We start from the raw sequence: 72,089 nt of genomic DNA on the forward strand, positions 1-72,089 counted from the left end.
TATTGCGCATGGAAAATTGTGTTAGTAATAAGACAAAGGGTAAAACATGAAAAATGATGAATTCAAGGTAATTTTCTTAATTTAAGAGATTTGGTCTCTCCGCCTATATAATGTGGTACGAAGGGAGTATTAAAACTCAAAGACGGCGTCTTCTAATGCTCTAAATACGTTCATGATGCTTATGGTTACAACATGTTAGTTGTTTGAGAGAATGAGTTACTTGCCAACCTCAAAGAAATGTTAGATAGATTTTCTCTACTGACGGGACACACTATATGTTTCCAAAATTATAGCTATTCACTGATAGTTGAAAAGTTCAACATTTCATATGGTCTGATGAAGCCGATGTGAGGGTAAAATACCCGATGACCACGTGTCAACATCCTAAGAGGTGAATCCACAATAAAATTGTGAGGGTAAAATACCCGATGGCCACGTGTCAACATCCTAAGGGGTGAATCCACGATAAGATGATGAGATAGGAGCATCGAATCATATTCTAAAAAGATGAGTTTGTCTGAATCAAGACATCTACTACAACGTTACATGAATGACGCGTGTAAGGAGTAGTCTAATATGCTTAGACGGTCAAGTCCAAAGAGAAGAACCACATTTAATGAAGGATAAGGGCAAAGATGTGGGCAGATCTACATTGTAATGGAGCACTCGGACGACCTATACTATAGCCCATAAGTGATAGAGCACGATGTTCTCTAAAGGAGGGCTACACGATCTAGAGGAGAGCGAGACAACTCGGAGGGAGAACCAAGCAAGCCATCACGAGGGATAGTATAGAACCAGTCCGAAACAGCGAAGGCGATGTACGACAGCTCCACCATCTCGGACGACCAAGCCTCCACGAGTCTAATTTCCTTATAAATACCAGTCCATGTAGAAGGAGATGGACAACTTATGTATTATTAGATGGTCTTTCTACATAGAATTCCTGAGAGAGATCTAGATAGAGAGAGAGTAAGGAATCTAAGTGAGATTTGTAGCTCTTTCAAGGGTAAGACCTTATAATCAATAAAGAAAACATCTTCTTTCCCGTGGATGTAGGTCTTCATGGCCGAACCACGTTATATGCTTGTGTTAATCTTTACTTTTCATGCTCTTTACATCTTGTTCATCTTGAATCTTGTATGTTTTAATAGTTTTTAGTCTTAAATCTTACTTGGGTGTAGTCATCAGAAAAGATGTAACTACAACCAAATCAAGTTTTCATGTACTAAAGAAAAAGTTTGGCAAACAAGTTTGGCTTGCAGCTAAGCATTACCTAATGGATCGGTTACCAACTACGACACCTGGAAGTAAAACTCTGGTGGTAGCATTGGTACAGTAAGCTAGATAATATGTTTTTGGTTGTTCTGCTTATTATCATGTGAGGAAATAAACCTGATCCTACAGCCATAAATGGTATCTCAAATGATTCCATAGTCTGGTGTATCTCCTACACTTGTAGATCCCTTTCTGGTGGTTTATTCTCTAAGTAAATTGGTTATTAAAAAGCAATTTCCAAATAAATATACCAAGTGAAAAATAAACCCAAAGACAAGGGACTCGTGGGAGTTAGAGATCTTACCTCATATTCTAGATAGGGAATGAATACGCCAAGCCAATTCAAGCATCCGTCAGATTGATGTCCACCTTCTTCTGCTTCCCTAAACTACCTAACTATGAACTTTACAAGAAATTTAAAAAGAAATAATTGCTGAAATAAGATAAAACAAGAAATAAAAATGTCTTCTTTTCCTTTAGAGAGACTTATATGTATTCCAGATCTGCAACAAAATAAGTAAAGAACTAATAATGCTTGAGACTACGGTTTTAGATATTAAAAAGGAAAAATCTGAAATACAAACCGGAATCAACAATATCCTTCTGAAAGATCCTTGTAATACAAACAATTGGAATCAACAGAATCATGAATGGAAATAACAACTTCATAACTTACAGCCAATGATTTTATAGGACACAATAAACACCGAAACTGACAATTTATAACTTTAACCATGATCACAAAATGCTGATGCATACAGTTTACATAATTTCGAAAACAAGTGGTCATATTTTCATAATTCAACAATAACACAGTGTACTATATACGAGCCTCATTGGAAAGGATAATCTAAGAAAGTAGGACACTGCAAGCGCGATTGTCCGGAAAACAAAGGTGCTAATAATGGTGGAAACAAAGGTAATCAACAAGAGGTCAACGTAGTTGCAGCTGCGGAACCGGTGAAGGTCCTTGTTGATAACAAGAAGGTGATTACAGAAGGTTTTCTACTACTCTCTGAGGACAAGCAAGATGAGTCTTGGATTATAGACTCGGGAGATTCTTTCCACGCAATGGGTGATAAGAGTATTATAATCTCTTATAAAGAAGGATACTATGGCCAAGTATTCTTAGGTGACGGTGAAGCATGCGACATCATTGGTTTGGGTGATGTGATCTTGAAAGTCAACGGTTCGACATGGAAATTGAAGGATGTACGACACGTTCCAAATTTGAAGAAGAACTTGGTGTCTGTGGGCCAAGTTTGTGATGATGACTGTGAAGTTGTACTTACGAAACACAATTGGAAAGTGAAGAAAGGATCCATGGTATTAGATCGCGGAGTTATAGTAGGTACTCTATACCGGACTTCAGATGGAACTACTTTAGCAGTGGCTAGTAGTGGTGAAGACACTAACTTATGGCATAGAAGATTGGAACACATGAGTGATAAGAACATGAAGATTCTGTGTTCGGGAGGATATCTACCAAAGATGAAGTTTGTTGATATGAGTTTTTGTGAAGACTGTGTTCTTGGAAAGAAGAAAGGGGTTAGTTTCAGCAGAGGAGGAAGAGACTTGAGAAGTGCGAAACTTGATTTGGTTCATACCGATGTATGGGGAACGATTGATGTTGCGTCTCACAGTGGGTTCCATTATTATGTCACTTTTATTGATGATCACTCAAGAAAGGTGTGGCTTTACTTCATGAAGAATAAGTTAGAGGTGTATGAAGTGTTTAAAAAGTGGAAAGCTTTGGTTGAAACAAAAACTGGTCTGAAGTTGAAGTGTTTAAGGTTCAGACAACGGTGGTAAGTATGACAAGACAGAATTCTTACAGTTATGTACTATGAATGGAATTCGTTTGGAGAGGACAGTTCCAAGGACGCCACAGTAGAATGGAGTAGTAGAACGTATGAATTGGACATTGAATGCACGTGCTAGGTGCATGAGGTTGCAGTCTGGTTTTCCTGAGACCTTCTGGGCACATGCAACAAAGAAGGCTGCTTATCGAATCAATATGATACCTAGTAGCCCATTAGATATGAAGATACCAGAGGAGGTTTGGACCGGAAAAAAGGTAAATCTTTCATATTTGAAAGTTTTTGGTTGTGTTGGTTATGTTCATCTTAGTCTCGGTGATAGGTCTAAGATAGGTGCTCAAGCAAAGAAGTGTATATTTCTTGGTTACGGAAATGACGCTTTTGGGTATAAACTTTGGGACTACGAGGTTCACAAAGTTATTAGAAGTAGAGACGTCACTTTTAATGAGAATGAGCTGTACAAGGACAGGAATAAAACACAAGTTGAAGATGTCGGATCAAGCAACGTCGATAAGGAGTTGTATATCGATATTGATGATGTTTCTGGAAAAGTGTGGTACAAGAAGAGCACGATGTTGCTGATGGAGGAGAAGTACAACAAGAGACTTTTGCTGCAGTGGGAGTTACTCCTACAGTTCCACAAGAAGTACGAAGATCATCAAGAACTCCAAAACCGAACCCAAGGTATGCTCTGAGTTATCTATTAAAGAATCACTAGCGGCTGATGATTCAGGCAAGTGGCAACTTGCTATGGAAGATGAGATGAATTCACTTGCGGAGAATGGAACTTGGGTGTTAGTAAAATTACCAAGAGGTAAGAAGGCATTGCATAACAAGTGGGTTTATCGGATGAAGTCTGAAGCAAATGGAGATATTCGCTACAAGGCGAGGTTGGTTGTGAAAGGTTTCCAGCAAAAGCCTGGTGTTGATAACAACGAGATATTTTCTCCAGTTGTGAAGATGACTACTCTATGAGTAGTGTTAAGTCTAGTGGCTTCTTAAGATCTATACCTTGAACAGTTGGATGTAAATACAACATTTCTTCATGGTGACCTAGATGAAGAAATTTATATGAAGCAGCCAGAAGGATTCATAGTAAAAGGCAAGGAAGAGATGTTGTGCAAGCTAAACAAGAGTTTGTATGGTTTAAAACAAGCCCCGAGACAGTGGTACAAGAAGTTTGATAACTTCATGCATAGAGGTGGTTACTCACGGTGTAATGCAGATCATTGTTGTTACTTCAAAAAGTATGGTTCTGACTACATCATATTATTACTGTATGTGGATGATATGTTGGTTGCCGGAACATCTCTACAAGAAGTTGAGAATTCGAAGAAACAATTAGCAAGTGAATTTGCTATAAAGATCTTGGTGAAGCAAAGCAGATTCTTGGTATGAGGATCATAAGAGACAGAGCTAAGGGTGTTCTTATGCATAGTCAGGCTGAATATATTGAACGGGTGTTGAAAAGGTTCAATATGGAGAATGCTAAACCATTTAGTTCTCCACTTGGAAGTCAAATTCGTCTTTCAAGTATGCAGTGTGCGAAGACAAATGTAGAAAAGGAGTACATGGCTAACGTACCATATTCTTCGGCTATTGGGAGTCTAATGTATGTTATGGTGTGCAAGAGACCGGATATTGCACATGCAGTGGGAGTAGTGAGTAGATATGCAAGCAACAAAGGAAAACAACATTGGGAAGCTGTGAAGTGGATTCTCAGGTATTTGAGAGGTAACACAAACATACCATTGTGTTATGGAAAAGGTGGTTCTATCTTGAGGGGTTATGTGGATGCATACTTCGCAAGTGATGTAGATAAAAGGCGAAGTACGACCGGTTATGTTTATATTATGGGGTCAGCTGCAGTGAGTTGGAACTCACGTTTACAGAAGTTGGTGACATTGTATATTACAGAAGCGGAGTACGTAGCAGTAACAAAAGCGAGCAAGGAGATGATTTGGTTACGAGGTTTGTTATATGAGTTGGGAAAGGAACAACGAGATAGTGTTATGTTTAGCGACAGTCAAAGCGCTATACATTTAACCAAGAACTCAGCCCATCATGCTAGGACGAAGCATATAGATATTCGTTATCATTTCATTCGGGATCTCTTAGAATAAGGAGATTTGAAGCTCGAGAAGATTCTTGATTCGAAGAATCCGGAGGATATGTTTACCAAGGGAGTTACATCAGACAAGCTAAAGCTCTGCAAGGCTTTAGTTAGTCTCTCAGAATGAGGATCTGGGAGGGGAGCCGCACTGACATGAAGATGTTTTAGAACCGTCGAATCCAAAGTTGAATAAAAGGAGAATTGAAGACAATAAATGAGTCTTCAAAGTGGGGGATTGTTAGTTAATTGAAGACTAATTATTTCCTAAGTTAGCCGTGACTGTTTTGGGAAAGGGGTTTCCTAAAACGGTTAGAATTCTTGGTGGCCAAGTTTGTAACCTATATAAATAGGTAATTAGGCCTTGTAGAATTGTATATTGTGTAGAAAACGATTAAGAGATCGGTGAGAGATTTCTTGTATAGCTTTTAGGGCTATAGCTAGGGTTTCGTTGTGAGAGCATATTGGTGAGGAACAAGAGACAAGGTTATCATCTCGGGTAATTGTTGCGGTATAACCAAGGATTTGCTGGGATTGACACGACGTTGTAATCGTTTTTCTTCATAGTGGATTTGAGTTGCTGCAGCTCAAAGTGGACGTAGAAAATATATACACGTTGTATGTATTGGTCGAACCACTATAAATCTTGTGTCTTATAAGTTGATTTATCTTTCAAGTATTTTCATAGTTGCTTGTGCTTGGTTTACTTATTATTCATCATAATATCTCAAAATCCGTTATTCCGCGGTTGTCGGTAATTCCCTAAAAAAATCCTGACAGAGGTAAGTATTTGTACCACTGTGGAAATAGCATTAACTACCAATGTATCATGAATCATTATTAGATCACTATTAGGTGGCACATTCATATTCCTATCCATCTTATCATGTTGTATTGTATCTGTTGAGTACCGGAATTTCATTGTCTCACATTCATATTCCCACCAACAACAGTTTCAATCATTGCCCTAATTTTGATTTGGAAAAATTGGAAAAATGCCTCAATATGAGATGCAATGTTGGAAATCTGCCCCAACGTTAAAAATAGTTGGAAAAATGCCCCATTTCGTTAACTTTGACATCCAACCCGGTTAAGTCACATGCGTAAAGCCACCATCACCACCAGAACTACCATTAATACCGCCGCTTCCACCACCAGAACCTTAAACATGAACCCTAAACCCTCAATCCTGGATTTTGAACCCTTAACCGTGAATTTTGAAGGACGTATTTGTCTTTTTATTCGCGTGTGTGGGCTCACACATGTGACTTAACTGAGTTTTTGACGGAATGGGGCATTTTTCCGAACTTTTAAATGTTGGGGCAGATTTCCAACATTGCACCACATATTGGGGCATTTTCCCAATTTTCCCTTTTGATTTCATAGTCCGCTTGTTTATACACTTCTAGATTAATCTCTAATAAGTTTTTGATTCGAGATCTACCGCCTGATTCTCAATTCCACCTTCCGTAGAGGTTTCACGGTATCATGTGTTGCTGTTGACTAGGTCTTTGTAGCTCACTATTTCTGGCTTTGAGTACCGAGCTGCTTGTCATGCAAAAATTCACTTTACAGTACTGTTTTACAATTTGTTGTTTACATGCAAATGTTTTTTCTTGGATGCTTGTAAGCTTCTGGCTGTTCCTCTCTTGTTTCGAGCTGTGTTGGTATTACATTTTTTGGTGGTGCTGATAATTTTTTTTTCTGTTATATAATGCGTTGGTTCTCTCATTGTAGGAATGGCAGGATTATCTTCCGTAATGATGAATCTTATACGAGGCAGTGTTACTCGAAATCGTCGATCTGATGGTCGTGAGAGATTGACATATCGTCCAATCTCTGTCGAAACGGGAGTCCTCGACGAGGTATAACAACATTTATTTCTTTTGATAGTAAATTCTAAAAATTTCTTTCAATAGTAATTTCTAAAAGAGTTGATGTCTTCGTATTTTTTTTTTTTTTTGAATTCTGAATCGTACGATCTTTTGTTTGGATCAGTTCTTAGGCTCTGCACGCGTGAGGATAGGCGGTACAAAAGCTTATGCTAGTGTCAGAGTACGTATATTTACAATTCTGTGATGGAGGGTATGGATTTTGTGTTTGTAAGCTTGTTTGTTAATGCCAAATGTTGGCAGAGCGTAGTACACCTGATCAACTTTGACGAAACCAAGGAAGAGTATACTATCCATTGACGTTAAATGTAGTCGGGTAGCAGGAAAAGTTACGTTTCACTGTTTCAGGTTGGTGACATGCTTCTTTTTTGTTTTCACTGCTGAGTCACAGATGCATACATTGTTTTCTGATTTTTTCAGTTCAAAAGTGATCACCTATATTTTTGGTATCATCAATCACATGCGTAGTGCTTATAAGTCCAGAAACATTGGTTATGTTGGATGATTTCTCTCCTGAACAATTGGGTTCAAAGATCAAAAATTACTGTGTAGTTGCTCTAGATACAAAGAACCCTCTTTCTGATCCTTACCCATTCAACTTGATGTTTAAGAAGTCAATTGGCCCATCTGGCACGATCCCTGGGTGAGGTTTTGATTTCGATTTTCTTGGTGAATGTGTTTATATTTGGGGAGAATCGGAAAAATGTCCCGATAGGGATGCAATGTTGGAAATCTGCCCCCAACATTTAAAAATTTGGAAAAATGCCCCATTCCGTTAAAAACTCAGTTAAGTCACATATGTGAGTCCACACACGCGAATAAAATGACAAATATACTCCTCAAAAATTCACGGTTGAGGGTTCAAAATCCGGGATTCAGGGTTTAGAGTTCATATTTAAGGTTCTGATGGTGGAGGCGGTGGTTTTAATGGTAGTTTTGGTGGTGATGGTGGCTTGATAATTATGTTTGCTGCCGAAAATTTATATTTCAAGAGTTTTCTAGTAATTACTGGCGGTATGATAATTTGTCTGTTTCTTGTACTCTTACTGATTGACAGGTACATGCGACCTGAGACAGAGCAAGGCATATGTGTGAACTTCAATGACTTGTATTACGACAATGGATGCAAACTCCCTTTTGCTGCAGCTAGGTTAGAAGCCCTTCGTTTCGTGGTCAATCCTATTTTTTCCCACCAACCTAGATATTCTATCACAGTGTTTCGTATTTATGTTCATATGACATGTGCAGCAGTGTCGCTTTCTGCTTAAAGACGTGATATTCTATAATTTGCAATAGAGCAACATTTCTTCCTTTCAACGGTAATTTCTAAAAGAGTTGATGTCTTTGTATTTCATTTTTCTTGAATTCTGAATCGTACGGGCTATTATTTGGATCAGTCCTCAGGCTCTGCATGCGTGAGGATAGGCGGTACAGAAGTTCATACTAGTGTCAGAGTATGTATATTTACAATTCTGTGATGGATGGTATGGATTTTGTGTTCGTAATCTTGTTTGTCAATGCCAATTGGATTCCAATTGTGCAGGTGGACCGTAGTACACCTGATCGACTTCGACCAGACCAAGGAAGAGTATATATTGACGTTAAATGTTGTCTGGTAGCAGGAAAAGTTGTGTTTCAAGTTGGTGACGTGCTTCTTTTTTGTTTTCACTGTTGAGTCATAGATGAATGCATTGTTTTCTAAATTTTTCAGTTGAAAAGTGATCACCTTTATTTTTGATATTGTGAATCACAGGGGTAGTGCTTATTGTTGGATTTTTGGTGCCCCACATACCCATAACCATCTGGGTTGATCCGGAGAGCAATAACCATTTGGGTTTAACCTTGAATCTTCTTTTGTTGGCGGCAGGAAAGTGTGAATGCTGGAAAGAAAGAATCTGGAATGACGGCTATTCCATAGTTTCCTTAGCTATTAAGTTCTCTTTGATGGAAAGAAACCTGCAACTATAAATAGCATAATGGAGGTGACTAACCTATTCCTTGCCATATTAGAAGGTTGCTAGAACAACCATCACTAAGAGCTAGTAACCATAAGGGCATGGTGAGAGGAATAAAGTTTGTCCTCATCAATTTGTTGCTGCCCCTGAACGAGATAGAAGATTGTGGAAGCAAACAGCAAGGTTTTATTGTTAAGCTTCAGTAAAGGTATGTAATCAACTTCACCTTTTTTTTGTTAATTAGAGTTTGTAGCATTCATGAATAACGTAGACCCCGTTGTTGATGCCTGGATTGTCTTAATAGCATGATAGAAATTCCAACAGTTGGTATCAGAGCCAATTGGATTATTCCTGTTTGCTCATAAGAATGAATTTTGGATGGCTGTGTATTTAACTTCTATAAAAGTGGTGATTGATGCTGTAACATGATCATTTTTTGTGATACTTTGATCATAAGTGTAAGTCTGTGTGCTGATACTCAAGGGCGTTTCAATAATTGAGTATTTGACTTAGTTTATAATCGTTAGCATGCTAGATAAAATCGGCATAATCATTTACTAAAATTTAAGACCCTGATTACCGTACTACTGCCGTTCAGTTGTTTTGTGTCATCTCTTTTTGAAGGTGATAACGTGTATGGAATTTTGAATCTACCATTTTAGTTATTGAATGTTTGAAAAAATTAATGAAGTACCAGTCTTATGGAATGGTTTGATCATAATTGTGTGTTTAGAATGATGATCATAAGTATATCAACTGATTTGAATCCTCTGTTGAAAGAAATTTCATGTTGAGCTCATTGTCCGTTCCACAAAGAAGAGGATGACGTCGCATTTGGATTAGGATTGTTGACCAAATAAAGTTAACCGACCAAGACTCTCTGCATAAAATGTAAAATGGTCTAGGGTCCAAAAACTTAACAGGAACTTTCTAGGGTCTGACTAATAAAATGTAAAATGGTTAGTGGGTCCCGGTCAACTAGCATGTCACCAAAGCACTCTATGCTGGCTCTTGAAAGACTAATGAGCCACAAGTGCCGTATAAAGACAAACAAAGCAAAACTCCACTCATCAGGTATATAGTCACATAGAAGATCAAGAGCAATGGACTTTTGAAGAAAGCTTGTGTATAGAGCAATGCTTCGACTGTCCTTGTAGACATAGAAGCTCTCGATGGAGTCAGCACGCGCTTCCCGGTGCTAAAAGCTGATTCAGAGGCCACTGAAGACACAGGCATGACTAATATATCTCTTGCCATGTATGAAAGTATCTTATACCTGCTTGCATTAGCCTGCCACCAAGCCAATATGTCAAAATGGTCAGGTTGACCTATTTCACGCATTCCACCTTCAATCACATCTGTCAAATACCTGTCGAGCTCAGTTGTTCTTGCCTCTTCAACACAACTTGGGGTGTCCCAATGTTGTTTCCTCCTTGATTGAATACTAGCAAACAGACCAACAGATTGCACACTAACTGGATAAACAACAGTATGAGCATCACTACTTGACCCCTCCTCATGAACTGAATACAAGGACTTATAATCTTCAAAGAGTTCCTCAAATTCTAATTTCACCTTTCTCATAACTCTTTGAACCTCCCATGTATTATTCTCATACAAACAATTAAGAGTAAATTCCAAACCCTTTTGTTTCTCTCTTGGATCTAACAGATGAGCAATAAACATTACAGAATTCATTGATTCATACACACCCCAATACTTATGGTACTTAGCACACATTAGACGAGACATACGAGCAATAAAAGGATCTGATGCTGCATTGTTTCTAAATTCTACTAATTGTTCATTGATGAGTAACAATTGCCATAAGAACATATGAGTAGTGACTTGTATAGATGCAGAAAAGTTGACAGTAGCATCGAAGAATACCTTTATACACTTCACAAGACCTCTAGCATATTTCCAATCTTCTTGATAAGGAGCATGTTGACGAGGAATCTTTTTCTTCTTATTCTGCTTTGCCTTGTTCTTGCTTGTTGTATCCAACTCCTCAACCTCTTCTTCCATATCCTCAACCTCTTCCTCTTCCCCTTCTTCCATATCCTCAAAAACGTCTTCTATGACAACATTACTAGCTATAGCTTCTTCAATATCAGCATCAGTAGGTAAAACAGATTCTTTTTCTTGCTCAAAGACAAACATCTATTGAAAGTCCTTATCAATCTGTGCTAACATTGCAAAAACTTTTTCATATTTTTCAGCAGCATCTAACATCAAGTAAGTGCTATTCCATCTAGTATACACATCTAAAATCAGAGATTTCTTACAATCTACCTTTGCTAGAGAAGAAAATTGTTTAAATTTTTCGTGCCTAGAAGGAGAACTAAGAACGTATTTTACAACTGACCTTATTCTTCTAACTGATACATTAAAGAGCCTTACTGCATCTTTTATGACAAGATCAAGAACATGGGCTGCACACCTCATCTAGAGAAAGAACAAAACAAAAAGGATACTGTCAAATTCAATGCTTAAAAATGCAACACAAAAAGATACCCAGAGAAGCTATGTTCATGAAACTGTCAACATTTATATCTATATTTCAGTAGCTCAGTTAATGACAACATGGAATGACAAGTGCCGAACAAGATAAGAATGTAACATGGAATGCAGAACATGATAGAACGTAACATGGACTTACATGTAAATATTTGGCTCTAATTGGTGATCCTGTCCATTTGATGACAACATTCTTCAAATGCTCAATAGCCACTTTGTTTGCGCTGACATTGTCTAGAGTGACACCAAATACATCTTGTAGACCCCAATCCTTCAAACAATCCACCATCTTCTCACCGATTGCATTACCAGTATGACCTTCAACTTGGCAGAACATGAGTATTCTCTTTTGTAGCTTCCAGTTCTGATCCACATAATGAACGGTTACACAAATATAGTTATAATTATTTGGTGATGTCCATGTGTCCGTTGTCAAAGATACCCTCTGCTTAAATGTCAAGAAATAAGTTTTTAGGCTATTCTTCTCTTCTACATACATCTTCAATACATCCCTATAAATTGTCATACGCCTTGGAACCTTGAATCTAGGCTCTTCCACCTGCATCATTGCCACAAAACCTGACCCTTCTACTGCTCTAAAAGCTATTTCATCCCTGATTATCCACTCAACAAGAGCCCTTCTTAACTTTTCATAGCTATAAGAATGAGCAACAAGTTTACCATCTTCACCTGGTTTTGGGGGTGGCATCAACAGAGTTTGTTTTCCCTTGTCTTTCTCTACCTTCCTGTTTGGATTTTTAAGGCATCTCTTCAAATTCTTATGTAATCCAGAAGTTCCATGTACGTCATTGTCAGCAGCATACAATCCCTTGCAATGATGACATTCAGCTTGAACGTCACTTATCCTGGTCATCTCCAACCAAACTTTAGATCTCACTTTACCATGCTTCTTTTTGCTGTCACCAACTTCAGTTGTACTTGCTGGCGTAGGTTCAGTTCCATCTGTGCTAGATGCAGCTTGAGAGGATGATCCAACTTCAGTTGTATTTGGAGTTTGAGTTGACCTTGGTGTAGGAACAGTTTCTTTTGGCCTTACACTAACATCAATGCTATTACTGGAATCATCTGGTGCTTTGCGCTTCCCCATTTAGCACCTCAAAGGCCTGCAAGAGAAGTAAAAAACATTATATGCAGTATATTACCCTCTGCAAGACTGCAACTAAATATAGAGATAAAAACAAGACATCTAAACAACAGAAACAACAAAAGAATTCCAAATTCAAGAAAAATTCATTTCATTAATTCATAATTCCATATCAAATTCCATATCAATTAAATATAAATATACAGAGCAAACAAATTACAAATCCCAAATTCCGTAAATAGTACACTAACAAGCAACAATCCAATGAATCTTAAAACTCCAATTGATTCATACTCTATATTACTAAAACCCAATAAGATCAGAAAGCATTCATGATTAAACAAGAACCCAAGATTCAGTTAGGGTTTCATCATCCTTGTTAATTCATTCATTCAAATTACGTAATTATAGAAACCATAAGAAACCCAGAAAAGATCTATCACTTTATAGAGATTCAGTAGAAAAAAAAAGCAAAGAAAATTTCTAAATTTTCTAATCACCAGATTATGTAAACAAAGAGAACCAAAATTGGGATTCAAACCAGGACTAACCTTGAATCTATGGGGGAGTGAAAATTGATACCTATGAACAAAGAGATTTGACGATCTGTGAAGATTGAGTGAAAACCCTAAGTGAGAATCATGAGACTGATGTTGTTCTCTTTCAGACAGAGAAAGAAAAAAATGAAATTGGCTCGAAGATAATAGATAGACTAAACCTAGGAGGGACGGCTAGGATCTAATATCATAGAAAATATCAACGGTTTTAATTTACCAGGACTTTGGATCCGGTACAGGCCGGGACTACCCAAAAACCAATACCTGTACCGGCCTACTCCGGGTATCATCTTTCAGAACCGGTACATGTACCGGTAACTCAGGATCCGGTTCGGTTCAACTCCGGTTCTTTCGGTTCCGGATCGGTACAGATAAAATGGACCGGGTCCTGTGCAGCTCTAAGTATAATGGTTCTTAATTTTGTTGTCAACTTAGCATAGAGGTTTAGTTGACTGAATTTTGACCTACTTTTGGCACCATAAAATGGTTAATTAAATTAAATAAGAACCTGGACAATTGTATAGGCTAAAGGAAAGAATCCCAAATGCTAGCCTTACCTTACCTATAATGAGATAAAAGGCGATTAAGAAAATGAATTGGTCACGAATAGTTTGTGGATTAGTGTGAATGCATTATGGAGGTGACCTTAAGTAAATGTTTTGGATAAAATTTGAGTAAATGAGTTACCAAGTTCACACCAAGTTCGCATTCTTTTGACCAACCATACATGTGTACAAGCTAATGTTGCTTGCATAACGGTGCATGGGTATGCCTATATCATTATGTAGATGGTCAAGTTGTTGATTATATATGCCATGTACATATTATATATGACCCTATAATGTTTATTTATGGAGTTTAACCATTTGATTGGATTACCAATGTAACCAATCGAAAAGGGTTGAACTCGTGAATGATAAATAAAATGATCATATGCTTTCGAATTAAAAAAAAAAAACCATTTACCGAATTAATTAGCTCGTGTATTGTTATAGAAAGGTGGTGTTGGTACCCAAAGATATCATACCGTATGAACATTTAAGGATATTGGATATAGCAAATCGACCTTAAGGATCATATATACATATGGATAAACCTTATGTGTATCTTAATTCCTCCCGAAGGAAGAATTTTGACATTTCAGTTTATCCGTTTACGGTACATTTCCCACCGCAACCTAAATGATATAGTGATTTACGAGTAAAATTGTGCTGCCAAAGTAGCCAATGTAAAGACATAAACTCTCTAAAGAATTATGGTGACAAATTCATAGTATATCCTAATTATGGTTTGATGACTTGTCTAAAGACGTCATCTGTTCAAGTAATTAGGTGATGTATTCTCTTTTAAGAATGATTTTGATACCCAAAGGTGTCAAGATCATGGTACAGACTACGGAGAATACATGACAAATTAATTTTATTGCCACCATACTGGTTGCATATAATTGTTCTGCACATAATGTTGGCATATTAGTTACATGTTAATGTCATCTGAACCGCATCGAGTTCAACCAATTATTTGGGTTGCTAAAGTAGCCCTTGAAAAATAGTGAACTCGGTAAAAGATGTAGTTAACGACGTTATCAATTGCATATTCTAATTAATTATGATTTTAGTGATCTGCCCAAAGACATCACTATGTGAAGTAATTAGTATATGTTATCCTCATGGTCTGGACAACCACAGATATGTTAAGACCTTTTAGTTTTGAGGATGTATGGTACATTGACAACTAAAGTTAATAGGATGGTAATAATAGGATTGGATGTTTGTATGTCGGAACTTCATCCCAAAGGAAAAGTTTCGCCGGTATGATTTGTTTTAAAAAAATTATTTTGATTGTCTGTTTGATGCCTATTCACTTAATTATTTTGGATGTTAAGTATTGTCGATAGCATCATGATATTGTTGCACTCTTACTCTTGGTGATTTATGAATATCGTGTAACTGAATGATTTTAGTTAACACATTACAGGTCACTTACCTCCTATCATGAAATATGAAAAGAGTGGGAGTGTCCATAAACATATTGAGCGATGTTTTTATAACTTAGCCACATTATTTATGTAGTTGTAGAATTATGTTTCCTTGTTATTTTCGGTTAATGTATTCTCTGTTCCGGACTAAATAATGTTTTGTTTCTGGAGAGAGTAAGATTTAAGAAACGAGGAAATACATTTGCAAAATATTGTGCTTCCACGATTTCTTGAGTTTTTATATAGACTGTTAGGGAATTTCGGTAAAATTTATCATATTCGTCAATGACTTTCACATTATAGTGACATCTGTAATGATAAGTTAGTTACACGTAATAAACATGAATTGTAGTGTTTGTTACCAACGACCAAAGCTTGTCAGATGGATAGGTGAAGCTAGTAAGTTCAGATGAAATGATGAATATATGTTTTCCAAAATGTGACGAGCTAAAGTAACATTCTCGTCTTATAGCCGAATTCTTACAAATTGTATGTTGTGTGTAATGCACAATGCTTAAGGTATATAATTGTTCATGTTACATGTATTTGTGCTACTGTGTCAGAAATGGTTAATGCTTTCCCATCAACTTTGTTTGTGAAAACTCATAGAACTGTTGCGCACTTCATAAACTTAGTTTATGGTAAGTTCTGCATCTGTTTGTGGGTGAAAGGAAACCTAGTTTAGGAGGATTAGGGTGAGCAAAGAAAGCTAGAGTTTTCTACCAACATGAAGGAATTGGATTAATAAAGTTTAATAATCCAAAGGGAAAATATATTGACTTGATTGTAGTATAAGAACTATTCAAACTGGAGACAATTTATTAATGGTTAATCTAGTGGGAGTTGTGAACTACGAATTGTAGTTTCACTAATTGGATTATTATTCCCATGATGATTTGATATGATCCAATATATGAAGAGGCACAATCAATGGAACTACTCAGATTTCAGAAAGTAAAGAAATTTGATGTTTCCTCTAATTATGTATGTTATCTTTAAGAACTGAATTGTTGGATCAAACAAGTGTCAGGTATTGTATTATTAAAATTGATGACTCATAACTTTTTGGAGCTTCATCAAAAAAAAAAAAACATTGGAACAATTATGTCTAATTTAGAGGATAAAGGAACCAAAAAGGTTTCTCCGAAAAGAAAATTGCACTGGTAGCATGTCATCTTAAGTGATCAGTATATGTACTTCTAAAGATCCATCCTAATAGTAAGCTTCGGATTTGAGAAGTTCTTTCTCGATTAAGTTATAAATCTGAAGATCAGTGGGAGTAACTACATATATACTGATCTGTATGTTGATGGCACACCAGTTACTAGTTCCATTGAATCTTGGTGTTTGTTCAAACCAAGAAAATCCTTTTTAAAGAACTTTTGAATGGATGAGATGAATCTTCTGTCCATGCAAAGAATAACATATTAATAAAGAAAAGTTCTTAGACTTATGACATGAAAAATTTATCTTCTAGTGTTGAAATTACACATAAGAGTAACAAATCTCAGTCATATATAATGATAGTCTATAAATCTCAAGAAAATGCAAGAAATACCTTATTGCTTCCGCATTCTGAGAATTTTCATGTATAATGTGTCTTACATGAAATTATGGAGTTCTGTAATAGGCATTCTTAGTTGTTGCCAAAGTAACCCAAGAATATGACTTATTGTAGAACATGAAAGTGCACATCTTCATATAATTGATTCCTTGAAGATGATAAAATTTTCAGACTCATCTTTGAAGCTCATGATTCATAGAATCATTATCGGATACGACTTTATGCTAATTTGGAGATGGAACGAAGTATAAAGAAACTATAAATACTTCATTCACTTGGAGTTTGTATACGTGGTATATAATAATACCACAATCTAAGGTTGTGCAAATTTGTCTCAAGACTTGGATTACGTCGACATTATACCTAAGTGGTCGAGTATTAATTGTGCACAACAATCTCTTTATCTTAATTGATAAATGGTGAAACTTTATATAAAGATAAAGTTTTCCATTAAACAGAAAGACGATCGGAAACAACGTATTGATGTGAAAAGTAAAAGTATATAACTTGTGAATGCACATCCATTAATGAAATGAGGGTTGTCATTTGATTCCTTAAAAGGAACAACTTGCATCATAACGTATTGGACCCTTATAATAGTTAAGATATGGATGAATTTTTGGTTTCCACATCACTCATTAAGATCTCATTAAATGTGTTGTTTCTGCATTCCTGTTATTCGACATGTGCACATAAGTATTGGTGGAATAATTATTACAGGAACTTTTGGTAAATTCAGATTAATGATATTAAGGCTTTTATGGTGTTTAGCCTTATGAATTGAGAACTTATGTTATTATTGTTTTGTAGTGTGTTAATGTTGTAGTACATGGAAGGGAGTATGTCGTTAAATGATGTACGACCGCCATGACTCACATTAACTTATTACCTAATAATGATATATGACTTACTGTAACTAGTCAAGCTCTCTCTTAAGATTGCGCGCGTATCTATGTTTCATATCCAACCCCTAATGATAAATATCAGTTTGTTATGGGTTATATGGGTCAAGTGGTAGAATGTTGGATTTTTGGTGCCCCACATACCCATAACCATCTGGGTTGATCCGGAGAGCAATAACCATTTGGGTTTAACCTTGAATCTTCTTTTGTTGGCGGCAGGAAAGTGTGAATGATGGAAAGAAAGAATCTGGAATGACGGCTATTTATAGTTTGCTTAGCTATTAAGTTCTCTTTGATGGAAATAAACCTGCAACTATAAATAGCATAATGGAGGTGACTAACCTATTCCTTTCCATATTAGAAGGTTGATAGAACAACCATCACTAAGAGCTAGTAACCATAAGGGCATGGTGAGAGGAATAAAGTTTGTCCTCATCAATTTGTTGCTGCTCCTGAACGAGATAGAAGACTGTGGAAGCAAACATCAAGGTTTTATTGTTAAGCTTCAGTAAAGGTATGTAACCAACTTCACATTTTTTTGTTAATTAGAGTTTGTAGCATTCATGAATAACCTAGACCCCATTGTTGATGCCTGAATTGTCTTAGTAGCATGATAGAAATTCCAACACTTATAAGTTCAGAAACAACTAAAATAGCCAGTTTGTTTTAAGAACTCGCATTGTGTTAAAGTTTAAGCTTGGATGAAATTGTTCTGGCTGTAGCTGCCGCACTTTCTTCTTCTCTGCAATTATTTAGTAATACAAAAATTTACTTATAAGCCGTTAACATACTTTCGGTTTTCTGTATCATCTGCATTCAGTGAATCATTTCATATGCCATTAAAACAGGGCTGAGGAGCTCTCAAGTGCGTTGAAAAGACGCTTCGGCACGAACACTTTTTGGAGAAAATACTACTAGCAGCATCTTTGAAATATTCTTGTAGAAACAGAAAATCCTGTAGTTGTGGTTTTCCTCACAACTAATGATATGGCACAGTGGAAACTATTTAAAACAAACCGACACGCGGAGAATTTACTCCGGTAAATAGGACCCAAAGATGATAATCAACTCCAATTCAGGAGCAAAGCGACGATAAACGATCAACGACTATCAATCTCTCAAAGAGAATCAAACAGGTTTTTAACCAAATGATATTTTCTTTAAACGAGCTAATCCAAGCTAAATTACAAAGATAATAGAAAAGGCTATTTATAGCCTGCAAACATAAAACCTAGAAAATCCTAACATTTCTAAACTAGCGTAAGAGAATATATTATTCTCATAACAAAAGATAAATCTAAACAAGAAAGTAATTATCCTAATAAATGAAATACTAAAACCAATAGATATCCAAGATTTAGCCAAATCTTGGAGTATACGTGACTTGCCCAAATACATGACTTGATCTGATACCACCTGATACGGCACAACGGAAACAATTTAAAACAAACTGACACGCGGAGAATCCACTCCGGTAAATAGGACCCAAAGATGATAATCAACTCCAATCCAGGAGCAAAGCGACGATAAACGATCAAAGATGATCAATCTTTCATAGAGAATCAAACAGGTTTTTAACCAAATGATATTTTCATTAAACGAGCTAATCCAAGCTAAATTACAAAGATAATAGAAAAGGCCATTTATAGCCTGAAAACATAAAACCTAGGAAATCCTAACATTCCTAAACTAGCGTAAGAGAGTATATTATTCTCATAACAGAAGATAAATCTAAACAAGAAAGTAATTATCCTAATAAATTAAATACTAAATCCAATAGATATCCAAGATTTAGCCAAATCTTAGAGTATACGTGACTTTCCCAAATACGTCCCGTATCAACTACACTCCACTATAACTATTACTAATTCTAAGTGAACATTATTAACTTCTTTATTAATCTTTGATCTTGATTACAAACATAGCCCAAGTATTACAATGATCTTACTTGATTCTCAAATCTACTTTCTCTGTCCCCCACTCTTGTCTAACACTTACTCTAAAGAACCTCTCCTCTGAATAATAATCTTACCCCTAGATATAGGGTCTAATATAGTGGATGACAGCTAAGAGATCCTTTATTCTCAGAATCCCTATGCGACGTATTCGTTCATATACAATTACTCAACCTCGCACGGATCATGTCTCGCATGGATCTTCATGCTTTATTCATGATTTGGCTGACATCATTTACCACCTCATATGAACCTTGCTATGTGCGACCTCTCTCGCACAGGTCAAATAATATCTACTTCGCATAGTTACTTATATGTGCGATATTTTGCTCCTACATTTTGCCTCTTCTCATATGGCTTATTCTATAGAGTGAGCGGTATGAGAAATTTCCGTCCTATATTATCGCATATGCTTGTCTTTTCATTTTTACTTTGAGACTGAAAATATCTTCAATAAAGACTGACATGATGGTACTGTCCAACACATCAATATGACTATAGATAAGAAACAGAGAGGGGAGAATTCACATTGAATGGAACATACACTGTTAAAGAGACCCAGGTAGGTAGGAAGAGTGAGCGGTGCTGGTGCAAGTAATTTGGCTTGCAAAGCAGTTCTTTCAGTTCTTTCATAACTTATTATAGGATTGAATTTCCAAAATAGTGACCTAATACTAAAATTGGGATGTCACTTTGGTAGATACTACTAAAGTGAGTTTACAACCTAAAGAGTGTACATGTTTACGAACAACATCGAATAGAGGTCCACTTCATTAGGTCCTAAGCCATGCTCCTAAGTTTGGAACTAATGCGAAAACATAATAACCTCTGAAATAATATTAGAAGCAATTGGTTGACAATTTTACTTACTTCATGTAAGGATGCACCTCTTCGCAATTGTTAAGGATGTACCAATGTATCTGATCTCGTTCTTCTAGTGACAATGACTTTATATCTACAGCACCAGTTGGGCGAACTTCTTGAGCGAAAACAAATATTGTTCCTTGGTGTCGCAGACTGCCATCTAATTCATCATCATTTCGTTCTTTCCGGTTAAATTTGGTTTCAGTTTCAGTGAAGTACATCGAGATGAATGTCAAACATTCATTAATGATGTAAGCCTCTACAATTGAACCTTCTGGGAGCGCTTTATTTCCCACGTAGCGTTTAAGTGTTCCTAGGTACCTTGATATATATACAAGAAGGTAAACATCAGACATATTATTATTGAACAAACTTATAGAAATTATAAGTACAGTAGATCTTATTGTCATACTTCAGATTATAGAGAGCTCATGCATACACTAGAAAAGTAGTACTTTAGATTATCGAGAGACACTAGAAAAGGCATTAAAACAAGTAAAATATACCTTTCGATTGGATACATCCAACTATATCCAACAGGTCCAACAAGTTTCGCTTCCCGTGGCAAGTGAACAGCCAAATGAACCATCACATCAAAAAATGCCGGTGTGAATATTCGCTCCAACCTGCAAAGGATCAATACAATATCCTTTTAGTTTTAGTATTATTTTTTTTAAACTAGTAGCAGTGAGTATTTATTTATTGGTAGAGTTTATTTATCAAATTTTTTGTTTGGATCTCGTTTAAACAATTTATTTTAATGGATAGTTATTTTTTATTCGTTCAAATAATATTATTTATTTATATTTACTTTTTGTGCAATAAATCTCTTTGTTATAATTGGTGGTAATATAAGCTAGTCACCAAAGAAAATTTGGTGACGAGTTTGGCTTGTTAAAAAACAATTACGGTGCTGACAGTGTTGTGTCTCTGATAAATTTTGAGACGAGTGATTTTATCGGAAAAATTGTTTTGGAGACAACTATGTTTGTTTCGGAGACGATGGTATTCCATGCAGAGACAGTTCTAATTGGTCACTACACGTACTTCTAGAGACGATTAAATTTTATTACTGATTTTTTATTTTGAGATAAAAATTATTTCGTGCTAAATTGTTATTTTTTGTGAGATGAAAAATTTTGCGGCTAAAATTATTTAGGTGATGAATTCGGTTCTTCACTCTAAATATATATGTTGAGACGAACAAATTTCGCGGCTAAAATTATTTAGGTGACGAATTCGTTTCTTCACTATAAGTATATCTTGAGACGAACGAATTTTGCGGCTAAATAAATTTAGGTGACAAATTTGATTCTTTACTATAACTATATTTTGAGACGAAAAATTATCGCCGCTAAAAATATTTTGTGTGACGACTTCGTTTCTTCACTATAAGCATATTTTGACACGAACAAATATCGCCGCCAAAACTATTTTATGTAACGAATTTTTTTTTTCACTATAAATCTATTTTGAGACGAACAAATTTCGTGAGTAAACTTATTTTAAGTGATAAAATATTTTCCTCACCACAGATAACTCGAGTGACAAAACTATTCATCACAAAATTGATAAACAGTGTCAATTTTATTTGCTCAGAAAAAGGTGGTTTTGGTGACAAAAAGATTTATGTCACTAATAAAATAAATCGTTGACGATTTCTTAAGGACGTCACAGAACACTTTCAACAACTCACTATAGGTGATGAAACTTTTTGTGCCGCTGAATTCTTTTGGCAACGAAAAAATTGGTTGTCGTGACACAATAATTTGCCACTAAAAGCGTCTTTTCTTGTACTGTTAATAACCCAACAATGTACCTGCTATAGTGTGGAAATCTTACTTGATACATGTAAATTTCAATAACCCAACAGCTATCTTAATTTCTTTCTTTAGGGTTAAGGTGTGCTAAGCAGCTAATGACAGTCAACCATCTGTGAGAGGGTTTTGAGATCCGAGAAGGAAAAGAATGGGAGGAATAAGAGAAAAAAGACACATATCAGAGATCTGATGGATTATAATTAGTGAGTGCATGCGGTTCACACACAGTAAATATTTAATAAGTTGATTCTTGTAGCTAGGATGAAAAAAAACATTCTGACGGTGGGAACTTATATTAACATTAAGTCTTTTGGAAGTTAATTTTGAAGAAATGATTTGTCATCACAGATTCTAAAGGATATTTGGAATTGTTTTATGTTTCCGTCCTATAGATCAAATTAAAGACACATCGTCATGGGATTGAACCAAACTCCGCGAGCACCAAATAAAAAGTGTATCGTCACAGGTTGGATGAAGTTCCGCGCACTCCAAATTAAAAAAAGAAAAAAAATGTCTGATGCGTAGCACATGCACAAATCTTCGCTTCGATGCGCCAATATTACTAACCTGTTTACTAAAATACTGGGCACCCTTTTAACTACCATACGAGGTTCAGTTGGGCAAGCAGATAAGGGACAATGATTAGGATCGGGCCCCCACCCCACTAAGTTTCAGATTTTGTAGTGCGAAGAACAGTAGCATACCCATGAAAACGGGTTGTGATTTTTTTGTATGTGAAAATCCTTTTGTATTAGAATAATTTTTCGTGGTTTAGCGGAAGTACTGTGTACTATAGACGATGTTACTAAAGTATAGTTAAGTATTGATGTAAATATGGTGTAAGAAAATTAATTAAATTAAAACTCTCACATAAATATTGTCCACCTTTTTTGTTTTGTTAACCGTGTTACTAACTGACGGTTAAATACTTGATGTGAACAAAGTGTTATCCAATTTTTAATTTTCCGACCAATAGAGTTATGCCAAGTGTATTTACCAGTAACTTCTACATTAAAAAAGCCCTATTACGGCCAAAAAAAAACGAGAATTTATGAAGTCAAAAAAATGCATCGAGCATGCCCGGTGCGTAGCACGGACACTAAACTAGTATAATTGAACGCTTGAACCGTAATTTTCTTTTTCATTTATCTCTCAGTAAGCAAATTCTATTATAAATTAAAAAAACCAATTTGCATCAGCCCAATTGGCCAGGGGTTTGGGCTCCCAAGACGTGGTTAAATCACCGCTGATTGATTAGAAAAAAAATGATCAAAATAAGTAAATAAAAATCCGAAGAAAAAAAAAATCCAAATCACCTCCACAAAGCTAGAAACACGACTTTAGGGTCAATCAGTTCATTGCGTTGAAGAGATCGATTTTTGTGACATTACCAGAGAAACAAACCGACTTTGTTGCGATATATATATTGATCATATAATTGGGGCAGATGGAGTCTCCCACACGTCGAACACATTCTTCTCAGTATGAAGAGCAAAAAGGCGATCACCACCTATTGAGAAGTCCCTAACTGAACCACCGTGACTTCCTTCAAGATTAGATGTTAAAACCCACTGATCAAGACCATCATAATAATATACAGATATCTTATCACCCACGGAACAAAAAATCTGTCCTCCATGCAGTGTTAACTTGGTATAATTACTTTGGGCGGTGTCTTTCCCACGATACAAATTCCATCTGACGCTTTTTGCGGTATCTCTCAAATCTAAAAATCCCAAATTTCTACTCTGATCAACCACACAAATGCTATTACCTTCTTCCATCGGAATTGCATCATGAATATGAGTATGAGAATGACAAGTTTTAGTATCATCAGGCCAGGACCAAACCACACTTTTTTTGTCTCTAAAATCTAAAAGATTGATACGACGTTTATATTTGATGCAACTGTTGACAAGTAAACAATTACGTCCATTAAACCATTGAATCTCTTCATCACTGCCGAGACCGAAATCAAAAAAATCAGTTTGTTTTCCAGTTTCTTGATCCCACACCCCGATTCCTTGATTACTTGTAATATCTCTACAACTAGCAAGTACTTTGTTACTATCAGTGTTAAAACATAAAGCTCCAGCAGAGAAGCCTTTGACCTGATCTTCTCCATCGCTCAACTGAAACCTTTGCCTCAGTTCCCCTGTCAAAGCACTGAAAACGCCCATTCCTCCGACTCCCGTCCTGTCCAAGTTTTGGCTAACAGCCATCACTATATTATCTGAATCCATCCACCCAATATCATTAACACTTTGATATTCAAGATTTAGCGGTGGATGTTCTTCGAGCATCCAGTCATATACACGAACAACGCCACCATGAGCAACAGCACAACCTCCATCAGGACTTGCTCTGATCGCACTGCAGTTACGAGGAGCCTGACCACTAACGCTACCCGTTAATCTTAACCTGTTACTATCAAACTCACCCCACTTTGCAGTTCTAACATGATCAAGAAGGCCGTAATAATGAGCCTCCATATAGAGTAATTTTTCAGGTATGTGACAAGGCACATGAAGCTTACCAGTCCCTAAGAGATTAAGAAGCACAGAAAAGCAATCTGGGTCACGATCAATGAAGTATTCTTTTTCTTCTGGTTTAACTAATTCATCTGATCCTCTTGGTTGAAGCTTCCATTCATCATCGAACATAGCTCCAAACATTGAATCTCGGCGTGCAGCTGCTAGAGTTGATGCGGTTGTTTCAAGGATTTTGCCTCGAACGTTAAATCTCACCTTCTCGGCCGTCATGTTTAATTCCAGTTGGGGTTTTGTTTTCAGTGCCGGGCACACACACACATACAAATATATATATATATATATATATATAGTATACAAAATCTCAAATAGAGTTCTTAGATGACCAGGAATTCTGAAATAAGAGTAGTTCTAGATGACCCGGAATTCTAATTATTGTTATATCGCATGCAGCCGTCTTATTTCGAAACTCAATATCGTCCGAGGGTTGGAGCGTTTCTCTGGCCGGTAAACCCTAAGATTTTCTCACTATCAGAGAAGTTGTCTGGTATATATCTAATTGCATGAGGCAAGACCGAGAAAACAAAGACAACAGCTCCTAAATCAGATGATATCTACCTTACTAGCACTTGTCAATCTATATGTTCCCGGTGAGGAGGATTGGAAGTAATTTCAATGCTAATTCTGTTAAAAATATAAGTTAATTTGTGATCTTAGAGAGTGTACACGGCCTAAAGAAGAAAAGCCCAGAACAATCTAAATTAGTCCGGCCCAAAAGGGAGCTACCTTACTTCACTTCTTTCTCTCGCATCTTCTTCTACTATCTAGAGTATTCAGTATCTAGACTATTCTTAATTAGTCTTTTACTCACGTGTTTTCTAGAGAGAACACTTTCTACACAGTTCTTGTAAAGTCGGTCCACATATAGTCTAGAACCTTCGGTGCCTAGAGTGTTCTCATGGTCGGTTAACTTGGCCTATAAATAGGCAACGATGGGGTTCATTTGAAACCATCCAAAATAAAAGTGAGTGAAGTAAGAAAGCTAGAGTGAGAGTTAAGAGTGAGTGCTGGATACCAAGAGCCAAAATGTTTTTGTAAATTAGGTGAGCCAAAGTGGTAAATTTTTTTTTTAATATTTCATTTCCAAATTAATATAAGCCTCACTTTTCAAATAACCAACCTCTCTTTCCCTAATTTCATTTTCATAAACTCATCACACTTCCGCATTGCGCCAACAAATTTGATATCAGAGCCAACTTAAACCAGTAATCCTAAAACTCTACCCATGGCAATTAACCAAAGTATTCAAGGTTTCAATTATGCCCAAAGTCTAATTCCAATTTTTGATGGTGAGAGTTATGATTATTGGAGTTTACAAATGAAAACATTATTCATTTCACAAGACTTATGGGATTTTGTAGAAGATGGTTATAAGGTACCCAGAAGCTCTATCGTCATGGACGGATGCAGAGAAAAAGGAGTACAAGGAAAACAAGAAGAAGGATGCTAAAGCACTACTATTTCTACAACAAAGGGTAAGCAAAACTATTTTTCCTCGAATTTCGGTGCGAAAACTTCGAAGGAGGCCTGGAATATTCTCAAAGTAGCATTCCAAGGATCAGAAAAGGTAATCTCCATTAAACTACAAAACTTATGGCGAGATTTTGGTAATCTACTTATGAAAAAAAATGAAAATATCCAGAATTTCTTTTCAAGAGTTACTGGTATAATAAATCAAATTAGTAGTTATGGAGATACCATAGAAAATAAAAGAGTTGTAGAAAAGATTTTAAGGAGCTTATGATGAGTGCCAAATATTGTATATATTTATCCCTTTTTTGTTGGCATTTAACTCATCTTTTGTGCAGTAATTCTACATTTTATCCCATATTCTGTATTTTCATTGTTTTCAAGAATAAATATTTTTATTAATTAATTTTGCATTTTTAGGTAATAAATAAAGTTCGGATGAGTCGCGGAGCGAAAAGAGCAGAAAAGTAGTGAAAAGCCGGGAGAAATTACGCAAGGAAGCCGCGAAGAATGGTGCGCACAACCTCATTTTCTACACACAAAAGCGCCTCCGCTCTCAGCCATCAGATCAGTTCTCAGAAGCATCCGACGGTCGCTCCTTCATAGAGCATCAAAATCTGAAGTCTCTGCCAAGCACCACAGCGCTGAAATTCCAAGCCTTCAGATTAGATGGTAGTTGAATCCAACGGTCGCTCCCTTGCTGTGCATCGAAGTTTGATATCTCCGCCCTACACTACAGCACCTAACTCCATCTTGAGCCGTCAGTTTCGTTGTATTTTTGCATCCAACGGTCGCTCACGATCTGTCTCAATTTCTCCGTTAGATCCGTTTCAGAAGTTATCATCCTACGCCTTTCATCACAGAACATCAAGACTCGATGGATTCGCCTAACACCCTAGCGACCGAACCCTACCACCTAACCAAACACCACCAACTTTCCACAACAACCACAACCCATCACCACTATCATCACCCCCCTCTTTCTAGCCCCCTATTTGATTGATTTTTCTTCTCACCCTTTCTCTGAAACCCTAGAAGAAAAATCAATCGATTAGGCGAGTCTAGAGTAGCAATTGGCGCGTGGGAATGGAGCAGGAGAGTCAGAGGAAGGATGGGTCGACGTCAATTTGAAGATTAGGTGAGTTAATTTCACTGTTGGAATTTGGGGATTTTTCCATAAACCCTAATTGTATAATTTAGGGATTTGGGTATAAATAGGTATTGTTGGGTGGACACTGTAACATATCTGGGCTAGCCAGTGAACAAATGTGTTAGTTTTCATTTTATTTCAAATATCAGTTACTTGTGATCAGTTCATATGGAATGTGTGTTATGCATAAAAATTAACTGTGAAGTGTGCTGTTATCATGTGGAGCATGTGTGTATGTGTTGACATTATGATTATAAGCATGTTCATGTTATAATTCTTTTGCTAGGGCTTAGAGGAAGCTCCTGATCATATGCTAGGATAGTAAATGTGTATGTATTGTCTTGAAATGCTTTAACTGCCTTAGGATTAATGAAATGCAATTTGAGTTACTTCACTTGTGATCAGCTGTGCTGTTAGAAGACAGCTGATGCTAGGAGTGCAGCTAGGTCAGTTGTAAGAATTTAGTCCATTAGAGAGATTGCCTTAAGTCCAGTTAGCTAGTTGAGCTAAAGACTTGTGATCAGTTGTGCTGTTGAAAGACAGCTGATGCTAGGGGTCATTTAGCTAGGTTAGTTACTCTATTCTTCATTGTAATCTGTCATGAAAAAAAAACAAGACATACATTGCATCACAATTTCCTTAGCCTAGGGTCAGGTAGTGGAATCAAAAGCCTTAGTACTCTCCCTTGAACTCAGATAACTTTAGAAACTCCCCAAAGAGAATTTTAGCAAATCCTCCAAGTCCCTGTGGACAAACCCCTATTTACTCTTTCTTGCTTCAACTTCCCTGTATACTTGCAGGCTAGTTTGTAGGTTACTTTTCCCTTCACACCAAGTTTTTGGCGCCGCTGCCGGGGACTCGGTAGCGGTTTGCTTGTTTTCTGATTGTTTCCTGTTTTGTGTCTTGATTTTGCTTCACTACCTTGCACTGCTGCAAGTGCAAGTGCTGCTGCTGTTGGTGTGCAAGTGTGGTTTCTGCTGCTTGTCTGCTGCTTTTGGTGTGCACTACCTTGCACTGCTGCAACTGCAAGTGTTGCTGAAACTGTTGCTGTGCTGCTGCTGCTGAGGAGCTGCTGCTGTTGCTGTGCTGCTGCAAGTGTTGCTGAAGCTGCTGTGAAGCTGCTGCTGCTGCTGCTGGTGTGGAGCTGCTGCTGCCAAAGCCAAAGCCTGCTTTCTCTGCTGCTGGGCTTGTGCCAACTCTCTGCTGCTGGGCTCTGAACCAACTGAGCTGGGCTTAGTACTTACTGCTCCTGGGCTCTGCTCCATCTTTGCTGCTGGGCTTGAACCAACTGAGCTGCTTAGGACGATCCTAAAGCCCAACTGGGCCTGTGCAACTAAAAAGGGATAAAAAGCCCAAATTTGGGCTCCCTCCAAAATCAAGTAAGCCTAACCCATGAGCTAACCCAACTGGGCCTCATTAAATTTATCTGGGCTTGTATTTAAGTGTTTATATTTGGGCCTGTAATAATTTTATTTTTTCTTTTTCTTTATTTTCTATTTGGGCTTGTAATAATTTTTCTTTTTCTTTTTCTTTTGTGGGCTTGTCATTATTTGTTTGTTATTTTTCTTTTCTTTTGTGGGTTTGCACTTTATTTTGGACTATAGGTTTATATCCCAACCATTGGGCTCCTAACCTTACAAAGAAAGGAAAAATTTTGTCGGTCCGTGAGTTAAGATTTTTCTCACCAAAATTCTCCAAAAAAAAACCAAGAACCAAAAGCCTTTTTTTTAGTTGTTTGGGCTTTTGTCCCAATTAATCCAAAATTTCTCTAAACCCATTGTGAAACCAAAACCCAACCAAAACCAAATTTTAGGTCGTGTTTTTCATTGACTGTGGGCTTGTTAAATGTTAGTTCATCGATCAATGATCTTATTAGGATATGGTTGTGACCTTTAGAGACCAATCAAACCGACTAATTAGAGTCAATCCAATAGACCCAATTGACATACCCACATCCTCTGAGGAAAACACACCAGACCAACCTGAGATAATGGAAGAACCCCGTAGCCTCAAGGATTACATGTACCCCACAAGGACAAGCCAACCCTCTTGCATTGTTTTACCAGAAGCTACTGGTCATTATGAGCTAAAATCTAGCACAATACAAATGCTTCCCGTGTTTAGAGGAATTGAAAATGAAAACCCTTACCATCACGTGAGAGAATTTGAGGAGATTTGTGGAACTATCCGTTTCACTCAAATGTCTGACGAAACCCTAAAATTGAGACTATTCCCTTTTTCCTTGAAGGAAAAGGCCCAGTCATGGCTGTATGCCTTACATCCACAGTCAATTAGGACATGGGACAACCTCACGAAAGAGTTTTTCAAAAAGTTCTTCCCTAATCACAAGACTGCGACAATTCGTCAAAATCTGAACAGCTTTGTACAATTAGAAGGTGAAACCTTAGCTAGATATCTTGAGAGATTCAATGAATTGTTGCTTAAGTGTCCCCATCATGGTTTTGAGAAATGGAGACTTGTGCAAATTTTGTATGAAGGTTTAGATGTCTCCACCCGAACAATTGTAGAGTCTATGTGCAATGGACTATTCACAGATAAAAGTGCTGATGACTCTTGGGCTTTCCTAATTGAAGTTGCTGAAAAAACTCAACAATGGGAGTCCATTCGTGAACCTAGAAAGACTACACCTGTAGATAAGGTCCATAGAATTGAGTCTAAATTTGAGGAAAATGCAAAAATGGCAGCACTAGCAAGAAGAATAGAAGCATTAGAACTTCAGAAAAACGTAAAACCTTCTACCACTGCTTTCTGTGAACATGTCGAAATGGCTATCTGTGATATATGTAACGGTTCTGACCATCAAGTCAGTGATTGTCCGGAAATGCATGCATTCCAAGAATCTAGGCTAGAACAGGCACATGCTATGTTTCAAAAACAAGAGCATAACCCTTATTCTCAGACCTACAACCCAGGATGGAGGAACCACCCCAATTTCTCATGGTCTAAAGGACCCATTCAAGGAGGACCATCTCAACCCACTCAAAGCTATCAAAACAATCAAGGCTATCAATACCCTAAAAATCCTCAACAGCAGTCGTACCCTCAATACACTGCTGACAAGAAATTGTCTAGCATTGAAGAGAGTATCAATCAATTGACCCAACATCTGATGAAGAATGAGAAAGATACTGATCAACGAGTCTCCGCTCTAGAACTCCAGATGGGTCAAATTTGCGATGCACTGAATACAAGAGAAAAGGGTAAACTTCCTAGCCAGCCCCAACAAAATCCAAAGAGGATATTTCAAGCAGGAACATCATCTTGCAACGAAACCTCACCCGATCAAGCCCACTCCATCACCACTCTCCGAAGTGGTAAGATTGTTGAGAACAATGTAGGCATACCACAATCAAATGAGTCTGAGCCAAGCATATCATTGCCTACACCACCAAAGAACACCTCCAACTTAGAAAAGGAACCTGAGTACATTAGCAAAGCCGACAATCCCATGTTGTGAATACCCCTCTAACTCCTAATGTTGATGTTGCTCCATATCCTCAGAGGTTAGTTCGCCAACAGATAAGCACCCACTACAATGAGATGTTAGAACTGTTCAAAAGAGTCAACATCAACATTCCTTTTCTTGAGGCAATTAAGCAAATCCCTGCATATGCCAAATTCCTCAAAGACTTGTGCACTCAAAAGCGCAAGATTAATGTGCACAAACGTGCTTTCTTAGCTGAACAGGTGAGTTCCATCATTCTGAACAAAACTCCACCTAAGTTTAGGGACCCAGGTTGTCCAACAATTTCTTGCACTATAGGAAACCACATGGTCAGTAAAGCTTATTAGATCTAGGTGCAAGTGTGAACCTCCTGCCATATTCTGTTTATGCGCAGTTAGGTCTTGGAGAATTGAAGCCAACACCCATAACTCTCCAATTGGCGGACCGATCCGTCAAAGTCCCTCGAGGTGTAGTTGAGGATGTCTTAATTAAGGTTGATAAGTTCTACTTTCCTGTAGACTTTATTGTCTTAGACACTCAACCTGTACAAAACCCGGATAGTCACATTCCTGTCATTTTAGGACGTCCTTTCTTGGCGACATCTAATGCGATCATCAATTGTCGTAATGGAGTGTTGAAGCTGTCTTTTGGGAACATGACTGTCGAGCTGAATGTGTTTAATGTTAGTCAACAGCATGTGAATCTTGATGATGAGGATGTACATGAGGTCAATATGATTGAGAGTTTGATACAAGATTCATTGACTGGCATTATGTCAAAAGATCCCTGGCAAGCATGTTTGGAAGATGTTAACTTGGAGTTGTATGATGATGAATACATTGGTGAAGTCCAATCTTTGCTCGAATCTGTACCTCAAATGGACATCACTAAATGGCAGACTACAGTGGAACAACTCCCACTTTCTGAGAAGTCTGTTATATCTTCGGATGAGTCTCCTAAGGCCAAACAGGAATTGAAACCATTACCTGATACTTTGAAGTATGCATTTCTAGGTCCTTCTGATACTTTACCTGTTATCATTTCTTCACGATTAAACATAGAACAGGAAAACAAGCTTTTAGGAGTACTTGAGGAGCAGAAAGAAGCCTTAGGATGGACCATCTCAGATCTCAAAGGGATAAGCCCCACCATTTGCATGCATCACATTAATCTGGAAGAGAATGCCAAACCGTCTAGGGAAATGCAAAGGAGACTTAATCCTAACATGAGAGACGTTGTTAAGAGTGAGATCTTGAAGCTACTTGATGCGGGTATCATATATCCGATTTCAGATAGTAAATGGGTTAGTCCCATTCAAGTTGTGCCTAAGAAGTCAGGCATTACTGTAGTTCGGAACGAAAAGAATGAGTTAGTCCCTTCACGTACAACCACAGGATGGCGAGTATGTATCGACTACCGGAAGTTGAACACAGTAACAAGAAAAGATCACTTCCCCCTTCCCTTCATAGACCAAATGCTAGAACGTGTGTCTAGACACAGTCACTACTGTTTTCTAGATGGCTTTTCCGGTTATAACCAAATTCACATTGCACCGGAAGATCAGGAAAAAACTACATTCACGTGTCCATTTGGGACATTTGCTTTTAGACGTATGCCCTTCGGGCTGTGTAATGCACCTGCTACTTTCCAGCGTTGCATGATGAGCATTTTTTCAGACATGATAGATAGTTTTCTCGAGATCTTTATGGATGATTTCTCTGTGTTTGGCTCTTCTTTTGACGAATGTTTGGACCATCTAGTCCTTGTGCTATCAAGATGTAAGCAAAAGAATCTGATTTTAAACTGGGAAAAATGCCACTTCATGGTGAAATCCGGCATAGTTCTAGGACACATCGTATCGGAAAAAGGAATTGAAGTAGATAAAGCTAAAGTCGATCTCATTCAACATTTACCCCAACCCCACTCTGTGAAGGGGATTCGATCATTTTTAGGTCACGCCGGATTCTACCGGAGATTCATCAAAAACTTTAGCCAAATCTCTCGCCCTTTGTGTAACCTACTTGCCAAAGATGTTGTCTTTAACTTTGATGCTGCGTGTGTGAAGGCATGGGAAGAACTCAAGACTCTCCTCACCTCAGCTCCTATTGTCCAACCACCCGACTGGGAATTACCTTTCGAACTCATGTGTGATGCCTCTGATTACGCCGTTGGCGCTGTTTTAGGACATCGTGTTGATAGACTACCATATGTGATATACTATGCTAGTAAAACTCTTAATGATGCTCAACTCAACTATTCGACTACCGAGAAGGAGTTACTTGCCGTAGTATTTGCATTAGACAAGTTTAGATCTTATTTGATAGGATCTAAGATCATCATATACACTGACCATGCGGCTTTGAAGTATCTTCTTTCTAAGAAGGATGCTAAGGCTCGCCTTATTCGATGGATACTCTTATTACAGGAATTCGACATCGAAATCCGTGATAAGAAAGGTTGTGAGAATGTGGTTGCTGATCACTTGTCCCGATTAACTAGTGAGTCTATTGATGAATCTGAGCTGATTAGAGAATCATTCCCTGACGAACAATTGATGTCTGTGACAAACCTTCCTTGGTTTGCCGACATTGTTAACTACCTTGCTACAGGTAGAATGCCCTCACATTGGTCGAGACAAGACCGCTCCAAGTTCTTGGCTGAAGTTAAACATTTCCTTTGGGACGACCCATATTTGTTTAAGTATTGCCCGGACCAAATCATTAGGAGATGTGTCCCCAACACTGAACAGAAAGATGTGATATCTTTATGTCATGACCAAGCATGTGGAGGCCATTTCAGTGCCAAGAAAACCGCTGCAAAGATCTTGCAGTGTGGATTCTATTGGCCATCATTGTTCAAGGATTGCCATGAGTATTGTGTTGCGTGTGAACGCTGTCAAAAGCTAGGAAGCATTTCGAGGAGAAACATGATGCCATTGAACCCCATTTTGATTGTGGAGATTTTTGATGTTTGGGGGATAGACTTCATGGGTCCATTTCCCATGTCTGACAGCAAGTTGTACATCCTAGTTGCAGTTGATTACGTTTCTAAGTGGGTAGAAGCCATAGCAACCAGAACAAATGACCACAAGGTGGTACTTTCATTTCTAAAAGAGAACATATTTTCACGTTTTGGTACCCCTAGAGCTATCATCAGTGACGGCGGTTCACATTTCCGTAACAAGTACTTTGAGTCTTTAGTACGCAAGTATGGCATAACTCACAAGGTTGCTACTCCGTACCACCCTCAGACTAGTGGACAAGTGGAAGTGTCTAATAGGGAAATTAAGCACATTCTGGAGAAGACGGTCAATCCGTCCAGGAAAGATTGGTCATTGAGATTGAATGATGCTTTGTGGGCCTATAGAACAGCTTATAAGACACCAATTGGCATGTCCCCCTATCGTCTAGTGTATGGAAAGCCGTGCCATCTACCTGTGGAATTAGAACATCGTGCCTACTAGGCAATCAAAGAGCTGAACTTCTCTCTGGACCAAGCTGGAATTCAACGGAAACTTCAACTCAACGAGTTGGATGAATTGAGAAATGAGGCTTATGACAGTGCCAAGCTGTACAAGCAAAAGATGAAGATATTTCATGACAAGCGTATTCTACGCAAATCCTTCACTCCTGGTCAGAAAGTCTTGCTGTATGACTCCCGATTACATCTTTTTCCAGGAAAACTGCGTTCCAGATGGAAGGGTCCGTACCTAGTACGCACAGTTTTTCCTCATGGAGCTGTAGAGTTGGAGGATGTCTCCAACAAGAACGTTTTCAAAGTCAACGGGCAGAGATTAAAGCCATTCCTTGAGCCATTTCCACCCGACATTGAAACAACCGACCTGGAGGACCCGGTCTATGTGGACTAAACTGGTCCACTCTTTCCCTAAATAACCAAACAGTTTTCCAAATCTTTCCCTAAAAACCAAAATTTTTCGTTTTCCCATCAAAACCAAATGTATCCCAACAAAACCAAATTTTCTTCCAAAAAGTCCAATCCCATTAAAAACCAAAATTTTCTTGTAGATAATGTGTTAGTAAAATTTCCTTTTGTGTATATTTTGTGCTCATCCATTATAACTGCTAATATGATGGATTTTTGCCTTGAAATAACGGAGTTTTAATCGAGCTACCACCGTACAATCGGGTATTCTCTCTCCTTTTACTCTACTCAGCATGTTCCTCTTCATATATTGTTTTATAATTCTTTCCATGTTTTGAAACATTGAGGACAATGTTTAGTTTAGGTTTGGGGGTATAGAGTAGATGCCATGATAATATGCTATAATTGAAAACGAACTCCTTCTTCTTTTTCTTTTTGAAAAAAAAAAAAAAAAAAAAATTGAAAAATTCCAAAAAAATTAAAAAGTCAAAATTCAAAAAAAATTAAAAAATGAAAAATCATAAAAATGGAGCTCATTTACCTTGAAATGTTGACTCTTGTGCAAATATGTATTTTTATTAGGAGTCTTAGTCTAGATATTTAGGCACCCTGATTCTAGCACAATTCACATAGTAATAAGAAATTTGCACGCGCACGATCTACCAATACATGTATGGCCTCGATCTTCAAGGTGTTGGATAGGAAGTTACGATTGCCAATCACTTTAGAATACTGAACGAAACTGGACTAGCTTGTTCTTTGGTTGGTTGGGATAGAAGGTGGAGGTTACATTAAGAAAGACAACCATCGAATTTAACTGGGTGCATCAAAAAGGGCTACCTCTTGCAAAGTGTCATGTAATCTTTTGTTTCTTTTTGTTATGTATCAAAAGTGTATCAGTTCAAAAAAAAAAAAAAAAAAAAAATAAAAAAAAATCGATGTATATTTTCAGAAAAAAAATATCAGAAAAATACCAAAAAAATCAAGTATTTATCAATTCCATCATCTCTTGTTCCAAAAATAAAAAGAGATTTGTCAATGTAAATAAGACTCATGTAAATAGTCATCTTTTGTTGTTTCGTTGTAATAAGCAAGGAGGGTGTATGCCATTGATGTACAACGCGAGAAATTGTGAAATACCTCCAACTCATTCACAATTCTCGTAAAGTCCGGACAGCTAGCTAGATTTCGACCTCAGTTCTTAGCCTGAGAAACTATCTCTTGGTGATTAGTAGTCATAACTTCAGATCTTTCTTTACACATGTGTAGATACACTTTACACTCTTATCACATGTCTTTTTTTGTTATCAGTGCTAGGATTGTGCCTTCGATAGCTAGATTGACATCTCCATTTTGCTGTGAGCTTAAACTGTTTTGCACATGTCACATTTGATGGAATCTGAGCTTATATTTTGACCTAGAACTTTGTAGGTACGTTCTAAGCAAACCTTCACGAGACTTCAACTCGTCCACTAGGGACACTTAGTGGTTTAAAAGGCTTAGTGCATACGCTAAATGCATTCGAGAGACCAGCGACAGTGGTATAGTTAGGATTTCCTTAGTTTTGTTTTACTTGAGGACAAGTAAAATTCAGGTTTGGGGGTATTTGATGAGTGCCAAATATTGTATATATTTATCCCTTTTTTGTTGGCATTTAACTCATCTTTTGTGCAGTAATTCTACATTTTATCCCATATTCTGTATTTTCATTGTTATCAAGAATAAATATTTTTATTAATTAATTTTGCATTTTTAGGTAATAAATAAAGTTCGGATGAGTCGCGGAGCGAAAAGAGCAGAAAAGTAGTGAAAAGCCGGGAGAAATTACGCAAGGAAGCCGCGAAGAATGGTGCGCACAACCTCATTTTCTACACACAAAAGCGCCTCCGCTCTCAGCCATCAGATCAGTTCTCAGAAGCATCCGACGGTCGCTCCTTCATAGAGCATCAAAATCTGAAGTCTCTGCCAAGCACCACAGCGCTGAAATTCCAAGCCTTCAGATTAGATGGTAGTTGAATCCAACGGTCGCTCCCTTGCTGTGCATCGAAGTTTGATATCTCCGCCCTACACTACAGCACCTAACTCCATCTTGAGCCGTCAGTTTCGTTGTATTTTTGCATCCAACGGTCGCTCACGATCTGTCTCAATTTCTCCGTTAGATCCGTTTCAGAAGTTATCATCCTACGCCTTTCATCACAGAACATCAAGACTCGATGGATTCGCCTAACACCCTAGCGACCGAACCCTACCACCTAACCAAACACCACTAACTCTCCACAACAACCACAACCCATCACTACTATCATCACCCCCCTCTTTCTAGCCCCCTATTTGATTGATTTTTCTTCTCACCCTTTCTCTGAAACCCTAGAAGAAAAATCAATCGATTAGGCGAGTCTAGAGTAGCAATTGGCGCGTGGGAATGGAGCAGGAGAGTCAGAGGAAGGATGGGTCGACGTCAATTTGAAGATTAGGTGAGTTAATTTCACTGTTGGAATTTGGGGATTTTTCCATAAACCCTAATTGTATAATTTAGGGATTTGGGTATAAATAGGTATTGTTGGGTGGACACTGTAACATATCTGGGCTAGCCAGTGAACAAATGTGTTAGTTTTCATTTTATTTCAAATATCAGTTACTTGTGATCAGTTCATATGGAATGTGTGTTATGCATAAAAATTAACTGTGAAGTGTGCTGTTATCATGTGGAGCATGTGTGTATGTGTTGACATTATGATTATAAGCATGTTCATGTTCTAATTCTTTTGCTAGGGCTTAGAGGAAGCTCCTGATCATATGCTAGGATAGTAAATGTGTATGTATTGTCTTGAAATGCTTTAACTGCCTTAGGATTAATGAAATGCCATTTGAGTTACTTCACTTGTGATCAGCTGTGCTGTTAGAAGACAGCTGATGCTAGGAGTGCAGCTAGGTCAGTTGTAAGAATTTAGTCCATTAGAGAGATTGCCTTAAGTCCAGTTAGCTAGTTGAGCTAAAGACTTGTGATCAGTTGTGCTGTTGAAAGACAGCTGATGCTAGGGGTCATTTAGCTAGGTTAGTTACTCTATTCTTCATTGTAATCTGTCATGAAAAAAAAACAAGACATACATTGCATCACAATTTCCTTAGCCTAGGGTCAGGTAGTGGAATCAAAAGCCTTAGTACTCTCCCTTGAACTCAGATAACTTTAGAAACTCCCCAAAGAGAATTTTAGCAAATCCTCCAAGTCCCTGTGGACAAACCCCTATTTACTCTTTCTTGCTTCAACTTCCCTGTATACTTGCAGGCTAGTTTGTAGGTTACTTTTCCCTTCACACCAGCTTACCGTTCAAATTCAATCACATCGTCGCTGCCATTGAAGAGTCCAAAAATTTATCGACTCTCTCGGTACACGAATTAATGGGTTCACTCGAGGCGCACGAGAAAAGGATAAATAGGTTCGCGGAGCAACCGTTGGAGCAGGCGTTTCAAACAAAAATAAATTTCAGTGAAAAGAAAAATACGGAAGCCAGAAAAGAATGCTCCAGAGGGGGATCCGAGACAAATAATTCTCAAAATCAAGTATTTTATTCCTGCCTCACCTCGCAACAAGAAGCACAAGGTATATGGTACGTCGATAGCGGATGCAGCAGCCATATGACAGGAAACAAAGAATATTTCGTAAAATTGGAGGAACAAGAGATTCCACCGGTCAAGCTCGGAGATGGAAAGTTCCAGAATGTTGAAGGAAGAGGAGTTATATCCGTACGTACAAAGTCAGGTAAAATTCGATACATATCTGATGTTCTTTATGTTCCTGGCCTAGCTCAAAATTTATTAAGTGTTGGACAACTTATAAGAAAGGGTACTCACTACATTTCGAAGACGGAGAATGCACCATTTATGATAAAATTAACAAGCAATTGGTGGCAAAAGTAAAAATGTCAGGAAATTTTGTCTTTCTTCTATCTATGCCATCAATTGAAAATTGTGCAATGAGTACCAATCATATTAATGAATGCAAGTTATGTCATTTGAGGTATGGGCATCTCAACTATAGATCCTTGAAGATTCTAAAATCAAAGAACATGGTAATTGGTCTTCCCAATATCAGCGGTGGAGATAAAATATGTGAAGGTTGTGTTCTTGGAAATTTCCATAGATTTCCATTTACAAATAAACCGTGGAGAGCAAGAAGGCCCCTCGAATTGGTGCACGCCGATATCTGCGGTCCGACAAGAACAACTTCACTCAACAACATAAGATATTTTCTCCTATTCGTGGATGATTATACCAGGATGATGTGGGTGTATATTCTCGAGCAAAAGTCCGAGGCATTCCCTAAATTCCTAGAGTTCAAGGCGTTGGCAGAGAAGCTAAGTGGTCACCAACTAAAGGTTTTCCGTACAGACCGTGGTGGAGAATTTACCTCAAATGAGTTTATCAACTACTGCAAAGAAAACGGTATTAATAAGGAGCTTACCGTCCGATACACTCCACAACAAAACGGCGTCGCGGAAAGAAAAAATCATACGATCATGGAAATGGCTCGCAGCATGTTGAAAGCAAGGAAGCTACCCAACAGTTACTGGGCAGAAGCTGTCAACACGGCGGTCTACATCCTTAATCGTTCGCCAACAAAAGCAGTTCTCAACAAAACTCCATATGAAGCTTGGCATAAGAAAAAGCCCGAGGTAACTTCTTTCAGAATTTTTGGTTGCGTAGCATACTCACATATTCCATCCCAACATAGAGAAAAGTTCAATGAAAAAGGAGAAAAGCTAATATTCATCAGATACAGCGAAGAGTCTAAAGCATATAAACTTCTAAAGCCAGATACAAAGGAACTGGTAATTTCAAGAGATGTCATTTTTGATGAATTCAAATCATGGGATTGGAATGATGAAGCAGACAACTACGAGTTGCCACTACTCATGGAAGACGAGCCAGATCAGCCACGTCAAGAAGAAAGTACTCCACCAGCAAGCCCGCGATCTCCTAGTCCAACACGACAAAGTCCAAGTTCAACGGAAGAAAGTGCCCCACCTAGAAAGGTGCGTTCCCTAAGAGATATTTATGATACATCTAATTGTGCATTTATAGCACTAGAACCTCAAAAATATGAGGAAGCGGCAAAAGAAGAAAAATGGAGACATGCCATGGACGAAGAAATGCGAGTGATCGAGAAAAATAAGACATGGGAGCTTGTCAATCAGCCAATTGATAAAGAAACGATTGGTCTTAAATGGGTCTACAAGACAAAGTATAATGAAGACGGTTCAATTCAAAAGCATAAGGCAAGGCTAGTTGCAAAAGGATATTCCCAGCAACCAGGAATTGACTACTACGACACATTCGCCCCAGTCGCGCTCATGGAAACAATCCGAATGGTGTTAGCTTTGGAAGCTCAACTAAAAATGAAGGTCTACCAATTGGATGTAAAGTTGGCGTTCCTAAACGGAGAACTTGAAGAAGAGGTGTATGTCGAACAGCCTCAAGGATATGTCCGCAAAGGAAAATAAAAAATGGTATATCGTCTCCGCAAAGCACTATATGGTCTCAAGCAAGCACCGCGTGCATGGAACAACAAAATCGACAAGTATTTCCGAGATAATGGATTTGAGAAAAATCCAAGTGAGCCATCACTCTACATCAAAAAACAAGGTACAGATTTTCTAATCGTCTGTCTCTACGTCGATGATTTAATTTATGCCAGTACAAAACAAGAGATGGCAGAAAAATTTAAGAAGGAGATGATGAAAGAATATGAGATGACATACTTAGGACTTATGCGATATTTTCTTGGGATTCAAGTAAAACAATCTCCAGAAGAAATATTCATTTCCCAAGAAAAATATGCAGAAGACTTACTGAAAAGGTTCAACATGATGGATTGCAAACCAATTGCAACTCCAATGGGTACCAATGAGAAATTGGTAAAAAATGATGGAGCGACAAAAGTTGATCCAACCTTATTCATAAGTCTAGTCGGCTCACTGATCTACTTAACAAATACAAGGTCAGACATCGTCAATGCTACCAGTATTTTTTCTCGGTTTATGAGCGAGCCAAGCAACTTACACTATGCAGCCGCAAAGAGAATTCTTCGGTATATCAAGGGAACTAAGGATTTTGGCATCAAGTATACAAGAGAAAAAGATAATGATTTAATTGGATTCACAGATAGCGATTGGGCAGGTTCTATTGAATACCGAAAGAGCACATCAGGCTATGTTTTCTGTATGAGAACAAAAGTTATCTCTTGGAGTTCTAAAAAACAAAGTACGGTGGCACTATCGTCAGCCGAAGCAGAGTACATAACATCAACAAGTGCAGCATGTGAAGCAGTATGGTTGAGAAGAATAATGACCGACCTACAACAAAGGCAAAAGCAGCTGACAACTATCTACTGTGACAACATGTCTACAATTGCAATGACAAAAAATCCAGTCTTCCACGGAAGGACGAAGCACATAGAGCTACGACACCACTTCATCAGAGAATTAGTGGAAAATAAAGAAATCGATCTCCAATTCTGTCCGACACAAGAACAAAATGCGGAAATTTTCACAAAAACAGTCACCGTGGATAAATTCAATCATTTCAGAGAAAAGCTTAACATCACAAATTAAGAGGGGGTGTTAAAAATATAAGTTAATTTGTGATCTTAGAGAGTGTACACGGCCTAAAAAAGAAAATCCCAGAACAATCTAAACTAGTCCGGCCCAAAAGGGAGCTACCTTACTTCACTTCTTTCTCTCGCATCTTCGTCTACTATCTAGAGTATTCAGTATCTAGACTATTCTTAATTAGTCTTTTACTCACGTGTTTTCTAGAGAGAACACTTTCTACACAATTCTTGTAAAGTCGATCCACATATAGTCTAGAACCTTCGGTGCCTAGAGTGTTCTCATGGTCGGTTAACTTGGCCTATAAATAGGCAACAATGGGGTTCATTTGAAAACCATCCAAAACCAAAGTGAGTGAAGTAAGAAAGCTAGAGTGAGAGTTAAGAGTAAGTGCTAGATACCAAGAAATAACCAACCTCTCTTTTCCTAATTTCATTTTCATAAACCCATCACACTTCCGCATTGCGCCAACAAATTCAACCTCCCAGCAAAATTAAGGCTTGATTTTTTCGCCTCCAACTCAAGAACAGTGGTAGAGATCCACCATAAACAACCCATTAGGTGTTGTTTATGGTGCCTAGTGTCTTTCCATGCCAGTCCAAATGATGCTCAGAGTGAATTACTTAAGTGCCTTGTATGAAGTAGTTCGGAAGAGTGAACTCTGATATTTGTTACAGAAGCAAAAGATCCCCATCGTCTGCACCCTACATTGTTATAGATGCTGCACATTTATACAGATTAGTTTTGTAAACCAAGTGTAATAAAAACTTCTGCACTTCTACTGGATATTAGATGAATTGTGAGGTCTTTCATAAAAATTAGCTTAGTGAAAATAAAAATTCCTAACAGACTGGGGCATAAATAAGTACAGTAGATAGAAATAATCTCCATCCATGTTGCTTTTCCATATACTTCATTCAAAGCATGACAAAATCTTCGCCTTGGGATTCTGACTAACTTTTCACATGACAAGCCTTGATGATATAGTCTACCCGTATACAAAGCAGTTAAGTTCTATCCACTACGTTCTATGAAGAAAAAGAAAAAAGCGCCTGCCGCCTACACTTCACATGACAAGCCTTAATATACAAATGTACTCTGTTCAGATGCTGCAGATCCAGGCCCTTCCTTTCGACAAAAATAAATGCTCAAATTCAAAATGCCTGTAAGGTTGTAACAAGAAACAAATATAATGCTCAAATTCAAAAAACAGGAAGGAAATGAGAGAGAGAGATGGGGGCAGACTGGTCTATATCTTACATTGCTCCAATATATCTTCAAAAAACTGTTTCATACATGCTGACTGTTCGGCCATCCTTTCTACCCTCTCTGCTTCCTTGACTGCCTTATTTGCCAGAAATGACTTGTTTTCAGCCTCAGCGATGTTTTAGGCCATTAATAATGCGAAGCCAGCAAATATAGAGTCCTGTGATGGTTTTGGGGTCTGTGCTTTAGTTCCAAATGTAGTGTCCTTCTTGATCTTGTAGTAAGTTTGGACCTGCCCATTACCACAAAAGAAGAAATATCAGATAATTGAGAAGATAAGCGCAAATTAACCTTTTATTCCTGTTATTAAATTTGGGTCTTTAACGATTAAAATCTTTGCTGCAAGAACTCAGAATTGATCTGTTCATGTAGTTATCTGTAGCTATTTCCCAAACTCATTTATTGAAATTTACTGAATCTTTCTTAAAGAAGTTAGAATCAGAAGTTAGTCAAACATGTTGTTGCAATAACATCCTCCTCCTTGCTTAAACTATGAAGACGGTGCAAGTGAATCCCTAACGCATACGCCAAGAATCAAATGGAACTGTAGTTACAAAAGAGAGACTATCTGGCGAGGTAAGAATGGTATCTGCTAGCATTTCCTACTATCACGATATTTCTAGCAAACAAGGTTTTAGGCATGTTTCTGACTGACTCGTTCAAACCTGACCTTGTATTTAGAGGGATATACATTGAGGCTTAATTTCTTTAACATAAACTCATCGGGATCTAACATCGATCCCGATGCTAGATCCCCATACATTGAGGCTTATATATTCAACTCCTTTTTTAGTTTTTGCCAGATGCTCACTTCAGAGTTCTGACTCTACAGCGACGTAAAAGATTTACTCCGACTCTACAGCGACGTAAAAGTTTTATAAATGCAAGATACATACAAGGCATATTCAAATACTCAAAAGAAGCCAACCTTACTTTCATGCGAAAGGAGCTGCACTTTTTCAAGTTTGTCCAGCGCCACAAGCCTTCTCAAATTTGAACTTAACAATCTTCTAAAGTTAGATGGCACCTCATGCCTTTGCTGCGATACATTTCAAGCAAACATTCTTTATTTATGTTTTTAATAAATATGAGTGAAAGCGCACATCTTAATGTTTAAATGTGTATTCTAAATGTTTTATCATGTTTTCTACTAATCTACTAGAAGTACATACAGTAGCAAAATGTATATTTTTAAAAGAGCAAAGGCATATAGAAATATAAATTGAAAGCAGTAACATGAGCTATGACTACATATGTCTCTCTGTCCTCAATAAAGTCATTGATAGAACCAATATCTGCTCCATTGGGATCTATAATGTTAGAAAGTGCTTCAAAGATCATTGCATCGTACCTGTCAATGAAGCAGCAGCATCATCAAACAACTTATGAGTCATGAAACCACTATGACGCTATAAAAGTAGAATAAAAAGGAAAGAAAATAAAAGAAGGGTAAATGCGAGACAAAAATATGTTTACCTAGAACAATAGTTTATATTATTAAGAAGCAGAGATTTCTAGGATTAGAGATCTACAGTCCGGGTGTAATTTCTTGCTACAGCTCATAATTCCTCATGTAAGTTGAAGGCTCATACAGATCAAATGAGGTAAAAATAACAGCAAAAGCTTTCAAGACACAAACAAGGCATCCATCATGCATCTTCCAAGATTTTACGTGAAATGCCATATTATGGCTAGTATGAGCCTTAAGTTTACTTAAGTTTACGAGAAACGCCATACTAACCATACTAGCCATATTACTTAAGTATGGCATTTTACGTGAAATGCCATATTATGGCTAGTATGAGTCTAATAACGTTAATAAAAATATAAGCAGAGAACTACAAAACAAATAGCATAACACCTCAGAGTCTGTTTCTTATGTCTCATACAAGGAAATAAGTTTACTTAAGTTTGCAGTACATTCTCATCAAGTCAAACAAAAGCAAATCACAAACTAGGCAGTAAACTTAACGCCTGTTTTTGTCACTTCCAACTCAAGAATCACGACAGAGATAAGATGGGTCTTGAGCCGCCAAAAATTACACCTAACAGGTTCCTGCCCCTGCCAGTCAAAAATTATGCTCCCTCTTTTCCTAGATATGAATGCAGGATACATTTTTTCTCTTGTAAACAAAATCAGTTAACTGTTAACATTCTTACTGAACACCAGTGAAATGTACAACAAGAAACCGAGACAGGTCAACTCTAAAATAAAACCAGACAACTTGAGATAGGAAACTGCACCCTGTTAATAAATCACTGACTCACAGGTGAATAATGCTCAAGAAATGTTCCCTATTACCAAATTGCAAACAAGATTAATACTGTAAAATTGCACCATTCTCGTAAGATTAATACTGTCGATAAGCCTAAACTAGTAAACTTCACTATATGGCAGCATTTTCCCCACCTGTTTCCAGAGTGGAACACAACGGATAACCCCCAAAATCTGTGCATTTCTATTTTATCTTCTTCATAGTTCATATAATACCCGGGTGAGGAAAGTTCAATTGAATAGTTTGTCATAGGAAATCACATCAAACCTCAAAACTGTAAATGAGTAAATCATTTGGACAAGAGAAGGGAACTTTACTTACCAATATCATGTTACATAATGTGAGTGAACTCATCCAACCAGAAAAGGATCCCTAAATCCTAACTCTAGCAGGATAATCTCATGATACAGATGTTAGCAGAATAGCTGAACTCAACCGCACATATTCAGTAGATAGACTCAAATATTACTTTGGAATTTCCACCTTACTCCAGGATAAGTAGCCATATTACAAAGTCAAAAAGTTTTGAGTAAGATCTTAACTAGCTATACTCAAACTGTGAAATCCTTATGTAATCTCTAGTCTGAGTACTTTACACATGATTACATTCTTGACACAAATAATTGCTCAAAGTACACAAGAACTCTTCACTTGCATTTTCAGTAACCAATTTTGATATAGCCTTTGGATTCGGGTTCACGATCTAACCAAAAGAAAACAACTTAGTTAGCCAAAATCTTGACACTATTTCCAAATGATTTGACACTATTTCCAAATGACGACTAAATGGCTTCCGACTCCATCTCAAGCTTCGGCCATCAAATGCATAGTTGATATATATCAGCCAATTGAACAAACCCAAAAGATAATAAACAAAGAAACTTGTGTAGCATTAGACAAGTATCCGAGTTTTCAATAATCAACCATGAGATAAAATGAAGAACATAAACAACAGCAATATTAACGGATTGAGAACAACTAGACGACACTCATAACAACAAGGGCAAAAATCTCAAAACCAATGTAAGAGTCGGTTTCAGTAATAGGTTATTTCATCTCAAAGAAAAGAGATTGAATATTCACATCTCCAAGCTCTGGTCTGAGTGCTCTATAAATTCTTGTCCAGAAATCGCTAAGAAATCAGCTTAACAAAAGTATAGAAAGTAGACATATATTTCGAGTACGTAATAGTCATGCTCTTCAAACAATTTGTTGTTACCAGGACCAACCATGTTGTAAAAGGCGCTAGGCGAGCGCCCGAGATTTAGAAAACAACATAACTAAGATTTATTTTGGCGCCTGGTAGCCTTTTTTTCCCAGGCGCTGTCCCTAAGCTTAGAGGGCCTTTGGCGCTTAAGCGCCAAAGGCGCTCACCTTTTAAAACATAGCCAACCATATCTTCTGAGCTTTATTTATTTTCTATCTTTATGCCCCACATAAGTTTCTGAATTGAGCGATACTAGGCTCTTCACAAAGACACAAAAACAGTAGTACCGACAGAGATAACCTCTAACTCCTTGAACTCAAGAATTCTACTAGTATATATCATGCTATGGGGTTACATGAAAACTCGAAAATAACACATTGAATCTTGAAATGACAACATTAATCAAACATAAGCAGAGAACTAAGAAACAGATAGATTTCCTATAAGGCCAGGAGTATAAGACCACCGGGAAAGCTCTCAATTTCCAAGATTCATCTCAGACATTTTTTTTGTTTCTGCATATATATCTCAGACTACGTTTCTTATTTCTTATAAAGAAATCTCTCAATTTCCCACGATACATCTCAGACTAGGTTTCTTACTTCTGCATATACATCTCAGACTACATTTCAAATTTCTTATAAAGGGATAATAAGTTTACTAAAGTTTGCATTGCATTCTCATTAAGTCTAACAATAGTAAATCACAAAATCCGCACTAAGCATAGCAAGAACAATTCATACATGATACAATGTCACCACATATTGTCAATTCATTACATACAGGCATAATCCCTTGTTATCTAATCTCAAAATGCTTAAAATTTCAATAAAGGTTTATTATATATCATTACACTTACCTAAAGATCTTCTACTTCGTTTTGCAGCATCTTCAGTTAATCACTGTTTTCTGTCTCCTCACTTGAACTTGCTCTTTCACCAGATTCCATTTTTTTTGCATCTTTTTCTCCTAATATCTTTAATGAAACTAAAGTATTCTTGTGAGGGATTGCATTAGTAATAGACTTGCCAAAATCCACATCCATTATGGCAGATGATGCCTCTGGATCGTAACCATAAATCTTGTGATCCTCATAGCATAGAAGCCTACCACTCTTCATTAACCCAAATGGCGGTGAACTCCGTAATGTGCAAATGTCCAAACTAAACTCTTTACTCCAGCTCAAATCATCATAATTATCTTTATTCCTCTTCAACAACCATATTTCACCATATAAGGCATCACGATAGTAAGTAGCACTTAGAAATCGCCTAAAACCCCTAGTGAAATAGGAAAACATATAAACTCTATTCGTGTGAAAAAAGGTGGTGATGGAAGTTTGCTAAACTTTTCATCAGTTAAATCAAAGGCAAGAATGGTTTCTTTGTCATCCGCCCAATGATGAGCTCCATGTGCAAACGCACCAGCATATTTTCTATAAAACGGCATATTCCTATCCACCGTTCCCACATTTCTCCATCCATTGCTACTCCCAATAGTGTATACATGGATAGTTCTAACATTTATGGTGTCATATACCCTAACAACCTTGTACTCATTGGTCGAAGGAATGTAACCAAATCCAGTCCACCAGTAATTCCCTTCAAATTTTGGAAGAGTAATATACTCTCTGGTGACTGGATTAAAGATGTAAGTCGGTCCAAACCTATCGTTATGCCATGAGTCGATGCAGATTAAACCATTGCAAGAACCGGCAAAAGAATAATCATACCTACACTCGTAAAATGGAAGGTTTATATCTATTCTTGGTTTTCTACTAAAGGGCGTCTCAGGAGAATTCTCATCATACTCAGCATAATAAAATTCATCACGCATTAAGAAAACCCGATTTGCAGAAATAAGATGATTCAAGTGGTTTTGGGAGAAGGATGAAAGATGAACAACATCCCTCCAAGGTTTTTGCATACCAATTTACAATCCAAGACAGATTCAGTGGGCAAGCTGCTCAATATCTCTGGTATCATCTCTTTTGGTAGATCGTCAAACTTCCCCATGATGAGATTCTTCGGTTAAATAGAAATTGGGTTTGATTCTTTGATTTTTTTTTTGTATAGGGATTTCAAGGAGAAATCGGGTTTGATTTTAGATACAAAAATGGGTGTTATACTGGAGGCTAAAGAAAAAAGACTCTTTTAGCTGAAATGACAACTCTGTACACGGGAGTCGGGACTGTGTTTACACTTTACATGGATAATTTTGATGGGCTTATAAAAGAAAAAGATAATTTCGACCCATGTTAGAGAGCGTAAAATATAGAAAGAGATGAGGAGTTTGTAGGATCGAGCAAGAGAGAGGAGAGTACAAATGGAAGCAATAAAAAGATTATATTGATAATCAGTTTGGTGTACATAAACTCATGGCTTAACAACCTACTTATAGCCTCACAAACTTGACAATCACTCAAAGTATTTTCCTAATAAAATAAAACTCTAAACAAAGCACACTTTCCTAACATAACACAAACTCTAAATAGAACTTTTCTAGAACTCTCTTGAACCGGCAGCTTGCTTCGACTTCCAAATATGACACAGTGTGTCAACAACGCTTGTTGATCCATGCACTGTGTCAACAATACTTGTTGACCCACGAACCAAATCACCATATCTTGGTTTAACTTCGAACATCCTCCCTAAAACCAAGATATCATTCAACGATAAATCCGTAACCCTCTTCTTCCATTGATAAACGTTTGCACGTCCTTGTCTTTTATCATTTTCTATTCCTCTCCTTCCATTGATAAACGTTAAGACGTTCTTGTCTTTTCTCATACCGGAATTCCGTCATCATTATCAAAATCACTTCGTACTGCTATCATATCATAGCAACAATCACAAACTTCTTTCACGTTCTTCTTCTTTATCGCAGCGGAACACAAACCTTAACAAGACAGAAACACCTCATTGTGCTCTATACAACTTGCTAACCAAACACAAAACCAAATTCTTTAACTCAACACCGAGCAGTATAGCTCATCTTCATCTTTCTTCACTGAGCATTGTAGCTCAAACTCAACACTTGTTTACCCACTTCACTCGCAGGATTTCCACTCAACTCTTCAAATTCCGCACTGGAGTTTCTTCACTTCACTAGCCAAATCCCCATTGGGATTGCTTCACACAACTCTAGCCAAATCCCCACTAGGATTGCTTCACTCAACTTGTAGACTTTACTCACCTACAATCTTGTTTCACGCTCACAACCTTGTGACGTCTCAAACTTAACACTCTCTCATCACCATCTGGTGATTAACTTCTCTTTCTTCACAACCTTGTTATTTTTTTTTCTTTTCTTCTCTTCTTATTTTCTTCTTTGTTCCAGTCACGCTATTGTTACGAAACCTTCACACTTCTTTTCTTTTCAAGATTCTCTGACAATCTTTATTTTGTTACGCTTCTGCCACAAGCAATAACTTTCACAAAGTCTTCCACACTTTGTAGGATTTCCAAGTTTCTCACACAAACTCTTCAACCACACTTAAGCTTAACATGTTTGAGCTTAAACTCCTATTATCCTCCCTTAATCTCAAACATATCCAACCAACTTTCCTTGTCATTCTAAGTCGCTGAATTCGATCAACTTCATCAAACTGTACCAGTCCTCCCTGACTGCAGTACTAACTTTGATCTTCTCCTGCGTCTTTTTCGAATCAATAACCTAACCCTTTGAATCAACTACTCACCCAAAGCTTCTTACCTCAACCAACATCAAATCTGCTTTCTGCAACGTTTTTGTCACACTTCTGTAACTGTTGCAACTCTACTGTAACAATTTCTTCTGTAACAACTTAACTGTGAGATCCTTTTGTCACACTACTGTTCTTCTGTAAAAGTGCTTCCTCAACTGTAACACTAACTATTGTAACAATCTTCCAACTTTCCCTTTTTCTTTTTTTTTTCTAAAACATCACATAACCCTAAAACATCACGTAACCCTAACACTTCTGGCCTAACCTTATCGACCAAAAAACTTTCTTCAACTCTGTTCATCACCAGCGCCTCAAACACTGATCACCATCACCGCTGCACTATGATCATCACGAGTAACAACGGACACTCATCATCTCTTCTTTATCTGGACCTTGAACAACAACAATAAGCTTCTTTTCTTAGTGATACAACTCGAAATTTTTGATCCACAGACACGTCGTCCGAGCCACAACCAGTACCCACACTTGAGTATTCTCCATCTTCATCGTCGACTGCCGATATTAGGAGCAACTCTCTACAGCACCATGTCTTCTTGTCTTGTCACCAAAGATCCTCGTACAAAGTCAGCACATCATCTTCCTTGTTGCGTTCGAAATTCGCTCCAAACCCTTTGTAAGCTGATGAGTGCCAAATATTGTATATATTTATCCCTTTTTGTTGGCATTTTAACTCATCTTTTGTGCATTAATTCTACATTTTATCCCATATTCTGTATTTTCATTGTTTTCAAGAATAAATATTTTTATTAATTAATTTTGCATTTTTAGGTAATAAATAAAGTTCGGATGAGTCGCGGAGCGAAAAGAGCAGAAAAGTAGTAAAAAGCCGGGAGAAATTACGCAAGGAAGCCGCGAAGAATGGTGCGCACAACCTCATTTTCTACACACAAAAGCGCCTCCGTTCTCAGCCATCAGATCAGTTCTCAGAAGCATCCGACGGTCGCTCCTTCATAGATCATCAAAATCTGAAGTCTCTGCCGAGCACCACAGCGCTGAAATTCCAAGCCTTCAGATTAGATGGTAGTTGAATCCAACGGTCGCTCCATTGCTGTGCATCAAAGTTTGATATCTCCGCCTAACACTACAACACCTAACTCCATCTGGCATCGTTGATTTTGTTGTATCATATAATCTAGCGGTCGCTACAAGCTTGCCTCCGCATCACCGTCCGATCTACCTACCATCTTCGCATCTCGCAGCTCAGAGTCACAGAACATCAAGACTCGATGCGTTCGCCTCACACCCTATCACCCGAGCCCTACCACCTAACCAAACAACCCCCTTCTCCCATTCTATCGAACCCATCTACCACCATCACCCCCCTCTCTGCAGAACCACCTCCTTCCCTGCCGCACCACCATCATCACCACCACTCCCTGACGCCACCAAACACCACCAACTCTCCACAACAACCCTAACCCACATCATTATTTCCCCTTTCACCAACTCTATGTCCTCCTAATCACTCAATTTCACGCCTCTCCCATGTCAGGAACCCTAGAGGTGAAATTGACAAATTAGGTGAAATAGAGTTGCAATTGGAGGCGTGGATAACATCAGGAGAGTCAGAGAAAGGATGGGTCGACGTCAATTTGAAGATTAGGTGAGTTAATTTCACTGTTGGAATTTGGGGATTTTTCTATAAACCCTAATTGTATAATTTAGGGGAATTGTGTTTGTGAGCTATAAATAGAGAATGGGTGTAGTGTGAGAAACTTTATGTTTGGAGTAGCCAACATCCAGAACTTCTCAGTTCTGTTAATTGTTCACTTTTCAGTCAATTTCAGTTAAGTTCAAATTTTGTTAATGTTAGTGCAATATCCTGTTAGTGTTTCTGTTAAATGTTCATTGTTAATTTATGCTTATGTTCATGTTATGCTATGTTTCTCTCCTGTTAATTGTTTATTTCCTGTTGATGTTTGTTAATGTTCCTGTTAATACTTGGTCTCATATCCTGTTAATGCTTGATGTTCATTGTTAATTCTTTTCACTGTTAAATGTTCCTGTCATGTTTGTTTTACTGTCAGTTACATAATGGAATGCTAGGCTAGATACATTTGAAGCTTTGTGCTAATTGTGTAATGGAAGAAATCAGTGCTTAAAGCAAGCTGATTTTCTTGCCATTCTTGTTGTATGCTTAGGTTGTAGTGTTGATTGTGCATTGGGAGAAACTAGTGCTTATAGCAAGCTAGTTCTCTTCCCATTCTTTTAGTATATCTCCTGAATGCCTTAGCCTAGCCTTGCTTCATTTCAGCTTCACCTCATCTCTGCCCTTGGCCTTAGGCCTTGGTTCATCTTGTTGTGTTTTTCTTTTGTTCACTGTTTGTTGATGTTTAGCTTTCATTTGCTTTGTTCCTTATTTTTGTCTCTGCCAAGCTGCTGCTGCTGCTGTGCAACATTTGTGCTGTTGCTGCAACTCTGTTGCATTTCTCTTCCCACTGCCTCTGCACTTGGCTTGCTGCAACTCTGTTGCTGCTGCCTTCCTTGGCCTTGATGTGCACTTGCCTCTGCTGTGCAGTATTGCTGCTGCCTTCACTTGCTGTGCAGCTCTTGCTCCTGCTGCTGCTGCCACTCCACTTCTGTTCTTGTTGTTGCTGTTGCTTCCTGCAGCCAAGCAAAGGCCAATCCAACTGAGCCCAAAGCTCAGCTCATTCCAAAAAGTTAAGGCCCAGTCCACAGTTACCAAGCCCAGGTTTGAACCAAAAGTTGAAGCCCAGTTCATTAAAAAATCAAAGCCCAATTCAACCAACCTGTGGGCTTAATCCATAAGCCTAAACTCAAAAGCCCAAGACCAAACTAACTGAGTCCAAGATTCAGATCATTTTACAGGCCCAAGACCTAAAGTATTTTATTGTTAAAAACAAACCCATTAAGCCCAAATCACTCAAAGGGTAGTCAAAGCCCAATAGCAAACTAGGAACCCAATTAGCTAAAACACTTCCAAAACACACCCGATCTCTGTGGATCGACCCGTACTTGCACGAGCTATAACCGACGACCGTGCACTTGCGGTATTACTGTAGGCCCCCGTTTTTATCACGCTTCATTTTATACATATCTCCGGGACTACCATAAGCATCACTCGAATCATGACGTTAATGCCAGCAGCTTGCATTTCTTCTAAAACTTGTTCTATGTTCTTGTCACCGGTAGAAAACATAATCCACCATTCCAAAGCTTAATCAAATCCATGGCAGCAGCTGCACCTACCAAAACCCGTGTTTTCTCTGCACCACCATCTCACCAGCTACCATTCTCAATCTCCCAATGTTTTCTTCCTTCACGACACTCCATCTTAACTTCACCGCACAACAACATTCATCACCGATCATCAACTTCCGGTAATACTAACAGCAACATCACGTACTCAACTGTTCATGTTCATCGTTAACAACATCATAAGAAAAACAGTTAACGTCCCTAATAGACTTTATATTATCCTCTTACCTTATTTTCCTTTGGGAGATTATCTCCGTTTACTTTGGTTGTAAACACAAAAGATATTATTATTATTATTATTATTTTAATATATATTCTATCTTGGGAGAACTCTTCTCCTTAAGGAAGTTATCATCAATCCAAGATGGTATCAGCCCCCTACGATCCTATTTTTCTAAACCATTAAAATCAATAGCGACGGAACTACTGCAGCTCACAGACATTGCTGAGGCATATAGTTTTATGCATCTACAACAACCCAATGATGCTTTCTACATGGATACTGGTGCTACCTCGCATCTCACTGCTGATTCAGGTACTTTACATGACGTTTCCAATTCTAGTACTGTACGATCTATCTTAGTTGGCAATGACAATAGCATTCCAGTTACTGCTAGTGGTACGAAACTCATAAACCTCCCTTCTCGCACCCTTGAACTCAAAAATACTCTTGTTGTTCCCGATATTATCAAAAACTTAGTTTACGTTCGTAAGTTCACCACTGATAATTGTGTGTCTGTTGAGTTTGATCCGTCTGGTTTTTTTGTGAAAGATCTGAGTTCGAAGAGGATTATCCTTCGGTGCAATAGTTCCGGGGAGCTCTACCTTATCACCAACTCTGTCGTGCCACCACAAATATCGTCCCAGCCTTCCCACATCTCTCTTGTTGTCTGTTCGCCAGATATTTGGCATAGCCGCCTTGGTCACCCCGGCAAGGTTGTTTTAGATGTTCTTCGTACCAATAATTCTATTCATTGTAATAAGAATCGACATTCTAAACTTTTTCATTCATGTCAAGTTAGTAAACATGTTCGATTAACCTTTTATGAATCAAATTCCAATACTTTTGCTCCATTTGATATCATTCACAGTGATTTATGGACCTCTCCACTACAAGTTGATACCGGTTTTCGTTATTATCTTATCTTGCTGGATGATTTCACCAATTATCTTTGGGTTTATCCTCTAAAATTTAAATCCCAAGTCTATGAAATTTTTTTGGAATTTCGATCTCTTGTTCAAACACAATTTGAGCGTCAAATTAAAAGTTTTCAATGCGACATGGGACGTGAATTTGACAACTCCTATTTTCACAATTTTGCTCGTACCAATGGTCTAGTTTTTCGTTTCTCTTGCCCCCAAACTTCCTCTCAAAATGGCAAGGCCGAACATATGATACGTCGTGTCTATGATATCACCCGCACCCTTATGTCTCATGCTTCCATTCCACCAAAATTTTGGGTTTATTCTCTCCTCATGGCTATTTATCTTCATAATATTCTTCCCACAAAAATCCTAAAATTTTCTTCTCCTGTGTCTATTCTCTATCAACGCCAACCAACATATGACCATCTTCGTACTTTTGGTTGTCTTTGGTATCCAAATCTCTCTTCCACAACTTCTCATAAACTTTCCCCCCGATCCACCAAATGTTTCTTACTTGGTTTTCCTCCCAACCACCGTGGTTACCGCTGCCTTGAACTTTCCACCAACAAAATAATCATTTCCCGCGATAGAGAGCGAGATTTTCCACAGAAGGCCAACACGATCTAGGGGAGAGCGAGATAACTCGGAGGGAGAACCAAGCAAGCCATCACGAGGGATAATATAGAACCAGCCCGAGGGAACCATCACGATGGAAGATAGCTCACCCAACTCGGACAATCAAGCCATCACAAGTTTATTTAGGCTATAAATACCAGTTCATGTACAAGGAGATGGACAACTTATGTAACATTAGATGATCTTTCTACAGAGAATTCCAGAGAGAGATCTAGATAGAGAGAAAGTGAGGAATCTAGAAGATATTTGTAACACTTTCAAGGGTAAGACCTTATAATCAATAAGAAAACATCTTCTTCTCCGTGGACGTAGGTCTTCAAGGCCGAACCACGTTATATGCTTGTGTTAATCTTTACATTTCATGCTCTTTACTTCTTGTTCATATTGAATCTTGTATGTTTAAAGTAGTTTGTAGTCTTTAATTTCACTTGAGTATAGTAGTCAGAAAAGATGCAACTACAGTAAGACCCCATTATTTTCAATAGGATTCTATGGGTTTGACACTCAAAATATATACATGCTTTGTTTATCGATACATGTGCATTTTCCTTATCCCCACAGGCTTAAGGAATGTGATTTAGAAACCGTAAAAGGAAAAAAAAAATAATAATAAAACATAAAAAAAAGCAATGTAACCTTTGCAGGAGTCAGTGGCCAAAATTTCCAATGTCACCCGAAATTACCTAATTGCTGGTAACATTTCGATCGCAAAAATGTCTATGGATTCTTACGATATACTAATCCCCAAAATTATCCAGTGAGAAAAAAAAAACCTTGATTGGAAGTGGTTCCATCTTGCATCTTCGGCTAACATCTGGATTATGTTATCATCCCCAATACTGTTTATTGTACTTTTCTCCGTGTCCAATTTTAGCCCAGTAAAAACTTCAAACATCTTCAAAATCAGTCACAAATAACTGACCAATTGTACATCTGGATTTAACAAAATTATAGCATCATCTATCAACTAACCATGTAGTAATAATGGATATGAAAACTAAACATGCATATCTAGAAACCATATCACTCCCTGCACAAGACAAAGCAATTTGATCATGAAATCCATGCCTTGTTTTTCGAAACATGTGCATTTTGAGTAACCATATATGTGCAAGCAGTAATAATGGATAGGAAAACTAAAGATGTAATAATGCACTTAACCAACTTTTATTTGAACAAAAACGATCATCAAAGCGGATACGTTTGTAGAGTTCAAAAAACAGAGATACTTTCGGTGTATTTCACAACATGGGTACTTTATCAAAACAAACTAGGATAGGAAGGACTGCAAACAAAATTAAAGATTAATAATTATTAGAAAAATCCATTCATTCAAGCCAACTCATTTGCCGTTTCTTTGGAAAATCAAAACAAACAGAAAATGGACGGTACGGTTCCGAACGAGTGATATCCATATCGTTTCTTTGGCTCATTGTTCCATGACAATCTTTATTCGCATTAGTAGATGCCAAGTAACCTGCTCAGCTCTAGCCTTGTAGATAATAGCCACCTTAGATCACGTCAGGGGCAGTCATTGACAAGTACTGGAAAAACCAGGACCTCCATAGTTGAATTTGATGCCACTGGAATCATCCTTGTCAAGGATCAAATCGTAGCAATTTGGATTTGTTATGGACTTGGTAACATATTTAGGTATTTTAGATTCATAATTTCCATCAACTACTTTAACTCGATCAAAAAAACTTGATATCCCAAAAGCTCCTTCAGAAGGAAAATGACCGCTGCCCATTTGAGTATTGGTATGTCGCCCATTAGGTTTTGTATTTAAAACAAATCCACCAAAATCTGTTCGTGTTGCCTTTACTGATAATTGCTTAAAGAGAAGATGTGGCCAGTATCCCACAACAATACCTTCTAATTGCAACCACCAATTTCCAGTTGATTTCTCCTGCGAAGTTGTTGCATATATAAATTATTTGGAACATGATTAAATTAGATTTAAAAAAAAAACAAGAATTATTATCGCTGCTAATGCTTTTACCTGAAACATTACGAAGGTGGAAGAGTACTGGGTGCCATTAATAATAGATATATGATCGAAGTTGGAACCAAGGGAGATCTTTGACGTTGTCTGCACAAAACCTGGGCAATAAATATTGTAGCAACCCGTCGTGTTGAATTTGTCAGCCTGAAAAAAAAAATGATATAGATTTATATGTGCTTGGGTAAAATATGTTAATATTGTGGACGTGTGGTCCTATAGATGACCATTTGAGAAATTTTTGTATATTGAAATTGAAATAACAATAACATCACTTACTGTCCAGTGCAAAGTGAACCTTGGCTCGTTGTCATCGTATAACTTTTTGTTAACCTAATTAAAGATTAACATGAGAGCTTACCATAAAATAAAAAATTGTTTATAAAATAGAACATCAAATGGTTTTTGGATTAACTTACTTCCCAACCGGTTATAATAACTTCTTGCATGTGGCCCGTCGAAATCCAAATTTGTGATGTACTATATTCCTCTGGTTGTTCGATTAGTGGTTTCCAAATGTTAATACTCGCTTGTGCTCCTTGAAAAGTGTCTCCATCTGGAGTAATTATCGCGTACTATAACATAGCCATGGAGCACAAAGAATAAAATAATTTCATAATTTAATCAACTATATATGCGTGAAGTTGGTTTAGAGAAAAAAAAATAGGGATATTTTGACTTTGAGTCACATAAAAGTTTTAATTAGAGTTTGGGTCACAGAACTGTCATTGACCATCGTGACTGTTTAAGAACTCTGTTATATATTTAAATGACCAAAACGACCTTAACAGTCTACTAATTTTACTAACTAAACCAAACGAATTTTCATCTCCAGAGATAAACAGGAAGAAACCAGAGATAAAATCTAAGAATTAGTAGAGATAATGGAATACCAATAGTAGTTGTGGTCAATAAAAATGTAAGTTCATCAAACCCATTATATTTTGCTTCGTATGGAGGTTATGGGAAGGACCTTGATGCCCAATTCCTTATGTTTTATGTGTGTAACAACATCAATTAACATCACCAGAAGTCTACCCACTTTTGCGATTCAAAACAAATCCCATCAATGTTGCTGTCAAACCATTACTACTGCTTGTACAGCTCTAGCTATATCTTCTCGATGCAAAACTCAATCTGAATACAAGTTCAGAAATTCTTAAATCTATTGTTGTTGTTGTTGTTGCTGTTGTAGAAGTCCTCAAATCCATTGCCTGCAATTGACATTAAAGCACCACCAAATCCCTAAAATCTTCAACTATAGATGTCTTTCATCACCTGTTCACTGGTTCATTCAAATTTACCCATGTACTAGATATCTGCACCACCACTAACATCTGAAATTTACCACAACATGAAGTTTCTGTTTTTTAGATGAAATTCAAGCCATAAATCGACCCCAAAGTCATTGCCTGCAACATTTATTACTTATCAACATCGATTCCACACACCACCACCTTAAATCATCACCAAGTGAACAATCGATTTTCATCTTCAAATTACATCTCTCAAACCAAATCCTAATTGTTCAAGCAAGAGAGTATTCTTCTCCAAATCCCCTATTAATCTCCCATTGTGTTGTTTCTTGGATAAATCAGCAAACCCAAAATCTGAATCAATCGTTTCCCGCTGTTCATCTCTGCTCAATTTACACGGATCGATGCCCATCGAATCAATCCCGGCAACGGAACAACACCAGAAAACTCACACACGAGAATGGGAAAAATGAATTCTTCTCAATTTAGATTTTAGGGTTATCGTTTTGTTACACGTGCTAGTCACATGCAGACGGTCGTTAACACTGTTAACTAAATTCAAATTAATTTTAAAATAAAATTATTTTAGTAACGGTCAAGACGGTCAACGACAGTCTTGTGACCCATACTCTAATTAAGATTTGTTGGTGAGCCAAACGCAATTCTGGTCACTTTTATGTTACCCAAAGTCAAAATATCCCAAAAAAATATTATATGCATAACATACCTCAACGGTAGTAGTAGCATCCATTAAAGATGGGAAAAGCTGGCGTGTACTCGAAATTGATGCTCTTGGATTGTAATTCTTTCTAGACCTTCGTACGGGGACAGTTCCTTCTGGACATAATCCATACTTATGCCAAGATTGTGTTAGCTTAAAGATTCCTTGATCCTTTGGTTGTACTCCTTTCGGATATGAACTTGGTTCCATCTGTTTTAATATAATATAATGAGACTTTTTACAAATAGTTATAAAAATAAATAAATACAAATTTCCTTTTCATGAAAAATAACGTTGGCTAAACCCGCAGAATGCACAAGCTAGTGTCAAAAAATTGGCTCACTCTCATCAAAAGAATCAGGGATAAGAAATCGTCTCTGATAAAAGATGCATCTTTCATATATTTTACTGTGTTACAATTTGACAAAAGAAACATCTTCTGACATATATTGTTGGGTAACAGCTTGACCACGATACATATTTTATCATATATACGGATAGTATTTTATCACCAGAATACATATATATATATATATGTTCTTCATGTGGGTTTCTAAATTAGAGAAAACATGAGGTTTATTCGCTAAGAATTCTGTAGTAGATAAATATCATATCTATTTGATCAGTAAAAATATAATAAAACGTATAATATTATATATTACGATACCTGTATCTTGTGATTACGAAGCAAAGGATTGTTGAAAGCAGGTTGGCTGTATATATCGTAACAATCGATAATCTCTCTATTGTCACCCTACAAGGTAAAATTTAATGAAAGAATTAAAAGCCAACTTAGAACTACGTTCCATAAGAGTTGTTATGAAAGAAAATTTGAAGTTTTTCCCTATCGGTGTAAAAAAACAAACAAACTCACAAGTAAGAATAAACATTACCTTAATAGTCTTGATTATTGAGGTAGCTGTATTTGAAGTTGTTTTACCTTCAACAAATTCATGCATTAGAATTCCAAAAGAGATTATGGTAAATATAAGAGAACGAGCGAAGCAGGTATAATTTGACATTGTATAAAAATTCGATCTTAAGTTATGGAGATGACGATGATTCAGATAGCATAACATGTATATAAACATATTTTTTTACTAAATGTTTTGCACATTTAATGCCAATAAATAATAATTATTTTGAGATTTGATTTTTTGCCAAAAATTGTGCACATTTAATGACACTAGAACAATAATTTTGTGATTTGATTTTCACCAAAATCTGAACACAGTTAATGAAAAAATTCTTTCTAGATTTGGTTTTTATAAAAAGGTTGTGAAAATTCAATGACAACAAAATATTAATTTTGAGATTTGATTTTTACGGAAAATTATGAGGTCCTGTTAACTTGTATACACGTATACAAGTTCACAGGGGCATATTGGACTTTAAGTTACACGGGAAGTATAAATCAGTTACTGAATTAATAATAAATTTATTACTCCCGGTCATCGAAATTATGTTCCGAATATACCCATTAGAGAATAATAAAAAATAAAGGTGGTCAAGCCTCTCCTCGTTTATATCACTTCTTTCCCTTTTCATCTTCTATCTTCCTATTTCGTTTTTAACTTCTGCTCCTCCATTTTTGTTCTTCTGTAAAATTTTGTAAAACCCTAAGCTAAATATTTAACTACCTATTTATGATGTTCTATATCATCTTCTCTTATTAAAATTCGTTCCCACTCGAACAAAAATATCATCAATATTAGATGTTTTATATATATCATGTCATCAGGGAGATGATGATTTTAATGGTAGGATTTGAAGTGCAGGGAGATGATGATTTTGATGATGTGATTTGAATCAGTAAATAGGCATGGATTGGATTGGTTACTTTTTTATTTATTTATTCTTGGCTGAGATATCATCTGTTCCCGGTACTCTCATCTATAACTATCAGAAAGGAAAAGACGAAGGATGAAAACTTTGTTTCTAACGGATAACCTAATCATAGTCACCCGCATAAGAGACTGTTGTAAGAGTAACAGTGGAATGATCATTTTCTTACATTCATATGGATTAGTGACCCAGACAAACCACAACTCCCATAAAAATTACAATTCCCAAAAGAAAAACTAACTCATTAATTACTACTTAAGGTATGCCCACATATATAAGATAACAATTGCCTTAAAAAGAATGTTGTAAATAAATATTTTTTAATGTACCTAGAGGAAACATGGGTGACTAGAATAATAGCTTTACTGTTCTGGGAGGCGATATAAGCGACTGTATTAGTAGCTTTACAGTACTCTGAGGTACGATAGTAAAACGGTATACAAACTAATTCTGACCTCCATGTATCACATCCAACTTCAGAGTGTTTATGGGGACTAGAGGATTTCCTAAAACCCCTTGCCACAGTAAATAATATCATAGATGATCTTGCAATTCTTTTCATACCGTGACCATCATATTGTGTTCTTTTCCTCAGCATTTCTGTAGGGCATTCAACTGTTAAAAACAGAATAAACATGTTAACAAACATGATATTCACAGGAATCAATTCATAGGAAAAATTGGTACTAGATCTGGAAGCAAATAGAGACTATGATTGTTTTGTGTGTTTTAAGGACTTGGGGTCTTTTTGTAGGAATCTAACCCTAACATTCAAGCCATAAGATTAAAGTAGGTTGGGTACATAGAATCGACATTAGTGGACACATACAACTCTATTTATATCCCTACTGTTACAGACAGTTGCTATTCGCTAGTTTCTTTTGTTATATCCTATGCAAAATCCTAGCTAACTTTTCTATGGATGCATTACAAGCTATTACTAGTTGCTCATTTAAGATTGGTTCTCTACAGGCTATCAGAGATAAACTATGGATGTAAGCATACCTAAAAAAGGCATGTAATAGAAGTCTTATAGTGTGTTACCATGCAAGTACCTCGTCGTTGTATAACTTATCATGCGAGTAATAGAAGTCTTATGAAGTTCTGAACCAGGATAAATGAAAAAAGTTGTTACGAATTCCATATTGATTTTACAAATCATGAGAAGTCAATTTCTTCACTATATTCTAATTCAAGTATATGTAGCAGGAAGGAACAAAAATATCTTACCACGAACTTCCTAGAGTGCATGGTGACCATTAAATTTAAACTAGTTACATTACATACTCAGACTTAGTGTAATAGATAAATATTGGCCCGAAGTCACAAAGTCAGCCAATTTTAAACTTAAGTAAGATATCTTCTAAACGAAGGCAACATGTCAATCATAGTCAGATTTCATCATATAGTCATATTGCACACATAAACCTCTCTCATTAAACTTGGGTTCACTGTAGAATCTACATATTTCCACTTTGAAGCATGATATTACAAAAAAGAAGACAATGTTCCCTAATAACCTTAACAAGGGGTACAACGATGAAATCAAGCAGTTAAGCTAAATTTCAGATTTTTGAATACTAATTTACTGAACTGAGATTCAATTCTTTGAATAACACAAAGGGTACGTCTATACTCATTGGAAAAAAATCCTAACTAACTATTTGTTACTGAGGATCAAATAGTTGCTCAGACTTCCAGTTTTATGTCAATACCTGCAAATCTTTTAACCAGCTTGAAACGAAATTGCAGGATGACTGGATGAGGCAAAATCACATGATAACATATACTTCAAGTCCTCAAGCTGTTTTTTTAATGGTGTAGACACAAGAGGTTCTGAAGGAGAATTCATCCAATTCCATCAGCATTGCAAGCGCTGTCTTTAAGCCTTTCCAACTAAAATTTGATCCAATTATGTCAACTGCTTTCTTTCAGCATCGCAATTTTAGGAAGACTAATGTGGAAGACATTTTGAAGCTACTGCATTCCATGTTTTTAAGTATCTCTGCACAAAATAGAAGTCATGACATAATATGCGTTCACGGAACAAATTCAAGAGGGTAAAAATAGTTTTCATCATTGATTTAATTGAACAAAAAAAGCGTGCAACCAAAGCAAACAAATTTAGTTATAAATCCAGTTGCATCCAAAATAATACACAACTCGGATGCAACATTGATTGACACAGCCCTCCTGAATAGAGTACATTTCGGCTGCAATAATTTGAACTGATTTCTAGCTGAAAGTAACTTTTTTCTTGAATCTCCTAATTAACATACTATGGAGTTAACATGTTCAAAGATTTCAAAAAATAATCAAAGGAATAAAAAGGCCAAAAAAGAGATCAATTAATATGCTACGTGCCCTCCAAACAGCCACCAGAAAGCTCAGTGCAATTGAGGTTACATGTATGTATGTACGTAAGTTATGAAACAATCCCCATCACAAGACTCACTGTTAAGTTGATAACCCAGGAGCAAAAATTGAATTACTTCACCATCAATCCTTCAATTTATCTACCCCCTGCACACTATTTTTTACCACAGCAACACAGAGAGACAGAGGATGCACCCACCCCATCTCACCCAGACATCCCTCTCTGGGCATCTATTAACAAAGTAAAAGTTTCATCTCATAGAAAACACAGAATCCCAATCCAAAGTTGTATGTTAGTGTGTGGTGATTTTGCTCTTTGGCTAGTTTGCACGTGATATTCTTATGTAAATTTAGCTCCTATATAAAGGCGATGCAAAACGTCGAAGGAGGACCTGCCCAATAGATTGCTGAATGCAAATTCAGAAGCCAAGGTACACTTTCATGAGCTTTCAACCTGTTATTTTGCTCCAGCTTTTCCTATTAGAAATCAATGCATACTGCATAAGTGGGATTTTCATGTTCAACTATATTAGGTAGCTCAAAAGTTCTGCATCCATACTAGATTCTCATCCTGACAGACGACCATATTCTTACTCACACATAATTCATTAAGATATACGAGCACAGTGGCGTTGCAAGACTTGGTTTCTGAAAATTTTCTCTTGTATTAATCTGTTGCTTGCTTCTACAAATGTATACAGCATGCCTATATAGGCTATAGCAGACGACTCTTGTATACTCTAGGTTTATCTAGAGTTTTCTATTATATTAACTAATTGACCGACTTTAGTTTTTGTTGTCACAACTGACCAAGCTAGTAATCTCTAGATATCTCTTTCACTAGATATTACATGACTTTGCTGGAACATTCCTACAAATAAATTGTAGCTAGGCTTTGTCTAGATGTTTCTAGACTTACAAATAAATTACATTTCCTAGATTTTTGTTTAACTTGCACCATTACAAATTACAAGTTCTAACAAGATTGAGGACGGAATGTTTTTCACACCTATCATTGTTTACTCTATAACATAGGAATTGATCAAAGTTATACACCAAAGAGAAAAATGATACCCATTATTAACTCAAAGATTTGGCAGTGATCTACTCAAGAGTGAAAATCAGATAGAAAACCAAAGCTACAGTAACTGAATTGAATTACCCTCATGTGATAAACCAGCACAACTTTTAAAAACATAAACCAAGACAAAAATCATACCCTTCAATTCACTAAGACTTGTGCGGTTGAAGAAGATGGCCTAGCCAAAGCAATACCTCCAGTATTATATCCTCTTCATCCATTAGGTTAGGAATTTCTTCCCCCTAACTGGCCGCCATTTAGAAGATGCCAAATACAACGCCTTCCCACAAACCAACCATTTCCGATGATTCCGCCTATACCGATTAATCAAATCAATCGTTTTTCTTCCCTCCCTCCCGCTTTCTCCAGGGTTTATGAGACACAAAATTCATCAAGTAGTGATGATAATAGTGGTGGTGGTATATTGAAGATAGTAATGGCAATGGTGTTGATAATGAAGGAGATGAGGTGCTTTATATATATGAGAGAGAGAGAGAGAGAGAGAGAGAGAGGCAATATTCATTTTCTACTGAAACTTAAGCCTTGCCCATGTGACGAGGCACGGAATTAAGACTGGAGATGCCCCGGCATTCAAACCTTATGATTCAGCGCGTTGCATGTAGTCATGGACATGGTATAACGTTGAAAAAAGTGATACACCTACTTTGAATACGTTGTCAGTGTTTTATTTAACCTGCAGCACTGGGAGCTTAGCTCATGATTTAGAAGTTAAAGAAGGATTGAGAATCAAATTGCAGCACTGGGAGTTTAGCCAAGAAAAGGATTCTTTAAGAGTAGTACTTAAACAAATTGCAGTGAATAACGTTTATAGATCAAAAATACCGTCCGGGTAATGAAGGATGTCCTAACAAGGAAAACAATCAAAATCATAGTACATCAAAAACAACATTACATTCTGAATTTGTTTGGAACAAGGAAAACGATCAAGTAACATTCACCGACACCCAAGGGTGTAAAGATATTAAAGTTCAAGATATTAAACTCACTTTTCAAACAACAAAAAGAACAGTTGCTGGAACTTGCAGAATCCCCTTCTGTAAGAGTTTATTTGGAGTTGCTCTTGGTCCAGTTTTCCCTCCAAGCTGAATGTAATCATTTCATAAAGTGTTTATAACCATCTCTGTGCATGTATGACCAAAAACAAATGCCATAATCTGTCTGACTTCAGGATTTGTAATTACTCAATTCTCTACAAAAGACTCTTACGGACTTGCAAAATTTGGGAGAGTAGCTTAATTCTTGCACATTCATGTAAAAGCATTGAGTTGAATTTCATTTCCCAGTTAAATTCTTGCACACACAGCCCCTTGACCAGTGTACTTGAAAGTAACAGTCTTATGAGTCAAAATCATAACAACGCTGAGGTCTGAAAAGTTGCTGCAGAGGTTTGATAAACTGCTAAGGATTCCATATCAATCTGTAAACATGCTTCATCGCTTGTTTCATACTCCCATAAAGGCTGCAGGTTCGCTAGAGATCTCATTAGCTTTACGAAAACGAGCAGCACCAGTTGGAACTGAGCAGGACTTGGGAGAAATTTAGTTCTTGACATCAAGATATGATATCACGCGTGGACAGCCAAAAGTCACTTTATCCTATCCCTAGAAAGATCTTAGATCTACGGCTGGGGATAGTCAGACTGACGCAGGCAAGACAGGGCCAGAGGACAGCTGTCTACCGTGGACAGACATCTCAACTACCCGCATTAAATACCTCAAACAGCATATGTGTCAATCAGCCTGTATAGGAAGCGCAGATAACACTGCGTATCCAGACAGAACACGCAGATGCAGCCGAGAACACGAAGACTTCTGCGTGAGTGGCACAAAAAACAAGAGGATAAGGTTATAACGGGCTTCAGAAGTGGACCTCACGTAACCTCCCTATAAATACCCCTCTCTCCCAAGTGAAGAGGGGGGCCGAAAAACATTGAGAGGAGAATAGGAGAGAGACAAAGAGATAGAGAAAGTGTAAGTGAAGTTCCTCCTGCTACGCAGACTTATATTGGTCTCAAAGTCATTCGACTATTCTGTAACCTTTATACATCTAATGAAAAACCCAAACCCGTAGACAGAGATCCGAGTGATGAATCATATAAGTTAATCGTTTCATCTATATTCATGCATTTATACTTTTTATGTTCAATCCGATACTTATGGCATATCATGTTCGTACATTTTATATTTCATCCACTATTTATCTTATTGTATGAGCCAAGAACAATGATTGTAGTTGATGAGACGAGGAAGAGTATTAGAACTCTGAGTCAAGGATTCGACATAACATATCCATTCCCTTTAGGCGCAGCTTATTTACTGTATTGTCATGAGTCTGCGCGCAGTATTTGTGAATACTCAGATGACACCAGATCTTTGTGTTCACAATTTTTCTGGTGACAATGGATGTTTCCGATGAATTTGTCGACAAGCAGGAGGCAAATTCTAAATTAAAGGAGCTTAATTAATGATACCCATTTGCTGGTGTTGTATTGAATTATATGTGCACCTATTTTCCGCATTAAATTAACTCAATGACAATTCATTTTCAATAGGTGAAATACTGAAATTGGATTTAGGTATGCTTGGCATTGACAGATTTTCTCGACCACTTGACAATTCTATTTACTTACTGGGTTAATTTAATTGGCATACATAAAAGTAAACTATGGAGACGAAGAAACAAACGCAATACAAATGATCAAACTAGCATATTCAGTTTTTCTTCTTCTAGTGAGGTGAAATTGATTCTACAAATTATGGAGTTGACTGGGATGAAAACTGAAAAACTAATACAAAAAATCTTTAACCCCATATAACTGGAAAAAAAAACAGCTAGATTCAAGAAGACAATGAAAGTAAAAACAGAAAAATTAAGATTCTGAGAGGAGATAACATTATGCTAGTAGCTGCTGCTTGTTGTTGATGCCATTGAATTACTACCACTTTTTAGAGTTTTTTTTTCTTTTTTTTAGGGCATGATTTTGTAGTTGCAGAACAGTTTTTTCTCTCCTTTTAGGGTTTCTCTCCTTCTCCACAGAGGACGTAGGCGCTGCTTTGGGTTCATCTAAAGAAAACTATACCATACGACTACTTATAGGGTGAGAGGATCTTGAACATATTTCAAAGCATCATAAGAAAAACACAGTTGTGCCAAGCTCAGGTTACTTTAAAGATGAATCTAAAAAGAATGAAAAATCATTTTATCTACAACAAATTATTCCCTTGAGATCATACAAATGCATCCTAGTGGAAAATGCAACTTACTTACTTACTTCCCCTATAACTTCAGGTACACGAGATCCTAGTACTGGAGTAACAGTATGTCCGATTGGACTTCTATCTCTGCACTTGTTTCCATTGCCTCATAACTAGTATTTGAACGGATTAAATGAATCTTATATTCCGTTTTTCTTTAGTTCATACTGATACTCACAGTTTGTATATGATTGCAAGCAAACTATCATCAATTTTTTATTTTCCGGCATCAAACTCAAGAAATTTCCAAATAATTCGTTGTTTTTGTGGGTTTTGCACTTGTGAGGAGATAAATTGGCCCAGTTCAGGAGTTAATGTCGGGCCGAATTGGTTTAGAATTGAGATATTGGCCCAGTTAAAACCTAGGGTTAATAACGAGTCCTATATAAACATCGTAACTGAAGGTGTAAGTTCTTGTTCTTCCTTGTAGTTCTCTTCCTTTTTTTTCTTCAAAATGGTCATTGAAATCGGAGTTATGAATAGGAATCCTCACATCAACAAGCAATAATCATCTTTGTTTTGATGTCATAATGAATTACCCTCTCATATCTACCGGAAATTCTATAAACGTCTCTTTATCGATAAATATGGAAACCCACCTTATAAGAAGACAATGAGGAAGGCAGCTCTGAATCGATGAACTTGATGATCCAAGTGATCTCGATGGTTAATGGAAGAAGGAACGATTCTTGTGTATATGCTGAAATTTATAGTGAAATTCAGATTTTATTTTAAAGTTTAGATTTACTAATCCAAGGAAACATTCCAGTCCAAAGTTAGGTTTTTTCTTCTGTAAATTGTTCGTTTGTACGACGAAATTAAGTCCATGAAATTGATTATTGAACTTGGTGGGTATGTTGCCTCTTTTGTCAGCCTTTTGGTGTTGGTGGAAGGTCATCAAAACAAGCCTAGATTCCTGATCAGGTGTTTTTGGTGATGATATTGCATCTTCCAACATTTTTACAACAGTTTTCTGCATCTTCCAACACAAATTTCTACTACATTAAACAAGTATTTGTGGGTATTTTAGATTGGACAAGTAGTATATATCAAAGGTGTACAAAATTTGACAGCTTGTCAAACAGTAGTGAAGTTATCCTACCAAGTAAAGAAAAGATTACAATGTATGAATTGGAGCTACCTTATTTGAGTTTGACAATAAGGCATCCACCACATCGTCAGAAGTAGTCCATTTAAGAACAATGTTTATCAGCAGAACCTGTTTAAGTGCGAAGATGACAGATGCAGTTTGAGTTGGTAAAAGGTACTATCGAGCGTATTGAGGAACTGTCTTGAAAGAAATTGTACAACACGATCAACCCAGAAGGATCACTGTAAGCATTCCATCTACACTCACTTCTGGTGAACTCGTTGAGTCTCGGAACTTGAATTTTAGGTTCTCCAATACTTTCTGGCTAGAGCTTCCTCGTTGTTTGAGGAATCTGTATGTAAAGCAACTGGTTTCAGTAACTTTTCATGACACTAATGTTTCTCCATTCAGTTCAGACCTTATGAACATAAAAAAGTAACCGGAATTAATCATAATTTTTATTTATTTATGGGGAAATTGGTTCACATACATAATAAACTAGAAACAAGCAGATAAGTTCTTTTGCTTCTCGGAGACGGTCATGATGCTAATCCACAAATCTTTTAAGCTTGTAAGAAATAAAAAGATCAGTTCCATAATCCAAATTATCAGTTTGAGAAGAGAAATCATTATGCTAACAACTGATTGTTTTTGTTGGTGATCCGCCTCGGATTGTTTTGTTGCAGCGTTTTGATGTTTGTATTTAGGGTTAGGGTTCGCTTTCTTTGGTTCTTAGTAGATAGAAGAGAGGGAGGTAGGACTATTATGATAGCAATAGATTCTTTTCTAAAATTTGTATCCAGCAATCACCCCAGATAATGCATCTTCCTTGGCTTCTAGTGCATTGGCATTCAAGGTTTGGGTTTTTGAGTAATGCTTCTTTGAATTCTGAGGCCGGATGTTCATACGTTGTCTAGTGATAGCATTTTCAATTCTTAGTCCTAGGAAGGGAGCCATTTATTACCTAGACGAACTTGAATATGGGAAAATTTAGGCTATGTTGATTAAATTTGTTTGCGATGCCATTTGGTGATACTTATTTTCAAGACATATACAAATAGAGACAAGACTAGTCCTGATGCAACTTCGCACATTCATGGTCATCCAGAGTCTCATAGCAAATTGAGAATAGCTAAGATGGGTTAGGTAATCACAAAAGTCTTAACAAGAGAATACATACAGATTAGATCATAAATTAGAAGCGAACAAACAACAACAACAAAAATTATTGGAATTGACGGAATTTGTCAGAATTTTTATTTATTCATTGAGGAAATTGGTACACATGAGTAATTAATAAACTTATATAGAAGATGATATAGTGGAAATAAAAACGATTAAACCGAATATAGATGGTCATGATGTTGATCCAGAAATCTTCCAAGCCGAAATAATGCTAAGTGATTAAAAGGAGAATCCGACCATAACCTGTTATAAGTTATCATCTTGAGAGGAAAAATCATTATGCTAAGATGCTATGCTTGTTTTTGTTGATGATGCTGATATTGTACCGCTTCCACTTTTCTCCCATGATTTCGTTGATGCAGCTGATGGATCTATTTGTTGTTTGTTTTTAGGGTTAGGATTTGGTTCTTAGCAGATAGACGAGGTAGGCGCACAGTTTGGATCCGCCACATTGATTTAGGGTTAGGAAAAAACTTATGCTACTTATAAGGAATAAGAGATGGAGATCCGCCACTCTGATTTAGGGTTCACTTGTAATCCTCAATCTATCCAAGCGGCTGTAGCGTATCCTTTAATTGCCGTATTTGGTGACCTAAATTTGTGTTGATAGGTGGCTATAGTGACTTTTTTTTAATAAAAAAAAGTTAGACGAAGTCTACGAGGCAGAAAAAGTAGTAGCAGTGCTTGTGTGAAGCCTGCTTTCATACTTCTTACACATAATAGCAATATTAAGAGATTGCAAATTTTAGAGTCTGTGAATACACGTAAGACTAGTTAACACAAAAGAGATTGGGCTGATTATTAGTCGAATGTTTTCATTGGTGGTTTGCAAATCTTCATAATGACTGAGATTGAATCTTCTCTTGACTGCTTGGGTATAAAGAGACTGCTTGGGTATAAAGAGACTGGAATCTTAATAGGATTTCCTCGGATTCAGCTCGTACTTCAATTTTCATTTGTTGTTGTTCCATTGCCCAATTAAAAGCTAGGTCCGCACCTCATGTTGCTCCCCATTCTCCCAAGTAGCTTTGGTATCCTCTGCTATCAATGTTGTTACCTGCAGCATTCAAGATAGTTTAGTGCAGAGAAATATATTAAACTTTCAAGGTCTTGAATAGTACAAATTTTTATAATAAACCCAAACTCCTGTGGAGCATGATGGTTCAAATCATAGGGAACTGTAGCATCATCATGGTTTTCAGGATCTTCACCATTTAGAGAGAAATTATTTAGAACGTGAGTTGGTATGTTGTGAATTATGTTATAGTCACATAAGTTTTGCTTAATGCATAGTATTGTTTGCTTTGCATTAGGCTTTATGTGCGTTGAAAACTATATCACATCTAGCATTCCATATAAACCAACAGATAGTAGCATAAGTATTGTAGTTTTCAGAGGAATTTCCAGTTATGAACCAAGAGTTGAACTAATCCATGAAGTTTGTGGTATTGTGAAACTTTCCATGAGATGCCCCAAGTATTTCATGCCAAATATCAGTTGCATCCGGGCAGTTTAAGAACATATGTGTCATAGTTTCCTCCCCACTGTTGCAAATATGACATATAGGATCAATGTAGTGCATAATACTTGCATTTTTTGCATTTGTGAGGAGGATTTCATGAGCACATTTCCAGATAAAAATCTTTATAACTGTAGAAACATTTATTTTCCATATGGCCTCCCAATTTATGGTAATGATATCATTCCTGTATAGGTTGTCTATCTTTGCCTTGTAAATGGATTTGACAGAGAACTTTCCAGTATCATTCAAGTTCCATTTGATGTTGTCATCCTCCCATGGATGGGTGTTTAGAACAAGAATGGTTTGAGCAGTGTTTATACTAAAAATGTGACGAACAAGGTGAGCATTCCAGTCTCCAGAGGGTGTCATGAGATGTGACAGCATTTCAATATGTTGAGGGCGGTGAGAGGGTTTTATGATCTTTACTATGGAATTTGGGATTCAGAGGTCTTCCCATATTTTAATTCTGTTTTCATTGCCTATTTTCCAGTAACAGTGTTGTTGGATGTTCTGTATGCCTTCAAGAATACCTTTCCATACCCAAGAGTATCCATATTCAGCACATTTCTCCCCAACAGGTACTTGTCATCCATTAGCTGATACCATAGAGAGTCTATATCTTGTTCCAGTCTCCATCAATTTTTTGTAATCATTTAGCTGTTGAAGAGTTCCATGTTAATGAAGCCTAATCCACCTAGCTCTTTTAGTTTGCAGATAGTTTTCCAAGCCTTTGGGGTTTTCTAGGTCCCCCCCCCCCCCCCCCCCCCCCCACAAAAAAAAAATCTCTTTGAAGTTTGTTTAAGTCTTGATAGGT

The 72,089-nt window shown here is 37.2% G+C and overlaps 3 protein-coding genes, 1 long non-coding RNA gene and 1 pseudogene across 5 annotated transcripts; 1 reads left to right on the top strand and 4 right to left on the bottom strand.

Moving 5' to 3' along the window:
- Positions 1-9,107: 9,107 nt before the first annotated feature.
- Positions 9,108-23,022, top strand: LOC113333970. 2 transcript variants are annotated; one of them, XR_003352476.1, is made up of 3 exons: positions 9,108-9,263; positions 17,901-18,195; positions 22,713-23,022. It is a non-coding gene; the product is annotated as an uncharacterized LOC113333970 (long non-coding RNA). The 2 variants fall into 2 exon arrangements; XR_003352475.1 differs by lacking the exon at positions 22,713-23,022 and adding an exon at positions 18,530-20,583.
- Positions 23,023-23,750: 728 nt separating this feature from the next.
- On the bottom strand, positions 23,751-25,620 carry LOC113334081 (BTB/POZ domain-containing protein At2g24240-like). Its single transcript, XM_026580420.1, has 2 exons — positions 25,601-25,620; positions 23,751-25,203 (listed from the first exon to the last, which is right to left on the bottom strand). The coding sequence occupies exons 1-2, from the start codon at positions 25,618-25,620 to the stop codon at positions 23,751-23,753; spliced, it is 1,473 nt and encodes a 490-aa protein (XP_026436205.1).
- A 17,026-nt stretch (positions 25,621-42,646) lies between these two features.
- LOC113334082 lies at positions 42,647-44,464 on the bottom strand (annotated as a pseudogene).
- A 2,625-nt stretch (positions 44,465-47,089) lies between these two features.
- On the bottom strand, positions 47,090-48,030 carry LOC113334083 (F-box protein At3g07870-like). The gene is made up of 2 exons (XM_026580421.1): positions 47,543-48,030; positions 47,090-47,474 (listed from the first exon to the last, which is right to left on the bottom strand). The coding sequence occupies exons 1-2, from the start codon at positions 48,028-48,030 to the stop codon at positions 47,090-47,092; spliced, it is 873 nt and encodes a 290-aa protein (XP_026436206.1).
- An 8,178-nt stretch (positions 48,031-56,208) lies between these two features.
- LOC113334212 lies at positions 56,209-59,970 on the bottom strand. Its single transcript, XM_026580550.1, has 7 exons — positions 59,795-59,970; positions 59,569-59,655; positions 58,908-59,111; positions 57,344-57,499; positions 57,204-57,257; positions 56,925-57,071; positions 56,209-56,831 (listed from the first exon to the last, which is right to left on the bottom strand). Exons 1-7 carry the CDS (start codon positions 59,921-59,923, stop codon positions 56,454-56,456), a joined length of 1,155 nt encoding a protein of 384 aa, XP_026436335.1. The 5' UTR covers positions 59,924-59,970; the 3' UTR covers positions 56,209-56,453.
- Positions 59,971-72,089: the final 12,119 nt, after the last annotated feature.

This window comes from Papaver somniferum, unplaced genomic scaffold (assembly GCF_003573695.1).
Source record: "Papaver somniferum cultivar HN1 unplaced genomic scaffold, ASM357369v1 unplaced-scaffold_135, whole genome shotgun sequence".
NCBI lineage: Eukaryota > Viridiplantae > Streptophyta > Magnoliopsida > Ranunculales > Papaveraceae > Papaver > Papaver somniferum.

Coding starts and splice junctions, on each gene's coding strand:
- LOC113334081 (XM_026580420.1), bottom strand. CDS start 25,620: ATGCGAGAGAAAGAAGTGAA. Junction 25,204..25,600: donor ATGCGAGAGAAAGAAGTGAA/GTAAGGTAGCTC, acceptor CTCTTATTTCAG/AATTCCTGGTCATCTAAGAA.
- LOC113334212 (XM_026580550.1), bottom strand. CDS start 59,923: ATGTCAAATTATACCTGCTTCGCTCGTTCTCTTATATTTACCATAATC. Junction 59,112..59,568: donor TTCGTAATCACAAGATACAG/GTATCGTAATAT, acceptor ATATTAAAACAG/ATGGAACCAAGTTCATATCC. Junction 56,832..56,924: donor CCACCTTCGTAATGTTTCAG/GTAAAAGCATTA, acceptor ACAACTTCGCAG/GAGAAATCAACTGGAAATTG.
- LOC113334083 (XM_026580421.1), bottom strand. CDS start 48,030: ATGCGTGATGAATTTTATTATGCTGAGTATGATGAGAATTCTCCTGAG. Junction 47,475..47,542: donor TTTGATTTAACTGATGAAAA/GTTTAGCAAACT, acceptor CTATTTCACTAG/GGGTTTTAGGCGATTTCTAA.